The following is a 72,089-nucleotide window of genomic DNA, read 5'->3' as shown; positions in this document are numbered from 1 at the left end:
CAGATTCATTGAAGTATTAGGAAATCCTAGGAGAAAACGTCATGCCATCTGTGAGGAAGCTGAAGCTTGGGAGTCATCGGAACTTCCAACAGGACAATGATCCAAGCATACCTCAAATTCCATCAAGGCTTGGTTGCAGAAGAAGTCCTGGAAGATTCTACAGGGTCATCCCAGTCACCTGACTTGAACCCCATTGAAAATCTCTGGTGGGATTTGAAGAAGGCGGTTGCAGCACGCAAACCCAAGAATATTACTGAACTGGAGGCCATTGCTCATGAGGAACGGGATAAGATCCCTCAGACACGCTGTCAGAAGCTGGTCTCTGGCTGTGCATCTCGTTTGCAGCAGGTCATAATAGCAAAAGGGTGCTCTACTAAATACTAAAGATGCTTGCCATGAAAGGGTTGAATAATTATGAAACTGGAGAAATCATTATAACTTGCATTTTCAGTTGAATTTGGGGAAACCACTTGAAGCATTTGTTGTCTTGAATTGTTTAATTCAACTGCTTTTGTTTGATTTGTTCATCGCAAACAGTAAATTTTGACAGTAAACCTGATTTGCAATGGGGATTAAATAATTTTGATTCCAACTGTAGATAACCGTCACTTTGGATGGGTTTTTACTTTTGAACACCTACGCCATTTCTATAATACATCTTCATAGACCAAGGAATTAAAGCTGACCCAAAAATAAATGTGATAATGGGACAAAATGTTGGCAAGATGTAATTCTTTCATAGTATTCTGCCATTATAGTCATTGCATATTGGATTATATCAGCATATCAGCTTTTACAAGAGCAAAATTTCTATAAATTATATTGAGGAAGGCAAATTTGAATGTTTCGATGATTGGGTTGGATTTCGTTAAAAAATGTAGTACGAAAAGGTAGAAATGCTAATGGTTTCCCTATCCCTAACCTTGTAACTTGTCATACAACTCTAATTGTGTGAGCATGAAGGCATTTTGAGCAAAATACTGATTTCAAATGGAGAGTTTGGCTCAACCATTTCAACACGAGCTGATATGATATGTATATACTACAAGTGGACATGCTACTTTAATAGCTAAAATAAGTGTTAGTTCAACTGTATGCAAACAGCGTGGTAGTTATTCAACACCGTAGGTGTCGTTTGACCACCAAAACTTAATTAAACGCAGTAAGTGTTCATTATACGCTTAAATGGAGGCGTTAATTGAACACAATAAGGGTTAATCCAACACTGGTGATTTTGCTGAGGAAGGAACGTAACTGCTTCCATGCTGTGGACACGGTAAGTGCTAATTCAGCACTGTAGGTGTTAAACCAACACTATGAGACTAAATTCAACATTTTAAAAGCTAATGAGTGTTAATTGAACTGTGCGGCGAACAGTGTAGGTGGTGATACGGCAGAGTGTAAACGCTAGTCTTAAACTGTTAATTCAACACTGTAAGAGTTAATCCAACACTGGTGATTTTGCTGAGTAAGGGATGCAACCCTTAGCATGCTGTTTCCAAACTGCCTTGCCTTGCTATTTGTTATTTATTCCAACTCAACATAGCCACGCCCACCGCAGGTCCCCGAACCCGCAGACCAAAGAAGAGCAGCAGCAGCAGCAGCAAGGAGGACAAGCGGCCGCGCACCGCCTTCACGGCCGAGCAGCTGCAGCGCCTGAAGGCGGAGTTCCAGTCGAACCGGTACCTGACGGAGCAGAGGCGGCAGAGCCTGGCCAACGAGCTGGGCCTTAATGAGTCGCAGATCAAAATCTGGTTCCAGAACAAGAGGGCCAAAATCAAGAAGGCTTCGGGAATTAAGAACACGCTGGCACTGCACCTGATGGCCCAGGGCCTGTATAACCACGCTACCACCACCAAGGACGACAAATCAGATAGCGACTGAGGGGTGGGGCGGGGTGGAGGGTGGAGGAGAGGGGTTTGGAGAAGATAGAGAGGAGGTAGATGGAGAAAAAGAGGCAGAGAGAATGAGAGAAGGAGAAGGAAGGGGGGATGAGGACTATACAACCATGCCGACATCATGATGGAGAGAGAAAGAGAGAGAGAGGGGGTAGAAATGGAGAGAGCTACCACCCAGAAATCGGACTGTGACTTGGGTGGGAACGGCAAGCGAGTGAGACAGGTGAGATAGAGAGAGAGAAAGAGAGAGAGAGAATGACAGATGAAAAGAGGTCACAGTTGTATTTCCAATGCAATAACTCTTAAGCATCAAGGGCCAGTGTACAAACATACCAGCATTAACTGAGGTTCAAATCAAAGTGTTATTATTCGTCAGACTTGAACAAGACTTATTATTATCAAAAAACAAAACAAAACAAAAAAACCCAGGAAGAGCATGGCGGCCTCGCTATTGGATTTGTGTTTATGCTGTTTTATAAATAGAGCTTTTCACGGGCTGCATTATCACTAGAGAGAGACAGAGAAAAACATCCTGCTTCAATCCAAAGACTATTTCCTGCAACTGTGAATATTAATAAATGAGGCATTGTTATGATTATTCCACTAAGGCATGTGCCGATATTACCTTTTCATATCGCAGAAAACGATAGTATCCCTTTTGAAAGTAATTACCTGCACGTGTTACGGATCGGAACAAGGATTCACTTCTCACTTCTTGTGTTCGGATCGCTTCTAACGTGTTGTGCTGTCGACGCTTTGTTCACTTGCGATCGCTCGCCGGCTTCGTAGCTTGGATAAAAGCGCGTTCAAGTCATGCTGATACTACGATAATTATGTCGCTCATCTCCTCAGACTCGGAAATCCGGCGAAACCAGCGTCTAGCTAAATATTTTAGCCTTTTTTACGCTTTATTCGTTTTAACTGAGAAAACAAAACTGCACTATAGCATGGACAATGTGGAAATGACTAGAAAATTACAACGTTTACGATATATTTAAATCTCAACACTCCTGGAAACTGAAACCTTTTGTGTATGTGTGTGTGTGTGTGTGTTTTCATAAAATTCTTAGTAATTTGCATAATTAAACTTCGACTTGTCATTGCTGTCATTCAGACGTAAACCAACGACTCGTTTAAAAAATCCAAAAAAAAGAGTTAGCTCTCGTAGCAAAGGTGTTAATTAACACTAGCCGTTCGGATTGTAGCTTGGGAGGATATACAGTGCCTAAATATGCCTAAAAGAACGCAGGGGTAATGACGATCATTCAAAATGGCCACGATAATAATTGTGCACGTTTAATATCGTGATTAAATCACGTAACCGACGATTTATCGGCACATGCCTTTATTCCACTCCATTTTTTTTGGGTCAATGTTTTGATGCACGCATGCAGCGACGATTTTTTAATCCAGTGCAAAATTTCATCGTAAAACTGATGTGAGGAGCAGTATAACTGTGATTGTTTCTTTTTAAAGGAATCATTGAGAGGCGGAGTGGAGATGTAATTAAATTACTATCTGGACTCTGACACACACTCACACACTCACACACACACACACACACACAAACACACACACACACACACACACACACACACACACAGGAGAGATCAAGCCTAAGAAATCTAGGGAAAAAAATAAAAGTGCTTGGACCCCTAATCAACCGAAACGTCTTAAATTGCATAGAGTTTTTATGAAAAGAGCAATATCTTTTTTTATTTTTTGTTTGTATTTCTTTTTTCTTTTTTTTGCAAAATATTGTACTGCTGCCTATAAACGTGTAGCACTCTGACAATGACTTACCATGACATCCTATACAGAATTATTATAAATATACAATATATACACAGGCAAACTCTATGGAAATAAAAAAATAAATAAATAAAAAAAATGAAGCAAACCAGCATTCTAAGAAAAATACCATTTTATTGCTGTTATGTATTTATAGAAATATATTAAGAAAAAAAAACTTTATTCGATGACCGGTCCAGTGTCGCTTTTTCTTTTTCTTTTTTTTTTGAGAGTAGATTTTTTTAAAAGAAAAAAAAAAATCTCTTTAAGAAAAATGGCGTATTTATCATCATGTATGTGAACGAAGCGGTTTTTGAGGCCTTTTGCATGAAAAGCTGATGATTAAAGGCATATTATAAAAGTATGATGGATTTTTTTGGATTGTTTGAGTCTATTATATCTTTGTGTGTGTGTGTGTGTGTGTGTGTGTGTGTGTGTGTGTGTGTGTGTGTGTGTGTGGAATGGTGTAATAAAATCCTGGTATGATAATCGTCCGATCCAACGTTGCAGTTTTTAATACACGACGGTGTTCTAACAAGCGTAAGAAGGATGACTTTTACGGTACATGTCCACTTCTGTAATGTTACTACGAGTTAACGTGACAAGTTCTGTTTTTTTTTGTTTTTGTTTTTTTATGGAAACCCAAAACATCGGAAACCACGGGTTTTGTACATAATGCTCTCGTTGTAATCCGTTATCGTTTCTATAGTAACAGCTCATCGACAGGGACTTGTACGGTAAACGGATTTTTAAAAAAAATCATCTGAGATTTATTGAACGTTTATGGAAGGAGTCTCCGGTGTCAGAGGTGAAGCTGTAACTTTAAGTTTTCCAAGGCCTTTACGCTTTTCTTAAATGTTTCTTAAACCAGTCCGTACAGGATTCCGCAGACTTTTTGTTTTTGTTTTTTGTGATTGTTGTGGCCAAAAATGCACGGCTACTCGAATCGGCAAAATCACACGAAATTGTTCTGCGCGCTCTTTCGCAGCGCTGTTTGTCGGTAAACTAGACCTTTTAGCTGTACGCGTGTTCGACACACGTGAATCTGAGATGGCTTCGGCTGAACGCGCGTTGCGATGACGTCACGACTCGTCTCGGTCCGAATCTGCGTGAACTATGCTGTTGTTTTGAAAAAAAACGCAAGCTCCTCCAAATATTGCGCTGTTACCATGATTTTGCAATTGCAAACTCGCGAAATCCTGGAGGGACTGTTAAACGTGACAAGCTGCGTTTCTTTGATTATTAGCTCGATGAGAAAGAAAACCAAGACGCTGATGCGGGAGCGACTGTTTACTGTATAACTGCTATTAACGTAAGTAAGAGCTTTTTTCACGAACGTTCCATGGCGTTAAATGTAGCTATAAATGGATAAAAAGTACAATGTTTTGTTCTCATTAACAAATCGGAAATTGGCAGCGTTGGCAAATTGTTTTAGTATAAAAGAAACAAAACACGTTGTGCTGGTATTGTAAAACACTCAACTTCGAGGTGCGTAATTATCATCTGGCATCACGCCGCCCAGCCGTTGACTATTTTCCTATAAAATAAAACATCACGTAAATAACCGCACGACTTTTTCAGCTACGTTTAATTCGAGTGGACACGTACCGTTAACCTTCAGTACTTTATTAAAACTGTGACCTATATAAACGTTTGTATCGTAAAAGAATCTTAAAACCACTGTAGCAGATTTTACCCAGAAATAACATCACCATGTGACACCATCATCGATACCGTTAACGATGATATACGCAACTATCTCAGATTTATTTATCACAGTATATAATTACGGTAGCATAGTACCATTCTATCCACACAGCTCTGATTTCAAATATTTATTTATTTTTTATACATGAACAAGACTTATTCCGTTATCACCTGTACCGCTACGATTAACGCCGTTAACTAGATATAGAACTACTCCAGATCGAATCGTACATACGTATATATATATATATATATATATATATATATATATATATATATATATATATATATATATATATATATATATACACACACACCGCTATATCGTGAAGGAAGAATCCACCAAACATAACACACTTTGCCTTAAGCGCGAGTTTAATGTTGACTGCTGTTCCGACCGAATGAATTTCTACTCATCAGCATCAGAGATCTTATCTAGAGGAACTAAAAACAACAACACTGAGACGTGTAATGCAATTTTTTTGTTTGTTTTATTTTGTGTTTACATGTAAATACTTTGTATCCCGTATGCATTAATTGTGTCATTTGAACTGGATAAGAAGTCAATAAACACGAAAGATGAAGATCTTCAATTGCCTTTCTTCAGAGTTATTACAGATTGACGTTTGAATTCATTTCATGTTTAATACCCTTTCATGACACGTACACCAGAAAATAAGGTCTTACTCAACACATTTCTTAACACATATAATATTTATTATGCTTTAATGACAGGTATAACCTCAGTTAACAATTTAATTAACAATTATTAAGGTTTAATGACGTATAGAGAGGAAATGTAAGCTTATTTAACACTTTTATGAACGTTTATTAAGCTTTCGTGTCATATTTCTTACATGTTAATGACAAATAGGACAAATAAAGCCTAAATTAACACTTTTATTGATGGTTACAACCTGTAACACTTTAATTAATGATTATTACATGTTAATGAGCATATAGAGAGCAAGCGCAACTGTATTTAATATTTTTAGTAATGCTTATTATGCTTGAGTGACATATAAAGGACAAATAAAGCCTCAGTTGACACTTTACTGAATGCTTATTACGCTTTCATGACACGCAAAGGACAAGCAAAGCCTAAATGAACATTTTAATTCATGCTTTAATGACACATACAGGAATAAGGTCTTATTTAACCCTTTATTAACATTTATTATGCTTTAGTGACAGACACAACCTCATGTAATTAACATTATAATGAACATTTATGACATATAAAGAACAGATCAGATTGAACATTTAACATTTTTATTGATGTTAATTGCACTTTAATGACATACAGAGGACAAATAAAGCCTCAACGTTATTATTATTAATATTAAGTCATGCTTGTTACACTTTCATGATATATACAGGACAAATAAGGTCTCAGTTAACACATTTCTTAATGTTTATAAAGCTTTAGTGAGCTCATTTGATACTTTTATTAACAAGTATTGCACTTCAGTGACATCTAATGAACAAATACGACCTTAATTGACTCTTTTATTAACATTTATTGTGATTTAATGACATGTAGAGGACAGACGAAGCCTAAATTAACACTTTGATTCATCCTTATTATACCCTTATGACACGCACAGGACAAATAAGGTCTTATTTAACACTTTTATTAATATTTATAATGTTTTAGTGACATATCCGTCCTCATTAACACGTTTCCATTCGTGTTTATTACACTATAAGTATAAGCTTATTTAACACACTTATTAACATTTAATATGCTTTAGAAACACATACAACCTCATTTAACACTATAATTAACATTTATGACACTTTAATGACATATAAAGTACTATTATGACCCTTTTAAACACTTTTATTACTGTTTATTATGATTTAATGACACAGAGTCTCAACAAACACTATTATTATTAAAATTGATTACTTTTTATTGACAAAGAGGCCAAACAAAGCCTACATTAATGTGTCAATGTGTTAATTCCTACAATTATTATAGTTTCATGACATACACAGATCAATTTATTCATTGTTATTTAACTTCAGTGACATATCCAACCTTATTTAACACGGTATTGACATATAGAGAACAAACATGATCTTATATAACACTTTCATTAATGTTTATTATGGTTTAATGACATATAGAGAACAAAGATGACCTTATATACCACTTTCATTAATGTTTCATTTCATTAACTGCTCTTTAATAACATACAGAGGACATAAAAAAGCCTCAACTAACACTATTATTAATATTTATTACCTTTTAAAGACAAAGAGGACAAATAAATTGAGCGAATGTGTTCATTTCTGCTTATTATAATTTCATAACATATATCGGACAAATAAAATCTTATCACACTTATTAATATGAATAATGTTTTAATGATATATCTTCATGAACACATTTTAATTCATATTTATTACACTTTAATGACGAATTGAGATAAAATACATGCTTATTTAACATACATATTAACTTATTACACTTTAATTTACATATAGAAAACAAGTACAACCTTATTTAACTTTTATTAATGTTTATTGCGCTTTAATGAGATACCGAGGACAAATAAAATCTCAACTGTTCAATAAATATTGTTTGTATTTATGATCTTTTAATGACAAATAAAGCCTAAAATCAAGTGTTAAGTCATGCTTATTATACTTTTATGACACATATAGGTCAAATAAAGCCTTATTTATTAACGTTTATCACGTTTTACTGACAAATACAACCTAACTGAACACTTTCATTAATGTTTGTTAGACTTTATTAACAGACAGAGGACAAATATGAGGTCATTTTATACCTTTTATTGTTTTTCTTGGTAACTTCTTGTGCTTAGAATAATATTTATATTCAATCTAATATTCAATTTCTGTAGCATTTTGATGAAAAAAAAAAATCACCAGATTGAGTACAGTTCAGTTTCTTGTTTTGTTTCTTTGTTTTAATTTAAAAGTGGGAAATAAAAAACAACACCACCACGCAGATCCGATTAAAGCGTCAACTTTATTTTCTATTTGCAGGTTTTGATATTAAAGGCAGTGATATACATATTTGTAGCGTATAACAAAAACGGGTGCAAATGTAGGGATGAAAACACAGAGGATTCACACATAACAGTGAATAATGGCGCAAGCATTCTGCGACTTATATAGAAATGAACCATCTGTATGAAAACGCAGCAGATCTAGAAAACATGTTAGAATGCCGTCATTCAAAAATTTGCCTCCAGTACAATAATTCTGTTATGTGTAAATAAATAAATAAATGAAAATACTATTTAGTCGAGTCGTTGAGCAAATCACAGCACTCCGTGTCCACAGCCATGGTTCTGATTCTTCTCTACGAAAGTCCAAACAACAAAATATATTTATATATATAAAAAAAGATTCCTTTCTTTACGCTTTCAAAAATTCAGAAGCCTTAAAGGAAAAAAAAGGGTTTTATATGTAAAAACCTCTACGACTGAGTGCTTGCTTCTCAGAAAGCTCTCAGAAATCACTCCAAGTAGAACCCTTTCAGGAAGCCATTAATTAATTATCCAGCAAAGCCTTAAAGAAGCCTGCAAGTGCTGAGAGGAGCACGGAAACCCCTTGTCTACGTCCACGTCTCCTCTACGGGAAAGCTCTACCGATGAAGTTCACACACGCTTAAAACAACAAAAAAAATAACGTTTATTTCAAAAAAAGAAAAGAAAAAAAAGAAGAAATGGACTGTTAAGGGCAAAAGTCTGCATCTGTATGTGATCTCTATGTGTGATAAACAAAAACAAAACAAAAATAAAAAAATTCATAATAATAATTCCAAGAAGTGTAAAATAAACAGAGACAATATTCCAAAAAAAACAAAAAAAAACAAGGAATTTTGTCAAAATTCGCTTTTGTTTCCAAAAGTAATAGTGTAGATCCTGAAGGCAGGATGTTTCAGTAAGAATGAGATTTATTTATTTATTGTCTATCTATCTATTTATCCATCTATCTATCTATCTAGGTTTGCTTGACTACATTCTCTAATGTTTCTTACTCACTCGTTTCTTTTTATTCATTTACACTGGGTTGGTTAATTACTCTAACATTAGCTAGCTGTTTGTTTGTTTGTTTGTTTGTTTAACAGTCCCTCCAGGATTTAAGGATTTTGCGAACGCAGAAATCGACGGAAAAAACCAAGCGAACGCATCAACATTCGGAGGAGCTTGCGATTTTTCGAAATTACCGCAGCTTTTCCGCAGATTCGGGCAGAGACACGTCATGCGACGTCGTTGCGACGTGTGTTCAGCCGAAGCCCTCTTCGAATCACGTGTGTCGAACGTGAGTACAGCTAAAAGGTCTCCACGCCTTTGAAAGAGCACGCAGAACAATTTCGTGCGATTGCGATTTTGCCGATTCGGGTAGTTTTTACGCAAAAAATTTTTTATCACAAATTTTGAAAAAAGCCGCACCAAAAGCAAGCACTTTTGACTGCAGCAATCACAAAAAAACTGAAATTCTGTACAGACTGCTTTATCTATCTATCTATCTATGGTTGTATTCTTTAACATTACCTAGCTGTTTGTTTGTTTGTTTATCTCTCTCTCTCTCTATCCAGCTAGTTTTGTTTGGTTATGTTCTCTAACATTATCTATCTATCTATCTAGTTTGTGTTGGTTATGTTCTTTCATGAAATGTATTCATTCATTTGAAAAATAAATATTCTATTATATATGGTTATATATTCTCTATAATGAACTGCTCGTTTGTTTGTTTATCTATTTATCTAGCTAGCTTTGGTTGGTCATATTCTATAACATTAGCTAGCTGTTTTTCATTAGTTCTTTCATTCATTCCTTTATTTATTTATTTCTGAGATGTACTTTTGAAACGATGCTATTTTGTTAGTACACCCCCCCCCCCCCCCCCCCCCCCCCCCCCAATCTGTGTATACTACATTTTGTTTCAGGGTGTGCAAACTTTTGGACTTGACTGTACATCCCAGAGCCTAAATTGCTCGAGCGACGATGTAAATCCTGTAAGGTTCTAGCGGCATGTTAATGAATCCTCCTACAAGCTGCTTGGCTGACGAGTCGGTAATAAAAGCGGGATTGAGTGTTTTCAGGACGTGAAAGAAAGAAAGAAAGAAAGAAAGAAAGAGAGAAAGAAAAGGGAAAACCCGTCTCCATCGGTAACAGACGAGTGCGGGATAAAAGTTCAGCAGTCGGGAAACGTGAGCATTGTGTTCGTCCTTATATGTGCGGAGTCAGAAAGCGGCGTGGAGAAAGTCCACCTGTCCTGCGTGTCGTGTTCGGAGGAAATGTGTGAATGCCTCATCTACATTTCCTTTATCCAAGCGGACGTGTTAGGAAACGACGGCCGGTGTGTGAGCGCAGGGCCGCCTCGCTCGCTGACTCCTGTCTACAGACGTGTGTGTGTGTGTGTGTGTGTGTGTGTGAGAGAGAGAGAGAGAGAGAGAGCAAGACTCCAGATGAAGGTCAAAACCTCCTGTCATGGCCGCAGGTGTTTCACTTTTCCAGCAAAGCACACTTGCCAGCTCTGCTTCCATCTCCATCTCTCTCTCTGTCACTCACACACACACACACACACACTCTCACACTCACACACACACTCTCACATGTACTTACACACCGTTTAACACTGTCACATACGTCTGATTTCAAAATCCAACAAATACAAAAGCATCATCACGTTACTATTACAAACGCTACAGAATTGGTTAAAAGGAAATATAATTAACACATGGACATGTGATCAAAATAAAGAAGTAAATAAAGACAAATAAACAACAGGGAGGGGTCGTGTCGTGTCGCGCGCTCTCGGTCTGGTTGACTTTAAACGCTTTCTCGTTTCGTATAACGTTTCGCCGTTTCGAAGTTCGTCGTATCACGCACGTGTCGTGCGAACTAGCAATGATGTTTCGATTTTGCACAAAACAAAACCCAACAAACAAACAAACAAAAATCAATAACGAGGTGGTGTGATGATATTTACACTGTTACCACACTCCAAGTGTGATTATATGATTATTATATGATTAGTGTTTTATTCCTCTTCGTTCCGCTACATCTATCATTTCTTTTTTGTTGTTGGTTTTTTTTTTTTACCAACATTGTAGTTTTTATCTGTTTACAGTTGTGTTTAATGTTGTTCGCTACACGAGTTCTCACTTACAGTACATCACGGCACCTAGAAACAGTCGTCCTCTAACGTAACGGCATCACGTTTTCTCTCGTTTGATGGTAATAAGACCAAAAAACAAACAACGTTACCAAGAAAAGGTAAAAAAGTGTAAACTTACCGTTTTAACTTCTGACGCTTTAATTGACAGTTTTAATCTTTGACGCTGGAGACTCCTACCATAAACGATTACAGAAAATAAACGTCTTCTTACGTATTAACGTTTACACGTTTTTTTAATTTGATTGTTACTATAGAAACAATAGCGTTTCTAATAATAATTTTTTACAAAGCTGTTGTTGTTTTTTTAGCTATATGTTTAGCTAGAAATCTCCTGAACCTTCATGCTAACATCATTTGTTGATTTGCCGATGCTGCGATGCGGTTATAAATAACGCAGTACTCGATCGCTATGGCGATACAGAATGAAATCCCTCGCTTTGCGTCTCTCCGTGCGCTCGTCTTTTGATCGCGCGGAGTCGTCTGAGTGAGGAACGGGAAGGGAATTGGCCAGTAAAAGGCACGTCTTGTCAGACAATGCCATGTTTCACGTGTTTGACGTGCGGTAAACACTGTCAGAGTGAAACCGGTTTAGAATAGACGCTCGAAAAGATGCAGTAAACTGTCCTCGTGGACATGGAGTTCTGTCAGTGTGTGTGTGTGTTTGTTGCGAACGCTGATACATATTCTGTTTACCTGAGTAGACATGTGCCAGAAATGTGTTACACCGTATTCTGTGACAAGAACATGCTTTAGGACAAATGTTCTACATATATATCACCCCAGCGCTGCTGAATTCTGATTGGTCCAATTGTGATTGGTACAGAAGGAGTGCAGGTTTATATTGATGTGTAATCGTTTCTATAATAACAGCTCGTTCACCGGGAGTTGTACATCGGATGTGTCTTTAATGTTCGTGGAAGAAGTCTCCAGTGTCACAGCCATCTGTCCATGCTCTCTGGGTGGGAGGGGTGTACTCTCTCTTGCTCTCCTGTCAATCAGAGCGATGCTAGCCAATCGTGGCCGTCTGTAGGCTTGTGTATACGGAAGAGGGCAGAGTGCGCTTTGCTCAGTATGATAGTTCATCAGGACGGAAGAGTGTCTTGGTAACATGATGAGCTGCGTTTAACATCTTATTAACTTCAAGAGAGACCAAAAAAAAGAGGGAAGGACTGTTTATTACTGCTTTAACATAATTGTAGTGTTCCACACCAATAAATGTTACTAGAAATGGATAAAAAGTACTACATCTTGTCCTTTCATTTCATTCCGTACTTATTTACCGAAGTCGACCTGTTGGCTAAGAACGTCTCGTCGTTTTTTTCTTCTTCTTCGAAACACTGTGATCAAAGCAAACTGAGTGAAAGTGAGCAGAAGAGACTGCCGTGGTGTCTCTGCTTGTCTGACTCCCTTATAAAAGGCCGGCCGAACGGGACAACCCCTCCTCCAACCCTCCCCCCTCCACACACAAAAACCTCCCCGCTGAGCTTTTTCACCGAGCTCCCTAAACGCTTCCTGGAATGTAGGGTCGGAAACGGAGTGAGGGATGCACAGTGGAAGAGAAAAATGAACGACATCAGGCTGATTTCATACCGGCGCTCGGACGGCTGGAGCTCCTCATCACGCACGACAGATCAAAAAAAAAGCGGCGGGAGGAGACGCTCGAGCTGAACACATACGGTCTAATCTCGTTAGGATACAAGTTAACACCAGAGCGAAGGAAAGAGGAAAGGAAGGATGAGTCCACTGACTTTCACCTTTCTGCACCTCACCAACGTTCGTGCATCTCTCTCTCTCTCTCTCTCTCTCTCTCTCTCTCTCACACACACACACACACACACACACACACACACACACACAAAGTGAACAACATCACACGACACCAAGAAACAAAATGGCAGCCACATGTTTTTGACTCAACACCAAACTACTGATCTGGACACCATCCTGATTCTTGCTAAACTAGTGTACTAGACATCTCAATTAGACCGCAAACCTACTAGCACTGCGAAATACACGCCTCTCGTTCCCTAATTTGCACATCTGGTGCGTCTGGAACTCTAGTTCAGGTGCCACGCGTCCTACTTTGCTCACCTAGGCCCCTACTTTAGACCTCTGAACTTCTATTTTGAATTGAAATGTCTAGTTTAAAGATATCACTAGAGTTAAGATGTGTAGAACTCTGGTTTAAATATCTACTCCCTTATTTTGAACACATAGTTTGGACATTGTATCCTTTGTCTTAGACCACTACTTTAATACACTTCTAGCCTGGAAACCTAAACTAAGTTACTAGATGACTAAGTGAGGAGTCCAAACATTTGAACTAGAGGATTATTTTAAAAACTAGCCATCAAAAGCAGGGGTCAAAATATCTAACATCTAAACTACTGGAAGTTTATAGATATAGTTTTACAGATATCTTTGGGAGACTAGATATGAGGACTGTTTCCTGACTTTAAACTAGAATACAATACATGAGCTAGGGAACTAGACATCTTCACTAGGTAACTATCCATCCATCCATTTTCTATACCGCTTACTCCTTCTTCAGGGTCACGGGGAACCTGGAGCCTATCCCAGGGAGCATCGGGCACAAGGCAGGGTACACCCTGGACAGGGTGCCAGTCCATCGCAGGGCACAATCACACACCCACTCACACACCCATTCATACACTATGGACACTTTAGACACGCCAATCAGCCTACCATGCATGTCTTTGGACTGGGGGAGGAAACCGGAGTACCTGGAGGAAACCCCTGCAGTATGAGGAGAACATGCAAACTCCACACACACAGGGCTACAGTGGGAATCGAACCCCCGACCCTGGAGGTGTGAGGCAAACGTGCTCAATTGATAGGACAATTGATAGTTAACACAGTTGATAGTTAACAAACTAACTGATAGTTAACATTAGCTAATGTAAAGTAGATGTAAAACTGGACTAGATGGCTAGACAATTAGATAGCTAAACTAGTGTCCTAACTATCCAAAGTAAGTGAATATACAGGATCTCTCAAAAGTGAGTACACCCCTCACATTTTTGTAAATATTTGACATAAATAAAGAATTATATTAATAAATAAATATTTGACGTAAATAACATCCACCACCTCCGTGATGTTGTCATGGAGGTGTGGAAGAGGACTCCAGTGGCAACCTGTGAAGCTCTGGTGAACTCCATGCCCAAGAGGGTTAAGGCAGTGCTGGAAAATAATGGTGGCCACACAAAATATTGACACTTTGGGCCCAATTTGGACATTTTCACTTAGGGGTGTACTCACTTTTGTTGCCAGCGGTTTAGACATTAATGGCTGTGTGTTGAGTTATTTTGAGGGGACAGCAAATTTACACTGTTACACAAGCTGTACTGTTACTGTAAGCTCACTACTTTACATTGTAGCAAAGTGTCATTTCTTCAGTGTTGTCACATTAAAAGATATCATCAAATATTTACAAAAATGTGAGGGGTGTACTCACTTTTGTGAGATACTGTATGTCTAACCTAAGGGATCACATACCTAAACTAATAAACTAGTTTTCTAAAAACTAAACATCTAGACTAGAGGGCTAGTTATCTAAACTAAGGAACAAGATATCTAAACTAGAGGACTAGATATCTAAATTAAAGGACCAGATATCTAAAATAGAGGACTAGATATCTAAAATAGAGGACTAGATATCTAAACTAAGGAACAAGATATCTAAACTAGAGGACTATTTATCTAAACTAGAGCACCAGATATCTAAACTAGAGGACTAGATATCTAAACTAAGGAACAAGATATCTAAACTAGAGGACTAGATATCTAAACTAGAGCACCAGATATCTAAACTAGAGGACTAGATATCTAAACTAAGGGACCAGATATAAACTAGACGACTACTTATCTAAATTAGAGGACTAGATATCTAAACTAAGGAACAAGATACCTAAACTAGAGGACTGCTTATCTAAACTAGAGGACTAGATATCTAAACTAAGCGGCCATATATCTAAACTAGAGGACTAGATATTTAAACTAGAGGACTATATATCTAAATTAAGGGATTCGATATCTAAACTAAGAGACTAGACATCTAGAGTAGAGGACTAGTAATCTAACCTAGAGGACTAGATATCTAAACTAGAGGACTGGATATCTAAACTAAGGGACTAGATATCTAAACTAAGGAACAAGATATCTAAACTAGAGGACTGCTTATCTAAACTAGAGGACTAGATATCTAAACTAAGCGGCCATATATCTAATCTAGAGGTCTAGATATCTAAACTAGAGGATTATATATCTAAATTAAGGGATTCGATATCTAAATGAAGAGACTAGACATCTAGAGTAGAGGACTAGTTATCTATACTAGAGGACTAGTTATCTAAACTAGAGGATTGGTTATCTAAACTAAGGGACTAGATATTTAAACTAAGGAACTAGATGTCTAGACTAGAGGACTGGCTATCTAAACTAAGGGACTAGTTATCTAAACTAGAGGACTGGTTATGTAAACTAGAGGACTGGTTATCTAAAAAAAGGACTGGATATCTAAATTAGACAACTACATATCTAAATTAAGGGATTAGATATCTAAACTAGAGGACTGGTTATCTAAACTAGAGGACTGGATATCTAAACTAGAGAACAAGATATCTAAACTAGAGGACTAGATATCTAAATTAAGGGACTAGATGTGTAAACTAGAGGACTAGATATCTAAATTAAGGGACTAGATGTGTAAACTAGAGGACTAGTTATATTAACAGTGTGTTGTGTTGCTCTTTCTCTCTCTCACACACACACATTCACACACACTATGGGGAGGGGGCGGGGTCTTTAACGAGTGGGAAAAGGGAAAAGCTCCAGTGGTCGTGTCAGTGACCTCCAGTGGAACCACAGCAGGGCTCTGTCAACCAAAGGAAATGAGACTGTGTGTGTGTGTGTGTGTGTGTGTGTGTGTGTGTCTACTAAGCACCTTGGCAACTCTTGATCTCCCATGTATGAGACTCCTAAGAAGTCAACTCGGTGCAGTGGACAAAAGAAAGCAGATTCATTGTGGAGAAGATCCTCTCTGTCCACGTACACAGGCACGCACACACACACACACACACACACACACACACACACTACATATGGTCTTTAACATTAGTATAGTAGTATAATAGTAGAAAAATATTAGCTTCTTTATGTCATATTTCTCATACTCTGATTTATAAGACTCATTGTCATGCTGTTATAGAAAAATAATCAACGATGAAGTGGCGTCGAATACTTTCCTGTAATATCACGCCCCTCAGTGTTTTATTCCTCTTACATCGCAAAGGACTTCCCTATAACCTCAGATAGCAAGCCATATATGTTTAGCTAACACTCTCGTCACACTGTTATATAACGTTTAATGCTGATCATGTTGTCATTGTATGTCATGCATGAGATTCAGTACTTTTCACCAAATTTGGGTTGTACATGGAAACAGAGAGCGCACATCCTGTTATTACACACAATTCAATGTGCTGTGTGTGTTTCTGGACCTCGGCTGTCAATCAAACGTCAGTTACACACCCAGTGGGGGGACCTGGTGTAGAGAAAACGTCGATCACGTCTCGTAGCTGCAGTGTGCACATATTTACAAGCCTTGTGCACCGTCCCAGACAGAAGAATTGACGGTGTACCACCGACACAGAGGGTGCTCGGTTAATTGGACGTTACTGGGGAAGTGGGTGGAGTTTGCTTTAAAGAGACCCCCCCCAAAAAAAAAAAAAAACAAACAAACAAACAAATGGCTGTCTGAAGAATCTCAAGGTCTGTTCATTCAAATGGAAGAACGAGAGCAGAATGAATTCATTTAAGGGAGCAACGTTCCAACATTGAGCGTTATTTTTAACGTGCGGGAAAAACGGACGTCAAGAACCAAGATAATGTCAAGCCAAGACTGACGGTGGTGTTACAAAGAAGGCGCTCGGCCTTATATAAAGCCACAGTGTATCTGCTGTTATTCACAAGCTAATCACAAATCGCACCTCAAGCGAAATGCGCTGAAAAGCGAAAAACATGTTTGCCACCAACATTTCTGTACACATCGTTTACAGTGTTATCACTACAACACTATTTTACATGCTCTCCTCCATTATTTCCGCTTTTCAGAAATCCAAAAAGCATGTCGGACTGAAAGCCCACCTAGTTTCTCACCTTTACTATGCATTTCATTGGGTTTTTTCTCTGAACTCGCAAAATTTGCTGAAGTTCGACATATTGTGTGTAATTTACACGCGTTCAGTATGAACATTCGATATGTACAAAGGATATGTTAGTAGAAAGTAGAGAGCGTGTGATGCAGTGAAAAAAAAACAACGTTGCATTACGATCCTCAAAGATCATTTCACGACACTGCGTACGATGTTTATGTATTTAACGTACAGGAAAACAGCCGGAGGAGAAATAAATCAGCTGGGGAATGAGTAATGTAATAAACATTAATTAATGAACGATTATGTCAGTCAGTTACGGAAGCAACGACGATACATGGGGAATCTCGGAAAAGCGTATTTGGACGTCACCATTTCAGCACCCAGCCCTATGTATATAATGAACATATTATGTACATTATGAAGGTTTAATATGAATGTATGGTACGCATTATGAACATGAACATACATTCGGCTGATTCGTTTCGCAAACATTTTGGATGATCAATATCTAGGGTCTAGATATCTAAGTGTATATCTACTACAGTTAGTATATTAACTAACTGGGTGGAAGATGGAGAGAAATGGGGAGAAATGGATGAGTGGCTGTCACATATGAATGCAAATCACAAACTGGACCAAAGTGATGCCATAATGAAGTGTTATTATGCATGTAGTGTACACCAATCGAGCATTTCTGTGCACATGTAAATCATAGGTGGCTTCCAGAAAAAAAATTCACAGAGTCACAGATTTAACCAAAATTCAAAGCAGAAGCAGCTCTACAGTGTCTTCTGGGATTGAGGGAATGGAAAACGGAGGAGTGGCACACACTACATATTGATTTAAATTCTACGTTTCAGCGCCATAATCCAGTAAAAAAAAAAAAAAGCCTAAATGAATATTTCATGCAATAACATAGTGTGTTCAAGTGTCCTAATGTGTTATGGATGCGTTTCTAATCTCTGTGACAATCCTGAGGTCACCAGCTAGACAACAAAATTAGATGTGTCTGATGGAAGGAATGGAAATTGGAGTGTGCGTTGATCACATATTATTTCAGATCACATTTATCATCTCGTAATCACAAAGCCAGGCCCGCATACTAGCTGGGCACTTTCTAGCTGATTTAGTTTTTCGTATTATGGCTGCACAGTATACTGCGTTTTAATCATCGTCGTGATATTGGCCTGTACAAGTCAATGTAGAATATGTAAATGAGCTCTCTGGTTTGAAAACCATATTTTTTATTATCATTAATAGATTTCCAGATAATCATTTTTTTAAAAAATTCCACAGATCATGCCATCGGAATGAGACAGAAAAAAAAATCTGCCATTGTTTTATCAGTATACTGTTTTTGTCCATATTGAGCAGCATTATGAGGATGTAAACCAATAAAATATGGGATTATGAATGTTAGCAAGAGAGCCAGATGATGATGATGTTGATGATGAAGAAATTATAAAGGGAAGAGGAAATAAGTGGTATGCTGGCACATTTCTAGACAGATCCCAGATTATATTAGAAACTAGCATTTAAGTCTACAGCAAAATTACACACATGTGGGATTAGTACAGAGAGAGGGGTCAAAAAACATGATGGAGAGATAAAATGGCTGATAATCGATAATATTTTTTTTTTAGATATTTACCTCACACAATCAACATACTAGCAACTAGCAACAGGCTCTACAGCAAAAGGACATCAACATATTTGATTTAGTTTAGTAGTTGCCATAAAAATGTGTGAGGAAAGAAGGAAAAAAAGACAGAGGTATTGGAAATGTGGGTTTAATAATTAGGTGAATGGTAAACCAGACACAATCACATTATCAGAAATAAATGCTAGTAATTAGTAACTGTGCTTTAGTCTAGAAAAAAAGCAACCTGTTTAATCCAAAACGTGAGATTGGTACAGAGACAGACAGAAAAACGATGGAGGGAATGAAAAATGGTGGCTAATCAAAGATATTGGGGGATATTTACCTCACACTATCAAAATACTAGCAACTAGCAACACGATCTACAGCAAAAGGAGATATATTTGAGTTATTTAGGTAGTAAATATGAAAATGTGTGAGGAAGGATGAAAAAAGATCGAGGAATTGGACCAGTGGGTTTCATTAAAAAAAAATACACACAGCATACCAGACAGAATCAATATCAACAATCAAATATCAATCACAGTGTTAGCAGTTAGTAACTAGCGGTTTAGTCTAGAAAAAAAGGTGACCTATTTAATCCATTTAAATACAAATGCGGGATTGTTACAGAGAGAGCGAGAGATGAAAAATGATAGAGGAAAGGGGAAAATGGTTGCCAATCGAGGATATTTTTTGACATTTACCTCACATAATCAAAATATCAACTAAATGCTAGCAACTAGCGAACGCATCTAAAGCTAAAGGCAATATCGTTGATTTATTTAGGCAGCAAATATAAAACTGTGTGAGAAAGATGAAAAAAAGATGGGTTTCATGAAAAATGTTTTTAGACACAGCTTAGAAAGCAAACCAGGCACAAGCACAATATTCACAATATCAATCAAAGCGCTAGCAATTTGGTCTAGAGAAAAAAGATGACCTTTTTAATTCATTTAAATGTAGAGCGAGAGAAAGAGAGAGATGGAGGAAATGAAAAAGGGTTGCTAATCAGTGATATTTTACCTCACACATTCAAAATGCTAGCAACTAGCAAACTGCTGGTCTGGAGCAAAACAAGACATTGAAATTAAATGTAGGTAGTGAATATAAAAACATGTAAGCAAGGAAGAATAATTACGTGAATGGTACCCCAGACACAAATGACGATATCAGTCAAAAATGCTAGCAATTAGTAAGTAGCACTTTGGTCTGGAGCAAAACGTGACATATTTAATCCGTTTAAATGACGGTGTCGGGTTGTTACGGAAACAGGAAGTACAAGAGAATGGAATTTCATCACATACTTCTATATCTATCCAAAATGCTAGTAATTAGTAACTAGCGGTTTACAGTACAGTGCTAAGCACATGTACCTCAGTGTTTGGACCTCAAAGCACGTTGCGTTAAACATTCCAGGGCCCAACCCAAAAAAACTCACATTCCACAGGGTCGGAGGCTTACAGCTAGAGATTCTGTTCGCACCAGGTTTTTAAATACAATGCCGACAGCATGATATCAATCTTGTATCAAGCACTAGCAGTTAGCAGCTACCCCTTCGGTAGAGCACCAACTGCATGTGTCTGATATGTTTAACTGGACAGAAAAGCTTGGTATCAGTTTGGAGGGATGGGAAAATATACGAGTCCATCACAGATGTCTAGTTTTCATATAATCATTTTTAATGGAAAAAAAACCCCGACACGATCATGATGTCAGACAGAATCCTAGCAACGTCTAGCACAGTGGATCTGATTCGTTTGATAAATGTGGTGATTGTAAAAATAAATAAATAAATAAATAAACACAAGAGTAAACGAAAGACGGAGCGGTGGGGATGGGAAATGGTGGAGTGGGTGGAGCGAGGGAGTGTTGCATTGCGGCTGCCATTTTCTCGTTTTTGTCGGACCGATCCGAGATGGGATGGCTGGAAGAACGAGGCGCTCGAACCGATACCAAACCTGAGGAGACGGTTTCTGAAGGCGCACCTCAGAACAGTTCTCACGAAATTCCACAGAAAACATAAAAGTGTTTCGAAGAGCAGCGCTTATATTCACCGCCTATCGACTGATACTGATTTGCTTTTTGCTGCCGTGTGTTTTGGGAAGCTTTAATCCATTTGATCCCTAAAATCCATTGAACTGTTCGAAAGATCATTCGAAAATTTAATTCAAGATATAAATTATAATTAAATGTGTTTATATTATGTGTTTTTTCCCCCCGCTTCTTAATTTAAGATTAAATTAGGGCATGAATTAGAATATTCAAGTAAAACTATAAGAAGTAAAACACTTTATTCAAATTCTACACTCACTACAATACCAGCAAAACATTTTTAAGCACTGAATATTTTATAATTCTTGGTTAAATTTTTTTTTTTTTTCAAAATAAAGAAATTGTATACATTTTCTAGCTATAAATATAGATTAAGAGTAGGTCCGCGGAAATTGAAAAATGTTCATGGCTGATTATCTTTTAAAAACTAAATCTAAATAGAAAATGCTGAAATTGAGCCTGTATAAAAAAAAATAATAAAACAAAATTACCAAAATAAAAAAAACAAACACGAGAACGTGACTATATCGACAAATATTAATTCTCTATCCTCCACGCATCACTCTTATAACGTAATATAAACATAATTGTTTCTGCAATTTCTCCATGTAATGATTAATTACGACTAATAAGCGGTTTTGAAATGTACAGCTTAAACAAGTGTTCTAAATATTTCTCCATTTTAAAAAAGAAATGATATTACATTTGAATGAAGCTGAATCGGCTTTTACAGGAAATGTGCCACTAAAACAGGTTTCAAAAATATATATAGAACTGAACATGATGTAATACACTAAACCAAAGTGGTACTTACAGGAAATGTGGAATTACACAATCTCACCGGGGGAGGGGGAGGAAATAAACCATCCTCGGTATTCCAGTTGCAAAAAAACAAACAAACAAACAAACAAACAAACAAACACACAAAACCCCCAACTTATAAATAAATAAATAAATAAATAAATAGGGGGAAAAATCAAAAAATTGTCTGTAGCTAAATTTTTTTTAAAAAAGTACGATAAAGGTGAGTTTTTAAGTTTAAGTTTTACCTCAAATAACAAAAAAAAGAGAGAAGTTTTAGTCCGCATGTTAAAGGAATTATGTATCTTTAGCTTTAAATGGAGACTAAAAAAATAAAAATGAAGAAAGTAAAAATAATTTTACAAAAAGAATAAAAAAAGAAGTGACATGAAAGAGGTCAGAGTTCACTTGGCCTGCTTGGCAACAAACAGAAATGGATAAAAAAAAGCGTCTAGACGGGTCAAGGTGCACGATGCCGCGTCCCGGACGCCCTCGTGCAACATTTCCACTTTCCCACTGCGGACGTTTCCGGAAGGAGGGGTCACCGGTGGACAAGTGCGCACTCTGGAGGGTGCTGCGGGGGCAAGTGGTGGGGGTGCAGTAGGGGGTTGAGTGGCGGGGAGAGAGGTGGGGGTCAGTGCTCCCTACTCGGCTAATCAAAGGGTATAGAGGGCAACGGGGCCAAAGAGAAAAGGGCAGAGCTGTGTGTCCACTGGGCTTTGTCTCCATTCAGGCCGCTGAGACGAGCTTCCGCTGACATTTCTCACACACACACACACACCACCTGGGGCCTTCCTGAGCCAAAAGCCAAAAGCTCTGTCCTTGATTATGGAACGTGTGTTTAAACAGACACGCAGGATAGACACGACAAACACACCGAAATGTCCCTCACGATCCTCATGAAAACCTCATGAGAGAGAGAGAGCGAGAGAGAGAGAGATGGAAAATAATGAACGTCTTCAGTTCTCTTCCTTTTTGCTCAGAACAACAGAAACAGTGATTAAACACATCTATGCATCAATCATAATCTCAGCTCCTACTAGCTAGATATTTCACGTACGATGAAAATAACATTTAAATTGATCACTAGTGGAACTATGTTCAGCGTGAGCTATAAAGTTGCTGCGTCGACATAACGTCACCGACAGTCCGAATCGGGATATGAATACAAAACACGTGTGTGATCTGACGAAGAATCCCAGACCCATGATGGTACCTTCCGATGTCTTCCATCAACACGCGCTTCCTTACACGTGCGGCTGGGTAGAGGGTGTCGACCCGCTGAACGAACGCAGTACCCTTTACAAAAGTCCTAAAATCTCAAACGTGTCGCACTGTAATAGTAAAACAATCGAAACAAGAAGTGGCGTCAACTCTCACCAACACGAAACCAGTTAGCTCCGGTTCTCTAAATGCATGTTGAGGACATTTTTATTAGGGATGCACCAATACCACTTTTTTTCAGACCAAGTACAAGTACAAGTACTTACATTTGGGTACTTGCCGATACCAAGTACTGATATGAGTACTTCACACTTTTCCGAATGCCCCACGTCATCAAACGCACATGCTACAGCTTGACCAGTGAGAAACCCCCTAAACTGCGTTGCTTGTAAAACGACTCTCTGGGGAGTAAAATCCTCATCAAATCAGTGTGTTGTTAAACTTATAAGAGACATTGGGCTGACACTGCTAGTCCAAATATCGGTGGTGAAGCTGAAGGCCGAAATGTCCTGCAACAGGTTCCTGATGTGCTTTTTCACCAAGTCATGCAGCTTTAGTAATGTGGTATCTGTAATGTGGTGATGGCTGGGAATCTCATACTTTGGCTCAAGTACACCAAGAAGACGACGAAATCCTGTATTATTTACAACTGACAACTGATCAAGAGCAATGAACTGGGTAAGAGCTTCTGTTATTTTTACTGCCCGTCGGTTGTCTCTGGACATTTTCTCTCGCTTCTCCAGCGTTTGCTGCAAAGTTGGTTGTTGCTGTTTCCCTCTGCTAGCATTAGAAAACTCTTTGCACTCGGCGTTATGTTTGTTCTTTAGATGTTTAATCAAATTGCTTGTGTTAAATGAGCTATTTTTTACCCCTCCTCTTGACAGTTTAGCAGAGCATAGTTTGCAGTCTGCTCTACTTTTATCATCATCACTTATCTTAATATATCTCCAAATTGCTGACATTGCTCCTCTTCTGACTACCCGCTCAACTGACGAGAGGTTAGGCTATGTCACGTTGTCATAAAGTGGTATTGGTGCGGTTGTATCGGGGTAGTTTTACAAGTACAAGTACGAGTACATGAGCACAGTATCGGGCCAACACCCGAGTACTGGTATCGGTATCAGTGCATCCCTAGTTTTTATTTTATGTGCTGAGGTGACATCTGCACCCTGACATCAACCGCAGAAAGAAGATTACAGAATGGCCGCTTCCTGTTTTCAACAACAACAAAAAAAAAGAGTCTAAAATGGCGGCTTCTCCTCTAAACGTCTGGGAATTTTTACGTCTTCGTAACGATCGCGCTCGTCTGGTAGGAGCGGTAACCTGTAGTGCTAAAACAGTCTTAAGAGTCTAAATCTGTCAGGTAATCCACACGACAAAAAAAGGTCAATATTTCCGACTTTCTTCTACATTCATGGAAGGAGTCTCCAGTGTCAGCGTTTGTAACCGTCAGTAGGTTTTCCGACACAAAAAATCAGAAGTTCAGCCCTTTTGGCGGTCTCTCAGTAACATGGATATTCCACGACGTGTAACTAGAAATGGATAAAAAATATGATGTGTTGTTCTTTAATGAATAATGAATGGAAATTGCTGTGGTGTGAGAGGAATAAAACAGTTCAGGGTGGAAACAGTCACTCCGCTTCAACGCAAACACACACACACACACACACACAGACCTGATGCTGTTAGCTGTGTTTTGATCAGCGATCATGCTGAAGTTGTTGTGATGCAACATGAAAGTGCGGCAGGTGAGATTTCACACCGGAGCGACACGTGCACGTTCACAACCGTTCACACCGTCAGATCAATCTGCAGATGAAAGTGAACGTACGTTACCAAGAGCTTTACACTTTCTGGCAAATCATTTATTATTAATAGTTTATTATTTACTATTTAAAAAAGTAACTTGTAGTATTTTTTTTCCTGTTGATTTAAAAGTTCTTTTTTTGTGATGCGGTGGTTTTGTGGTGATTGATAAAGCTGCGCGTTTGCCTGGAGCAGCTGCTTAATGAAAGTGTGAGAGTGTGAAAGTCTGCACCGTGGTTTATTAAACACACACACACACACAGAGGACAGGGAGAATGTGAACACCCCCCCCCCCCCCCCCCCCCCACTGAGTGTGCACAGGGATGTGTTACACGCTCACACAATTAAACCCAGAGTGGGATTTCCCAGGACGAGTGAGGTGAACGCTGCGAGAGGAAGAGTGGGATAAAGTCCGGATCAGTTTTTTTGCCCTGCTGTCAGAGGATAACGCAGAAGAAGATGGGATCAGGGTTTAGTTTAGAATTGTCACAAAGGTTTCATTTAATCTGGTTGGGAGAAATAATAAGAACAAACAAAAATAGCAGTAAGCATTCATAAAAAAATCTCACATGACTGGAAGGAAAGAAAGAATGGCAGTGAAGAAACACTGAGAGAAATACAAGTAAAAAAAAGGAGAGAGAGACATAGAGAGAAAGAGAGAGAGAGAGAAGCAAGCAAACAAACAATAAAAGAAAGAAAGAAAGAAAGTCCAATTTACACTGCAAGCAGCATTTCCCGGGGCCAAGCACCCAGACTCAGTGAGATGCACATTCGCAGACGTGCTACAATTGTTCCCCAAACGACCACAAGAAAACAGAGTCATAACTACAGGCAAAGGGATTCAAGAGTGATTTGTAGTTTCACTCATGATGTGTATGTTTTGAGAACGGACACGGACAGGGAAGGAGGAAAGGGCTAGATGGGCAGCAAGGTGGCATTGCTGCTGCAGCTGCCGCTACTGCTCTGACCTGTGCTGTTGTCTGTTGCTACTTTGACCTGTGGTCGTGATTGCTACTGATCTGACCTGAAATTTTTCTTTTGCTTGCTAAATCTAAAGCATTTATGCTTTTTTCTCATCAGATGGCCTTTTCTCAGTATGATGTGAGTCAAATTCGGTGAACATTTGGAGAAGTACTAGCAAAAATGACAGTTAGATGGAAACATTTTGGCATGTTATTGTAACTTTTGACCAGTAAGTGGCGCCAGCATGAAATTTGTTACATAGCCTCGGGGCATGGTCCTGAACACGCCTACCAAGATTTGTGTCAGTGTGCAAGGTGGTTGCTGAGATACAGCCTCACTCCCTGTTTGGCATCTTCGCCTTCAGATTTGTGGTACAATACAGGCAAACCTTTTGAATGTCAACATTTGTTTCCATTTGTCTCCAACTTTCATCCAGGTTGGTTTGAAGATGTTTTATGCCAAATTTGGTGTTGACATAATTTGTAGGAGTAGCAAAAAACTGTTTTTGACAAAATCCAAGGAAGTACACTTGAATTTCAGATGTTGATGTGCATTCAATTCGGCATACTCCAGAGAATCATAGGAAAAAAGAACTGTACATTTAGCACAACTTGTCAAATGACATAAGGGGAATACATTTAAGTTGTTACAGTTCTTGACCACAAGGTGGCGCAGTCCTAGAGATACTTATCAAGTTTTGTGATGACGCGTAGATCCATTGTAGAGATACTGCCTCACATCCTGTTTTTTGCATTTGTCAGTGCTTTACAGGAGAACAGTTTCGAATATCACAATTCCTTTGATAATGTTTGTTCGGACGGGTCTCAAGATGATGGGAGCTAAAATGGTGAAGATTGGACAAAATCTGGAGGAGGAGTAGCACAAATGGCAGTAAGCATTTCTGTCACGAAATTTGTTGCTTAGCCTCAGGTCATGGTCCTGAAGCTACCCACCAAATTTTCTACCAGTGCACAAAGCTGTTGCTGAGATACAGCCTCACTTCCTATTTGGTGGCTTCGCTGTCATATTCATTGGCCCATTACGGGCAAGTCGTTTGGAGGATTTAAAATTCTTTTCAGAACTTTTGTGATGCTTACTCTGAAGATGGCGTGTGGCAAAGTTTGTAATGATTGCACAAAATTTGTAGGAGCAGTACCAAAAAAAATATTTTGACAAAATCCAAGATGGTGGAAATCTAATGAGGGAATCCAGGGATGCTTGGCTTTGAAGATGTTTTGAAGAAAACTCCGCAACACCTTCTGACCAATCAGAATACGGAATCCAGCAGGTGTAAATGAGATGATTTGCTATTCGGATAGTTTGATACACAATGAAATCCAGGATATTGTCTGCGGTTAGTCTCTTCGGCTTCGTGTCAGTTATCTGCTGGTCTGTTGTTCTTACGTTCCTCCAGATAATGTTACAAAGTCAGAGGTTAACATTAGCTGATGTTCTGTGTTAAACGAGTGAAGGTAAAAGAGAGGTGGTGAGTGATGAAGCGGTGAGGTGACCTCTGCTATCTGCCCGCTCTCGGTGCTCGAGGTTAATCCTCTTCGGGCTCTAATTGATAGGAGATAACTCTGACACCGCCGTCGAGGCCGTGTTTACTCGGAACCTGAAGCTGTGTGTGTGTGCTGAAACGTGAAATTAATATTGTGTGTGTGTGGGCTCTGGCTTATCGATGGGCCGCAGCTCTAACGTGGCGTTTGTGAGGGTGCGGTCGGAGCAGGACTTTAATCACTCGTTCACGTCTCGCACCTGTTCACACACCAGGATTGAAAAGAGTCTGCTGCTCGTTAACGACATCCACAATGAACAGTGTGTTAATGCTTTAAAGAGCTGAGTGTTAAGTCGCTGGAATGCCTCGAAGATCTCACAGGACTCTCGGGGGACGAGTGGAGAGTCGGAGAGACGACAGAATGGTGATGTTAAACTACACCTGCATGTGAGCAACGACATCCGGCGCTTTTAAACAACGATGAAGGGGGGATAAAAGAATGGGGAAAAAATGCTTTTCAGAAATGTCCAAAACTTCAACAAACAGATGAAAAAAAGGAAGAAAGAAAGAAGGCATGATAAAAACAATCAAAGATATAGAAGAGAAAAAGTAACAACGAGGAAGAAAAAACAGTATGTAAGGCAGAAATAAATAGGCAAACAAGAAAGAAATACAAAGATTAAAAAAATAAAAAGATAAACAACCTAACAAAGAAAGAAAAGTGCTCAAAAGAAAGAAAGAATATAAAGGATAGAAGAAAAAGAAATGAGACATAGTGAAAAAACATTGTGTGTGTGTGTAAATATTTCCAGGAGCAGGAAGATTTATTACATATTTATTACATGCTTATGCTCTACACTTATTGCCATGCTGATAATATATGCAGCTTCAAGTTTGAAAAGAAAGAAAGATAGAGAGAGAGAGAGAGAGAGAGAGAGAGAGAGAGAGATGACAATGAAAGGAAGCATGAATAAAATGTCTCCAGTGACTCAGACTTCCGGCTTTCTAAATTAATCTTATTTACAAGCATGTCAGTAATATCCAGTTATTAAAAGCGTATAATTAATAATAAAACAGGATGATGATTATTGTGTAGAACCACAAATAGGACGATGATTAGCATGTAGAACCACAAACAGGACGATGATTAGCATGTAGAACCACAAACAGGACGATGATTAGCATCTAGAACCACAAACAGGACGATGATTAGCATATAGAACCACAAACAGGACGATGATTAGCGTGTAGAACCACAAACAGGACGATGATTAGCATATAGAACCACAAACAGGACGATGATTAGCGTGTAGAACCACAAACAGGACGATGATTAGCATATAGAACCACAAAGAGGACGATGATTAGCGTGTAGAACCACAAACAGGACAATGATTAGCGTATAGAACCACAAACAGGATGATGATTAGCGTGTAGAACCACAAACAGGACGATGGATAGCATGTAGAACTACAAACAGGATGATGATTAGCGTGTAGAACCACAAACAGGACGATGATTAGCGTATAGAACCACAAACAGGACGATGATTAGCGTATAGAACCACAAAGAGGACGATGATTAGCGTGTAGAACCACAAACAGGACAATGATTAGCGTATAGAACCACAAACAGGATGATGATTAGCGTGTAGAACCACAAACAGGACGATGGATAGCATGTAGAACTACAAACAGGATGATGATTAGCATGTAGAACCACAAACAGGACGATGATTAGCGTATAGAACCACAAACAGGACGATGATTAGCGTATAGAACCACAAACAGGACGATGATTAGCGTATAGAACCACAAACAGGACGATGATTAGCGTATAGAACCACAAACAGGACAATGATTAGCGTATAGAACCACAAACAGGATGATGATTAGCGTGTAGAACCATAAACAGGACGATGGATAGCATGTAGAACCACAAACAGGACGATGATTAGCGTGTAGAACCACAAACAGGACGATGATTAGCGTGTAGAACCACAAACAGGACATTGATTAGCGTGTAGAACCACAAACAGGATGATGATTAGCGTGTAGAACCACAAACAGGATGATGATTAGCGTGTAGAACCACAAACAGAACGATGGATAGAGTGTAGAACCACAAACAGGATGATGATTAGCGTGTAGAACCACAAACAGGATGAATATTAGCGTGTAGAACCACAAACAGGATGAATATTAGCGTGTAGAACCACAAACAGGACGATGATTAGCGTGTAGAACCACAAACAGGACGATGGCTAGTGTGTGGAACCACAAACAGGACAATGATTAGCATGTAGAACCAGATACAGGACAGGCAGAGGAACAGGAAGCAGCAGAGAAACAAACAGATGATGAGGAGAAGGTAAAATAAAGCTCTAGAATGGACAAATTGGAGCGCTGTGTCATGTTCGGCTCTAATTTGCGCGACATGGTGACCAGAGGAAGGTGCTGAAGGTCTGAAGTGAAATCTCTCAGCTGAATGTAGCTGCCAGTGCGTACAGGTGTTCAGCTGTGTCACGCGCTTCTGCAAACAAACTCCTCCACATTTCCTAGCCGCATTTATAGCTGCTCTTACATAAGTCAGAACAGGAACTGACTCGTTTCTCAGACAACACTGAATACTGAGAAAGAAGGAATAAAACAAAAGCATATAAAAGAGAAAGAAAGAAAGAAAGAAGGTGCACAAACTAGAAAGAAAGGAAAAAAGAAAGAAGAGCGCAAAAAGATGTGGAGAGATATTTTTTCAAAATGAGAAAGAAGATAAAAATTGAAATAACATTCTTCCCCAATAACGGAATGTTACAGATTGTTTTATCTCGACCGGTCTATTTGTGGAAATAAATAAATAAATAAATCAGGCAGGCGTATGAGAATTAGAAATCTGTCCACCTTAAATGCGTACGTACGTCTCATCTGAAAACTAGAATGGTGTCTGTAATGTAATGAACCAAAACACTGCAGGCACGAGAGCACCTTGTTATATTAGCGAAGCTAGTTTAATCGCGGTTTTGCGTGTTAGCATACCGCATGCATTCGCAGATTCACGAGTTCTGTAGATCACGATCGATTCATGTGAGCCTCCTGGGGCAGGGCTAAAAGGTACGACTCACCCCCACAGCGATATCTGTATCCCGGGGTGTTTTCCCTCGACACCACTGTGTTGTGGTGAAGTGTACTGTACGTGTTTCAAGGAAAAGCGGCTACGCTTGCCAAAACACACCCTGAGACGTGCGTGCGTCCTCAGTGGGAAGACTGAACGGTAGAGAGAGAGAGAGAGAGAGACCTGAAGAGTTGACTTCAAGCCATCATGCGAGGCAAGCAGCAAGGAAGAAAGGAGTCCCTGGGGCATGTAAGCACTTCCATCCTCTAAAGACTTCTTCGGAGAAATGTCAGAATAAAGACAAGACTGCGAGAGATAACTAATATATCCAGCGGGACAGAACGATGGAACACAGTAGGACTTGCGCAAATGATGGTACCTTTGCATTTTGGTCAATGGTGCAACCAAAATATAGTATGATCAGCAGGGGCAAGTTTTAAAATACACTCCTAAATATATTTTTGTTGGTTTGGTGTGTGTTTATCTGCAATTAACTGGTCAGGATTTCAGTGAAACTGAAGGCAATCCCAATCAGGACTGTTGGGTGCAAGGCAGTGATACACCCTGGATGGCATACCAGTCCCTTGCACAGCCTCACACCCTTTTGAAAACTCATCTACAGTTAACAGCGATTAAGAAAAGCAACAGAAATGCGAGGTATCATCGAAAGATCATGAATTCGAATCCAACGCGCCACGAAGGAACAGCCATTCATGTCCAGGAGCCCAAGTGAGTAAAATTGGCTGCGTTCGCTGGGTGGGAGGGATGGCGTTACTCTCTCCCTTGTCAATTAGAGCACACGCTGAACAATTGTGACATCACGTGTGCAGAAGAGTGCAGATAGCGTTTTCCAACGAGTGTATTATGTGTGACCTTGTGATGCAGCAGGAGCAACTGCGAGGTGAGAGGAAACCGGAGAATCCAGAGGGAACGCAGATATGGCGGGACGTTCAGGATCGAACCCTGGATTTGTGAGGTGGTAATGGTACCTGCTGGAACACCATGCCCTCGTTTCCTGAATTCATCCATCTATCCATTTTCCATACCACTTTTCCTACACAGGGGCTTGGGGGAGCCTGGAGCCTATCCCAGGGAAATCTGGGCACAAGGCAGAGGACACGCTGGACATGGTGCCAAATCATCACAAGGCACAATCACACACACATTTACACAGTACAGACAACTTGAAAATGCCAATCAGCCTACAACGCATGTTGTGGACTGGGGAAGGAAATTGGAGAACGTGGAGAACGTGCAAACTCCGCACACACAGGGAGAAGATGAGAGTCAAACCCCCAAACCTTGGAGGTGTGAGGCAAACGTGCTAACCACCGTGACCCACTTACTGGATTCATGTATTACTAAATATGAAGTATGGGATCTGCAGAACAACCCGAAAGAGACACCCTTGTAGCTTTGAGAATTGAGCAAGACCTTTCAAAAATTCAAAGTGAACCTTACCATTGTGTGGCCGTGTCTTCCGAGACACCCTAGCACTCCAACTCAGTCAGCAAAGACCAAATGTGCTCCCTTGGACCCCAGGCCATGGTAACCGTGGCATCATTGCGATCTCATGACGATAGTGTGAAGGCTTTTCTGTTGTGCCACTCGAAAGCTTTGTAGACAATTTCACTCCATCTTTGAACATCCCAGAGCTGGTGGAGTTCTGAGGATCACTGCTTTTCCAAGGTTCACTTATAGTTTAGGAAAGTTCCAGAAACTATCAGAGTCACAAAAGAGATTCCCAACCATTCTAACTTGAGATGTACTCAAGTGCCCAAGAACACAGTCTGAAGGCAGTCCTTGAGTTTTATTCAAAACTCTACACACAGATGATGTGAGGAACAAAACAAAATTGAAAAAAAAAAAAAACAGAAAAAAACAAAAATGTAATTATTTCTTCATGGTCCAGTTATTCTTTTCTAAACATTTACACACCAGTGTTGTTGAATTCTAGATTCTGATTGGTCAGGAGGTGTTGATCAATTTTCCATAATTTCTACAGGATTGTTTCTACAGTAACAAGTTAGACTTGTGTCCAATTGTTAATGTGGTGAAGGTTTTTTTCTCTTTTAAGGAAATGTTTCTTTACCATTTATTGAAGGAGTCTCCAGTGTCAGAGGTCAGAGGTAAAGCTGTAAGTTTTCATCAGGACATCTTCAGGACAGAGGAGTTTACGCTTTTGTGTGGTTTCTCAGTATTTGTTTTTTGTTTTTGTCTTATTAACTCTATGAAAGAAGAAAAAAAGAGTGGCTGGTGAGGAACTGGATGTTTATTACTGCTAGAATGTAAGTGAGAACAGGAACTAACTTGTTTCACGGATGTTCCACAACATCAAACGCAACCATACACAGATAAAAAGTAACCGTAGACTTTTTTATAACCGCTTGCCTTGTTGTCCTTTTTTTTATCACTTATCATAGTTATGATATAATGTGATGGATTCCCAAAATGTATAAACGAATTCTGTATGAATTTATGGTGTGTGGTTAAATGTTGGACATTGTGTAGCTATAAATACTGAAGATATCTTCACAGCAGTTGTAAAGCAGAAAAGCAAGGAAGGAGCGCAGGACTGATTTAGATTTCATGGCTAATGGAAAACTCGAGAGCGCAAAGAATCTTCTGGAACACTGTGTACCTGAGTCAGTGAAGCAGCGAAGTACTGGACAATAAGCCACAAAATCCCCCCTCTCTCTCTCACACACACACAATTATTGGCAACCCTTTTTTCATGTGAGGTTTAATATCACACACCAGCTTCTCGCATCGCAAAATCACAAAAAGCCAAAATAGTGGGTATTCAAAAACTATGGAGAAATGAACTATGTTTAGAAATCTAACATAGAATAATAATAGGGAAGAAAGTTTTGAACAAATAATTATTTTTTAAAGAATTCATTTAATATGGGATAAATAAATTCAACTGTCTGAGACGTAAAAAGGAAAAAGAATGAATATGATAACTACTAACTCATCGGTGAAAAAAACAACGCTTTTTCAATAGGAACATACGTACACGCTTGTAAAAAAGACATTGTTTTTCAAATGCGTATACAATCCATTAACTCCAAAATCCGAAAGCTGATTTAACAGATTAACAGATTAAAGTATTTTTAGCTTAAATGAAACAGTATGGCCATGCTGGGGGGAAAAAATAGCTGTAAGATTTTTTTTTTTTTTTTTAAATATCTGACTAATTAAAGTAATGTCCATACAGACTTAACTAATGCTATACAGATTTAAAGTGTTTTACCTATAGCTGCTATTAATTATTATTATTAAGTTCTGCAGAGTAAACTCGAATCATAAACATAACTGGAAGAAACTTGTCACTAAAAAAATGAAAAAGAAATAAATGAGAAGACAAACATTTTGAGTATTCGCTAAGATGAGGAAAGTAATTTTGAAATGTGATGTAAATTAAACAAATCATTTGGAATTTGAAACTGCTTTTCTTTCTTTTTTATTTGAAATTGATTATAACATTTTCTTTCTTTTCCTTTTAATTCCCTGATTCCTTTTTTTCATTTCTCTTTCTTCCGAGTGAGAGAGAAGTCATAGCAAAAAGATTTAATGATAGTGAAATTATAAGCACGTGTGAGGAAAGTCAATGGACCCAATCTCATTCACACGTGATTATCCTCATACAATTACAAGACTAATCAGACTGTTAATCAGACAATCTGCACATTAGGATTATTCACTCCAAATAATCTGATGAAACACATTTCTAGTGAATTGTAGGTATTTATATTTTAATGAACGCCATCAAATAGCTAACATTTTCCACCTGATATTAAAAAGTCATTAAAATATACGTTTTAAAAATAATTAAATGGCTCACAAAAGTTTTAAAATTTATTTAGAAAATAGAGATGTATCAAAAATAAATAAATAAATAAATATTTATTCTGCTTTCACAGAATTCAGATTGTTGAACTGTAGAGAATTTTATTTTATTTATTTATTTATTTGTTTATTTTTTACAAAATTTCACTTCAACATGAAATGACACAAAAATACATGAAAATACGACTCCGACTCCATTTCATTATGTTTAAGACATGACACAACATGTAGAAACAACTATTTTGATCAGACATTTATATTGGATTTTTGGATAACATTTCTTCTCTTAAACTGTAGTAATAAAAATGTCAGAACCTAGGAGAAACTTAGCAAATTTGATGAAGGCTTTAAGCTCCGTCCACTTCGCAAGCACATCACGTCATAAGTCTATATCAGTGCAAAAAAGTTGTTTCCTGTTATTATGATATACATATTTCTTTTATAAACCTTATAAGACAAACTAAGTAGGTTGGGAGCAAATTAAAACACACTGTATTTTTGAATATGCTTTCCTTAAAATCTTTTGTTTCTAAATTCAGCACTAAAAACCTACATAAAATTTTGCATGTTAACTCCTGTCCCTATTCTGAAGCTTAGTACAGAGGTACATTTCCAAAAGGTTGATTATTTTTGGATTCATGTTAGATTTTATACTGAAAAATTGCACTGTTTAATAACAGTACATCATATTTTCTTGATTTAGAAATAAACAAATGATTTTTCCAACCAAATTTAAAAACTTTTTTTTTTTTTTTTTTTTTACAAAGGTCTCTCTCTTTAATGTCTTTACGGTAAAATAAATATTTTAATTTTAACATCAACCAGAGAAGGTATTTTTCTGGTTTTATTACTAAGTATGCAAATGTATGCATGTTTACTTCAAAAAAACTTCCAATACAACAAATAGTTATAAGAAAATCAACTGATGATTATCAATTGTGATATCATATTATGGAATATCTATTGGTTTTTGTTAATTACCATGTATACCTGTATACTGCAAAAAATGGCATCTCAGCAAGTAAATATCTTAAATATAATCAAATGTATCTAGTATTTTCAATTATAGGATTCTAAGAAAACGAAATGATGATTATTAAACCTATTTTTGTACATTTTGTTACTAGTTTCTAGCTTGATATAATCTTGTTCTATTGGAAGATCATTGTGCTAAAAAAAAGTTCAAGCTTGAAACTACTAGAAATGTACAGAAATAGGTTTAATAATCTTATATTTTGTTGGTTGTAATAAAACAAAAACAGAAAAAGTGTTATATTTTATACAGGCAGTTTCATTTTGGTTAATTGACAGGTGAGTTTGTGTCACAAATCCCTATGTTATTCATTTTATTGTAATTTTCATTATCAGCTTGGTCAGATCTTTAGTATTTATGCTTGGTTAAAAAATTGATTAAAGATATTAAAGATGGGCTGACATTAGCCTGAAATTTCGTATCAGATTTTCCATATTTTCCATCATTTTAGGAAATAGACGCTTGTAGAACATCACCCATTAGGAAGATTTGGCCAAAAATAAAACATATGAACACAATGAACCTCTAGCTCAAACTGAATCAATCAGGCATGTCTGGTATCGGACAATTACTGCTTTAGCTTTAAAACTTCAAAGCTGCAGTTGAAAAAAAATTATTTTCATAAATACATACATACCCAAATTTTCATACACGTCTTTAAAATAACATGGTTAAGCTAACTTTATCATCAGACGCATCACTTTCCACTAAAATTTCACCTTTAAACTTAAAAGGGAGATTAAATTATATCAAAATTGAACTAAAGGAAAAAGTTATTCTTACATGACAGACTGAAAATTTGAGGCTAAATTTATGTGAAAACTTCTAAATTTACTTTAGTTTTTCCACTAGAGCTATGAAGCTATGAAGTTTTTATTTTAAGAAGATAATCTTTTCTCTGCAAAAGTTCTTTAAAACTTGCTGATGTGATTCAGGACTAAGCGGAGTTACTGTTACCATCCTGAAGTCAATTATTTGCCTATAGCAGCGCATCCTGTAGTGTTTTACTCCTCTTACACAACAGCAATTTCATAAAATTACAATTTTCTAATTATTAAAGAATGTCACCTCATACTTTTTGACCTATTTATAGGTACATTTAATGTTGTGGAACATCCGTGAAACAAGACAGGTTCTGTTCTTACATCAGCTGGAAAAGAAACCGAGAAACTGCTCACTATTCTCTTCTGTTATATCGGAAAACTTCAAGTTACAGCTTAACCTCTGACTGTTACAAAGCGCTGACACTGGAGACTCCTTCCATAAATGTTTCATAAACATTGCAAGACAAAAAATTCACCTTCACATGTAAAAAATTACGCATGTTTAAAAAGAATCTGTTTATGTGAAGTCCCTGTGAGTTAATCAACACCTTCTGACCAATCAGAATCCAGAATTCAGCTGCGTTGTCGTACAGTATAAATGACATATGAAGTTAAAATTTGTAGATACAGACAATAAATCGAGCTCCACCTCTGGCATTCAGGTGTGTGCATGTTTTGGTGGGCGTGGCTTTGAAGGGCAGTCAAGGAGATTTAGCTAACTTCAGCTAAGCACCTATGACATAGTGCAAATGTGAGGAAGCAGTTCATTTAAGATAGGGGTACAATTGTGTCTGTAATAATACAACCAAACCTATTCATTTAAAGCTGATGGTATAAAATGTTATATTTTTTTATTTCTTAAGTTTTAATTTGTGTTTACATGATCAAAACGTCCGCTTAGCTGACTCTTGCTTTGTTGGTAAAGTCATGTGGGACTGCTCAGTTCTGAATAACCAGTTAGAATGCTAATTTAGCTCGGAATAACTTTGTTCTACTTACTGTCAGTGTGCCACAGCACCAGGGGAAAATTTCCAGGATGACCTCCATCAGCCTGCAAATATTACAAATACAAAGAAATATTAATTGCAATATTAAAAGCTCTAGTTAAATAATAAAAGTATGAACAGTTACGCAATATACGGCAAATTTAATATCACTGGGGCTTCAAAATATCATCAGTAGAGTTTATGTTACTTTAAAACTTCCAGTAAGAAAAATTATAGCTTGAATTTTAAATAATTTTACTGAAGTTGGCAAATTATGCATTATCTAACCAAGCTTTTTACTTTTATCACTTTTTTTCTTTCTTTTTAAGTTAAAAAAAATCCATTTTAGCAAAAACTCTCTCAACAATGAAATAACTAATATAAATATATATATAAATAAATATCATGTAAGTCAAAATATTTAATTATGTAAGTATTTCACTGATGTTTCAGTTATATTGTGATATAGAATTTATGCATTGTTTTATGCAATGTTTTCAATTATATGAAAAAGCTCAGTATATTGTCAGTGTTTGCATATATATATATATATATATATATATATATATATATATATATATATATTTATATATATATATATATATATATATATATATATATACATATATATACACTCTACTATTCTAATTTTGTGATGATAAATTCTATGAATGCCGAAATGTATAAATGTCTCTCTCTCTCTCTCTCTCTCTCTCTCTCTCTCTCTCACACACACACACACACACACACACACAGAGTTAAGATTTCAGTGGTTGCTGAGGCTTGTCAGACGAGCAAAAAATACAATCACACACGATGTCAGATGTGGCATAAAAAGTCAAATAAATACACCCCAAACCCCAATACCACCCCCCCCCCCACACACACACACACACACACACATACAGAGCACACATTTCACACAGTTTGACAGAATTGTAGCTGAAACTTTGTGTAAAAAATGTGTGCACAACTTCTTCGGATTTCATTGCAAACAACCAAACAAACGGACAGAAAAAATAACGTGTAATAAAGTGACACTGGTCATTTCTCAATTCTCAGTAAAGTGTATGATCGGAGTATGGGGGGCGGGGGGGCACGAGTAAAAGATTTCATTGTAAGAAAATACCTTTTAAAAAATATGAATCAATTCAAAATTCTGTCAGGATTCATGTTTTAGTTTTAAATCAAAGTAACACAAAGCAATGGAGGAATATAAACTACTAATTCACCTGTTTAGCGAAAATGACAACTTAACATACTGTTATTTATCTAACGCGAAATGTGCTCAAAGAGATTTTTCACTTTGTGTACACGGCCTGCTTTTTATTTGTGCAAGAATATATAAAGGTATTTTTATTTAAATATTATAAATCTCGTAGAGGTCCGGATTCAAAATGCTGATCGGGTGTAAAGTGACGCATTTGTGTAAGTGTGTGAGTGTGTGTGAGTGTGTGTGTGTGTGTGTGTGTGTGTGTCTGAATGTGTGCGTGTTTACATATTTGCATATTTTTCTGTTTTGTTTTTTTTACACATTTTACTTTTCTGTCCATTTACCGTGACACTTGAACATCACTCCTTAAAACGTTGACACATCAAATTCATGAAAATGAACGTAATTCAATAATAAAAAGAAAACGCTCAACAAATGGCTGATGTTTATATCGCAAAACAGCGAAAAACACTTTCCGGACAAAAGCTTTGTGAATTGAAACAGACTGGGTACTGAACGCCATCTGAGAACATTCATAAAGAAAAAAAAAGGCATAAATATCAGCAGCATATAAAAATGTTTTTAAATTGTTTTTCTATATATTATAATTACACGACATTAAATTGCAAAAATAATAATGCTTGTAATTAGAGACATCTTGTTTTATTTTAATGCTTAAAACCTACAAGGAGAAAATCAAACAGAATGAAAAATGACCTCAATGCTGCATTTTATTTCTCTCCGTTATCGCCATTTCTTGCTGTCTGAAATTTGTACAAATTCAAACAGGAAGTCGTTTACGGAAAAAAAAACGCATGTCCTTGTGTGACCAACTCGCTATGATATAAATTGTAGGAGATGTGTACTGTATATAAAGGGCATCTGAGGACAGCGAGGTCTCACGAGGGGATATAAGAACACGTCCACTTGGCTTGATCCGCACACACACACACACACACACACACACAGAGTTCACACACACTCGAGGTACCACCGGAGAGCTTTTTCAGTGAACGGAGCGACACTTTAACACTTAAATACTCAATAATAAACATCGCAATGTGCCGAATATCTCGTTTCTGCTCTTGTTAAATAAATCGAATGGATGAACATAGCGTGAAGAAACCCTGACATATTAAACACGTAGCCGTAGAATTTAAATATCCTTAAAGCGTTCATCTTCAGTCATTACATGTACATTTGCGGATGTAATAAAGCTTTTGACAAGCCGTTCCTAAACAAATCTGTATGAATACGTGTTTTTGCATTGGTGGTTCATAAGCATAATTGATCTGAAACATAAATAGGTATTAGTCTGACACATGTTACGTATCACGTGTTTAGATACGTGTTTACACGACTAACTTGCTAATAAATGGCTAGGTTCATATTTAAAAGATTAACGTTAAATTCACGTTTGTGTTTGAAGCAATGCGGGACCACAGTGTCATTTAATAACGATAAAGAACCTCAGCGTAATTATTTGTTCCCTCAATTCACCGAATCATTGCGATCTCAAATATTCTAAGGAAATAACGATTACCGCTGTCATTTACACCGTTGTGTATCCTAATGGAAAATCCCCATATATTTCCACGTTTCTGATAAATATAAATTCTAACAAGCCTTTTGGTTGCTTTCGATTCTGCTTATATATTCGGATATTCAATTAGCAACAACTACAGTATGACTGTATGTAATAAAAAGTAGCACTAATAAATAGTACAATTACATGTTGTAAAGTATATTTATATAAAAGTCACATTCTGAAACCTGTAATGTTCTGCAGGAAAAGAAAAAACACACACAGTGCCTCCTCGTGCACCAAAAGCGCCAACTTCTTTATATTTCAGGAAGTGAACGTTTAAAGAAGGATGTAAAAAGGAAGTTAATGTAAACAAAGATGTCCACCTCAATATGGACCCTCTGAATATACACACACACACCCACACCCACACCCACACACACTCTCTAACATGAAGCAGCAAATTTCAGACACACTCACAGCGCCTCCTCACACACCGAATGACCAGTGTTGCCAGATTGGCCCGAATTCATTTGAAATGACTTACTTAAATAACTATATTTTTATTCCTCGTATACCACAGCAGTTCACCATTTTCACATTATACTTTTTTAATTTATCCGTTTATAGCTACATTTAATGTTGTGGAATGACCTTGAAACAAGGTCATTCCTGTTCTCGCTTATGTTATGGCAGCTATAAACACTCGCTATAAAAACTTGTCTTGTTACTGAGAAAACGCTGAAAATCTACAGACTGTTACAAAGTGCTGACACTGGAGACTCCTTCCATAAATCTTAAATAAAGCTGTTACTATAGAAATGATAACGTGTTCGAATTCAGAAGGAGCGTGCTCATTAATATAAACTGATGGTGTAGAAAATGAACCGACACCTCCTGACCAATCAGAATCCAGAATTCAACAATTAATAGACATCCACACTGGTGTTTTGATTATTATTATGATTATAATTATTATTATTACAAAATATTTAACACTGTGAAAATAATAACGAGAAACAGAAAGGGTGTGTGGCGAGATTTTAAACACTGCCAATCAAGCCAAGTTTGGACCAGTGGGAATCCTCTCTGCAGAGTCTGTATCAGAACTTCGAAAGATGACGGTTTGAATTAAGACCTAGTGTGAATAAACAAAATGAAAGTGTGTGTGTGTGTGTGTGTGCGTGCACTGCGCCTGTTTTTTATTTAGATTCGATTTTTTTTTTTTAAAGCTTAACTTCCAAACACGTAGCTCCATATAGTTGTTGGTCTTTGTTTCTTTGTTTGACGAGAAGAATGTGTACACGTGCTCGGTGTAAGCGACCGCTCTCCTTCACGCCCTCGCTCGTGCCCTATCTAGTGCCCTAAACCGCAGTACAAACACAATCTTCGACAGATAACAAGACTTCTCAGTTAGAAAGCACGATTCAATATGACAGTATAACAAATAATAACAGAAAGTCGTGATTGATTTGTCCAATTAAATATATAAAAACACAGTGGGACACTCCTAATTGTGCGCGCCCTTGAAAAGAAGAACGAGGCGATCTTACATGCCACTTACATAACGTGTGTTTCGTTGTTATAGGAAAATAGTCGACGTTAGGGTCAATTCTTTTAAATAACAGGATGTCCTGAAGTGTTTTATTCCTCTTACACCACAGAGATGTGCCAACTAATCGTACATTTTATCCATTTATAGTTACGTTTAATATTGCCGAACATCAATTTCCTTCACCAGACTCTCGTTTTTCTTTCTCATTAAGTTAATAAGACAAAAAAAAATGAAATAAACGCAGCTTGTCGTGTTACCGACGAACGCCAAACTCTGAGCGCTGACGCCGGAGACTCCTTCAATAAACATTAAATACACACGTCTCCTTATAGAAAACTTCACCGAATCGACAATAACATAGGCTACAATAATTAATTCCATTCATCATTAGCCGTAGATTGAATATGAACAATAGCTATAGCTAGCTATAGGCCTATAATAGCCATTAAAACTGGCACATTAATATAAAGTGCTAGTATCAGAACTACTGACTATAGAAAATGGATCAACAGCTTCTGACCAATCAGAATACAGAATTATGGTGCGATCAATAGTAATGTTGAGGTGATAGCAGGCAAAAAGGGTGTTAAATAGGTCTCTTTAAAAAAAAAGTATTTAGTCTGTAATGTTGGCAAACACGTTAAACAGACGTTCTGTTCCTTTTATTAGACTTTAAAACCCTCAATTTAAAAGCTTAAATACTTTAAAAAGGGGCTAGAGTGGGCGTGACTTACTGTCACATGGCAACCAATCAGGAGCAGCCATATTTAATTCCACAATAAGCGAGCGTGTTGCGTTTTTTAAAATAAACGTGTGATATCTAGAGAGAAAGAGAGAGAAAGAGAGAGAGAGAGACGCCATCATTTTGTGCTGATAAATGAACGTAGAACTGCGGTCACGTGACTGCAGGTGCGTCATCACCTGTGCCGCATCAGGGAGGACAAAAGGTGGTCGCGCGCTTCAAAGAGGGCGGGCTCGAGCGTTTGTCCGTTGAAGTTTAAAAGTGCTCCGTGACTACGTTACTAAGCAACGGCAAAACCGCAAAGCATCCATACATTAAAGACGGAGAAATGTAACGAATAAGTCGCGCGTGCTAGCCACAACAGCCTGCAACAATAACACTGTTATAACAGACACAGTGTGTATTTGTTGTGTTATTATTGTTGTTTATCCTAAATACCACTCCCAGCTTCGTTTTACCGTTAAACACGGCCACGCGCCATATCCGTGCTCTTACCTGTGCTTTAAAATGAACTGTCTGATGAAAGAAACGTCACGGAATTAAAAGAGATTTTAAAAAGTTTTCAATGCGCTACAGTTAAAATTGGATTCAGAGACTTCAGAAGTCTGCGCGTGCTGTCGGGTCCTGCGTATTTATAAAGTTCCGCCGAGTCTCCCGAAAGTCCCATCAGCGACATTTGTGCTCAGTTTGTTTCAGACAGACTCCAGACAGACTCCGGTCGGGCACGCTGTCTGCGCGTGCACGCGGCCGATGCGCGTTCACAGGGCACAGCGAGTGCGCGCAGGAGACTGACGTGATGCGAAACCAATGGCGTCCAGGAGTTAGATTCAACGGGATTGAAACTACCAATAATAATTTTTTGGAAGGCGGAAGGAAACCTAAGTTCCAAGAGGAAACTCAGACGGATGTAAAGCTCCACACAGGCTCTAGTCTGAGCATCAAGATCTAACTGTGGAAAGTGGTACCACTACCCTCGGCGCCACCATGTCATCCATAATGGCATATAAAGCTTTGTAATTAATCTATGCCATCTAAGATCGAGTTTTTCATTCATTTTTAACAATCGACATATTGCTCTATTTTCATACAAATCAAAGGAATATTCCTTGCACTGACATATCAGTTTTTAATGGGACGGGTGAAATTTCTTGACACAAATTCTCACAATGCAAAATTCAAAAGGAATCAAATTCTTTGGAAATTTTGTGCTTTTTTTTTTTTTCATTTTAAGCAACATGTACAGATCAGAGTGATTCATTCCATTAATAAAAGTATCAATAAACACACAATGAGTCAAATATATTAATAAAAATAAGAAAGGACATAAATGTAAACAGTTTAAACAAAAAATGCTGTGCTCTGAGGAGGCTGGTAACGTTTTAATGGCTTCTTTGTTTGTATCAATGCCAAACTCCATTTCTTTCATAAAAGCTTTAAAATTGGGTTTGTTTGTGAATTTGCATGTATGGATATAAAAGCTACAAGTTTTATTTTTGAAAATTTATGAATAAGTTAAACTGCCCATAGATGTAAATCAGTGTGCTGCCCTACAATCCCTGCTGAAGAAAAAAAAAAACCGCAATAGAAACCACTACAGAAATTCTATTGGTTTCCACTACAAATACCATTAAAACAATTAACAAATGTATTTTGGGCCATATTTTATTAAGATTTAATGGTTTGTATTGGTTTCCACAAGACAAACATGCCGCCAATAGAACCCAACATATTACCAGTGGAGACCCATGAGGACCATTATAGTTTCCATTAAAACCAATAAATTCCTAGTATAACCATTAAAACCATTAGAATTTCTGTAATGGTTTCTATTGTTTTTCTTTCTTTTTTCCTCTCTCTCTTTTTTTTTAGTAGGGATGGACTGGAGTATTCCTGCCTCACACCCAGAGTTCACCGGGATATAGACTCTTAGATATATTAGATATTATAGATGTTTTATTACTCTTCCTAACGTTTGCTTCAGTGGAAAAGAAGGCTAAAATGGAAGAAAAATAGTAGTAAAAATAAGTATTTCCTTTGGACCTTAGCCAACCCGACTTTACACAAACTCCCCAAATTTCACACACACTCACACAAATATTGTTGACTATGAAAGTTAATGTCTTCCCATACTTTTATGAGTTTACCTACAAGTCCAGAATAAATAAGTAATGGGGTGAAATCACAGAAAGAAAACTTTATTTCAGTGCCATTACTGTATTTTTGAAGAAATTGGTTAACTCTGTAAAAGCTATGAATTAATTTGAAAACGCTTTTTTGTTGTTGTAAGTACCATACTCTTATATATATATATATATATATATATTTAAAGACTTCTCTGACATTGCAGGTGGGAACTGAAATTATATGACAACATATAAAGCTCTTATTGTAGGGGCTTTTTGTTGTTGTTTTTTTGTTGTTGTTTTTTTAACTTCTAGGTGCGATTTCAGAAACGGACAAATAAATCAGAGGACATTTTGAATTCAGCATTTCCGCCTTTCGAGGCACCCATAATGCAACGCGCTACTCGGACCGGTCCGCCATGTTTGTGTATGACTTCAGCCTCGTCTTTGCATAAATACACTCACCTCCCCTTCGAGTCCCCCAAAAAACACCCCGCTAGCACCTGTTCCAATGCACTTATCCACCTTTTAAAGGAAATAAACACCCTGAAGACATCTGCCGTCCTTTGTGATGGCGGCCAGTGCCCGAGGTATGAGATATTAAAGCGGTAAAATGTATTAACCTGTAATGAGACGGAGTATGTTAGCAATTTTTGCTAGCTGGTTAGCATGACGGGGTTTCTAACGCTTTATACAAACGGAGATAATCAGGTTAGAGTCCAAAAAGCTAAGCATGCGTTTTATTATGGGGTTAAACCCAAATTAGCGTATGCCTGGGTTAGCTAATGGTAAATCTATTGTACATGTCGTATCTGGGTGACTCATGTCGTTTCGTATAACTTCGTACATTTCCGGCCTCAGTCCATATTTATGCAGTTTATAATCCATAAAACTATCAATTTAAACCAGTTCACTCGCTGAAGAAGGCATTTTAGATAGCAGAGTTGACTGTTCTTGTTATGTAGGGTCTATCCAGTAAAGTAAAGGCTCTGTAGTGGCTAAATAATGCATTAAAGTGTGTGTGTGTGTGTGTGTGTGTATATATATATATATATATATATAATGTGTTATTTTCATGCCCTATGTAGTGAGCGTACATATGGACTAAGGAAGAGAATGAACCAGTTCCTTATTTTCAGATGTGATTAATTCGGCGATACAGGATTCATTATTTCTGTTGAGGAAACTGTGTAATCACTAATGTAGTGAAGTTTTACAATAAAGAAATGTGTATGTAACGTTAATGGAAGGAGTCTCCAGTGTCAGCGCTCCGCAACAGTCAGTGGTAAAGGCGTAACTTTAAGCTTTCTGAAGTGTTCCGGCTGATTCAGTGTCTACCGATTCAGGAGTTCATACCGTTGCGTCTGATTATTCCAGATGAGGAGTTTCATGAGTATGATAAACCGGGAGCTGAGAGGTCGAGGAGGAGGAGAGGAGGAGATGATGATGATGATCTGGACAGGTGAGCAAATGCCTGTTTATGAATCATTAGTAATGTGTTAAAGGTATTTTGAAGTTTCACTGCGCGAGTTATGCGTGTTATGACTGTTTCAGTTAACTGAAAGTAAGGTACTGTTACTACTACTAATAACAATAATGCTTTTTATATAGCACATTTCAATTTAAAATGGAGCTCCAGGTGCTTCACAGCGTTAAGTTAAAATAAAATAAAATAAAAGTAGTCAAATATAATATTAAAATAGGAAAATATATATTTTTTAAATAGCACTGACAAAAAAGTAACAAACGATACAAATATAAAGATGTAATAAAATATAAATGTATTGAAAAATAATAATAATAGTGACCAGAATGAACACCACAGTATAAAATATACTAAACATGCTTATTAAAAGTAGAATTAATGTTTTGCCGCACATCACAGCTACATTCCTTGGTCTTACCCGTTGCTATGAATGACTAAGGGAATTTGACTTGTGTGTTACCTCATATTTATACCCCTGTGAAAGGAAGTTGTGGTTGAGCAATTTCCTGTTCCTAGTCACCCAGGTGTACACACAATTTAAAATATCAATGGGAAAACACTTCAAATATATTATTCTCATATGAATTCATAGGGGTGCCGCCAATAATTGTTGCACACCTATATTTAACATATACATATATAATATGTATGTGTGTGTGTGTGTGTGTGTGTATGTATATATATATATATATATATATATATATATATATATATATATATATATATGTATATGTAATTTTTGGATAAACCTGTGTTGTGTTTGTAATTGTTTGATATCCATGAAAGCAAAGTATTTTTGTGAAAAAATTTTTTATCACAAGATTAAACAATAAAGACAATTTTTCAGCACACTTCTTTACTCATATTTACCAAGGGTGTCAATATTAGTGGAGGGCACTGAACAATTTTGATATATATACTTTTTCCATGCGAAAAAAACATTGTGATGATAAAATGCCTTTAGTGCTCTTTATGATGACAGTTTCCTCCTTCGGTGACTTTTCAGGAATTGATTTAGCATTTGCGAAACATTTAGAAGCCCCGCGTTTGATTATGTCTTTACCTGTCGCGCACCGTCTTTCATCCTCTGGTTTCCGTCGTAGACCGAGAACGATTCGGAGATTTGCGTGTTCGGTTAAAATGGAAATCATTTCTAACCTGATTTCTCACTCGACAGTGATTTGGAAGGCGACCTGCTTGAGGAGGACTGGCTTTCATCCAAGAAGGTAAACGGCTGTTATTGTAACTGTAACGACACCTGCGTTAAATACAGAACAGGCGCAGCGACCAACGGTAATGGTTTCTGATCCTCCCGCAGAATCCATCAGAGCTGTCGGACGAGGAGCTGAACGACGACCTGCTGCAAAGTGACGAGGAAGAGCAGAACACCAGGTTTGATACGAATCTGCTATTAAACAGTGAAGTGCTCAGTGCTCGCTGAAGGGAACTGCTTGCACAGCAGCAGGTTCTCAGCAACACCCAAAAAACCAAAACTCTAATCATTGTTGGAGGTTTTATTGAATTTTTTTGGTAAACATTGTGTGTGGGTTAGTGCGCAGGGTGCAGTGGTGAGCCTGAACGCGACGTTGGGTCTCAGCGAATCGTACGAGCTCCAGGAAGGAGATGAATATGCGGCAGAGGAGTACGGTGCGCCTGAGGGAGAGCAGGAGGAGGGGTACAGGGCAGACGAGTATGGGGATGCAGAGGGAATGGAGTACAACACGGGAGGAAATGAAGACGAAGTGCTGGACCTGCAGATCAACGAGCCGCTGGACGATGAATTTCAAGTGAGTACTTCCTGTTTGCCTTTTCATTGCGGAAAAGGGGAAAGGGCTGTTAGGTTTGGTAAGGAATCTGAACTCCTCATTGGATTATAGTGTGAAGGTCATCAAATTCAACAGAGAAAGTTAACTTTTCCGATTTTGCGGCATGTGATTTTAACGGTGCATTAGGCAAAAAAAAATATTTTATTAAAAATTTGGCAAGATTTTGGTCAATGACGGTTAAGTAGGTAGAGTTGAATACGATTTTAAAGGATTTTTTAAAAATTGCTTTTTAACTCCACCCCTGTTTTCAACTGTCGTACATGCAGCTGAATCCCCAGAGTAGCAGATTTACCAGGGAAAAAAAAAAAAAAAATATTAGTAAGCACTGTTATCTCTAATTCCGGCACGTTTCCTTCTTGACAGGAAGCCACATCTACACAGAACACCGTATCCCCCCCCCCCCCCCCCCCCCCCCCGTGACGTTTCATTCCAAACCTCTTTTGTCCTGCCATGTCAAAAAAAAGACATGTCCTCAGACTAGATCAGATAAGAAGCTGAAAAATCGTTAACCCCAGCCTTTTAAACTCCGACACGGGCCAGATGATTGATGAGTTTGTTCCCTTCTCTTCTCCCGTCACGTTATTTATTTATTTATTTGTGTATGTATCGAATGCAGGCAGGACGGGTGAAAGGGTTTCTGGGATGTGTAGGGTGTTGAAAGACGTTTTCGTCTCCCATACAAAGGATTTTAGATGCATATAAACACACACCGTGTGTGTGTGTGTTGGTCTGATATATTGTTGTTTACAAGGTCGCCTAACTGATGGTTTTTGTGTCGGAACATCTACACATATTAGTTCAACACATATATGGGAAAGATATTTTGTAAATGAACATACAGTATATAATTAAATATAAATATATACTTTTTTTGTGTACGTGTAAACATTTAAATGAGACCTGCGTGGTGATGTGCCTGTCACTGAGACGCTTGTACATGTAAAGACAACTTGGTCAGCGATACTGTAGCCGTGTGTGTGTTTATTCAGTGTTTCAGTGCATCGTCTCGAATATTTACATCTCATTGACTTTCAAATGAAGGCAGGAATACTAATGGGGCATAGAAATGTGACCAAGATCCCCACTGTTATGCTAATTCAACACCCCTCTTCCATCTCCCGTCGCCGCACACCCGCACGCGCGGTTCCTTTTTCCACGCATGACGTTAACATGTTCATTCCGATCCTCGTCTGCACCCGTGCAGGCTTTCTTCGTCATCATCATCAAACGTAGATTCGTCCTGTTTCACGGACATTCCCCAGCATTAAATATAGCTATAAATGGATAAAAAGTATGACACGTATCATCACTAATGATTAAAAATGAGCACGGTGAATTTGAACTTTTTTGCTTGAAGTTGGCGCTGCCTTCCGGTCTTTTCCTGCAGGTGGAGGAGCCGCAAGAAGTGCAGACTGACCAACAGGAAATGACCGAGGCGGAGGGGGGGGAGCCTGAGGAGGAAGTCGAAGATGTCTCGCAGGTTACAGAAGCAGAAGAGGTGAGAGATGACTGTGCGATAATGTACATACTATAACGCATGCTATTTCTAGTGAGTAATTTCTTCACTCGCGCGTTAAGATGGAGGCCGAGGCCGACGCGAAGGAAGAATCTGACGAGGACGAAGAGGACGATGAAGAATCCGAGCGTCTGCGCTTCAAAACCGAGCGCAAAGACCGCACTGTGGTCCGTCTCTCAGATACCACCAGCAAACGGCGGAACATTCCGGAAACGCTGGGTACGTCCAATAATGAAACTATCCGACAGACGTTTTATTATTGACCATTTGAGTTACTCATATATATTTATATATATTTATATATATTTATATATATATATTTATTTATTTATTTTTTCTTTTAGAACTGACCGAAGAGGCTAAAGCGGACCTGATGGAGTTTGAGGAGAAGGAATGGCTGAGGAAACAAGGTCGCTTTGGTGGACGAGGGAGAGGAGGAGGAGTAGGGGGAGGAAGAGGAGGACCTCCCGCATTCATTATGGGGGGTTTCCGTAAAGACGGAGGTGCAGGACGAGGGAGGATGAACGAACCCAGACCTCCGCTGATGCCGGTGAACTTAATGCAGGTTAACACTTATTGTTCAACTTAAACTCTGGATTCTGATTGGTCATGGAACTCTTGCATAAAATACTCTCTCAGAGGAAACACTCCGGTCTCCAGGTGTCAGAACTCTTGTTTTTAAGGCATTTGAAACATTCGCGACGTGTTAACCCTCTACTCGTACACGTCCGTCCTTTCAGGTTCACTTGCTTCAGCGGAACGGGGCGGGTTTGCTTTAGAAAAGTCAATTAGCTCTTAACTCTCGCTCTTATCCATGTTGATACACGGATTACCCCAAAACGACTCGGCAGGAGTCCATCAAAAAGCATTACGCCAAATTAAATCTGCACTTTGTCTAAGGATTTAGCTCTCTTTGCTTATTTTATTATTAAATATCCATCGAGGAGTGTAATCCCCACGTGTTTTTTTTATTTATTTATTTAATTTTTTTATAAAAAGTCCCCCCATGCTTTTTAATTCCTCTTACGGACGAGGAAAGCCGTGTCATGTCTGCTCCTGGGAGCGTGTTGCTTTTATTTATTAAAAAAACGCACACACAACACAGACTTCAGAGATGCGTAACGGTTTAATTGAATTTTTCTCCCCTTCGCAAAAAATCTTTCAGAAGGATTAGCTCAAAGCTACAACTTCATAAAGAAATGTTTCCAGCTGAATATTTAGCAAGAAAATTGTCTGCGTGTAGCTATAATACTAGACATTATAATATACATGCTATATACTATTTTAATACATATTATCTTGTTCTCTCTTTCTCTCTCAGCCCAGAATGATTCATCCTCAGTCCCATCGTCCTCAGCCCCGCCCTTCCATCCCACGTGGTGGTCCCGGTCTTTTCCCCACGCCACTCATCCCGATCCCCCAGCAGCCCCTGCAGTCCCTGATGCCTCCGCGGTCGCCGGCGCAGCACCAGAGGCCCCAGCAGGAACTGCACCCACCACGCCCACACGGACACGCACTTCCACATGCACACGCCAACCAGCAGCAGCAGCCCAAGAACATTCACATCAACCCGCATTTCAGAGGCCCGTCGTCTTCCTCACCTGTCCAGGGTACAGAAATTCCCAGTTCTTTCATTCACCCGGTTCATTTCATTCACAGAGCAGCTCTGAGTGAGCGTGGCAGTGGGTGTAAAACTACACAATGTGTGGGTAACATTCATATATATATATATATATATATATATATATATATATATATATATATATATATAAAATGGGTGTGGCTTTACTACTACACTGTGTACGGGGACTATATAAGTATATTTGAGACAATATATGCAAATGAGAGCAGCTCTGAGTGGGCGGGGCTCTACTACTACACCATATTTAGAAATCGATTGATTTTTTTAAGACCATATGCAAATGAGGGCAACTAAGTAGGCGTGGCATTACAACTAAAATGTGTATGGGAGTATTTAGGTATCTGTGAGACCATATATGGAAATGAGAGCAGCTCTGAGTGGGTGTGGCTTTATTACTACACTGTGTAAGAGGAATATTTAGGTATGGTTGACTGTATATCAGTTGTTTGTCTCTCACAGTTCCGTTGATGTCGCCCGCTCCAAATCAGCCCAGACCCAGCCTCGGCCCTCAGAGATTCCCGGTAAGCGAGCACGCTTCACCTCACAATAACGCAACACACAAGCGCTGTGTCTCAAACGGAGTACTGTGTGCGCACTTGAGTATGAGAGTACCTGAGTATTTGCATACGGCGTCCCCTGGTGGTGTCTGTGCTGTGACCTTTTCACTACAGACGGTGGTATCGGGGTCTATGTCTGATATCCGATATCGTGCACTCTTTTACTTGTAATAAATACTCTCATGCCAGGCAATAGATAACAGGTGGCGTAACCCTGGTTTACGCGGTCACGCAAATGCGCAAGCGAAATGTTAATCGGAACTACGGCATCTTGAAACCTGATAACTGTGTTTGCGAGTTATCTCGCACTTACTGACAAAGCATTCAGGGCGTAGAAAAAATTATGGGGTTTCCCCAGGAAATGTAAACAAAACGGCTTAAACAAATGGACGGATGAATGTGTGCCTCAGAGATATGCTGTGGATTGAAACATCGGTTAAAATGAATTAGTTGAGAAATGACTAATTAAGCTGCGCGCACACGCTTGGATAGGTGTAATAACTTTTGTATTTTATATTCCTGCAGTGTTTTTTTTTTTTTTTCCCTCCCTCCATATTTGGACATTATTTAAAATGCTAATGCAGAGCAGCAGCAGCTACTGTCGGCCCTCTGGGTGCCTGATTACCATCGATTATCATATCGGGATGTCTCAGCTCAATATCAGCTCTCTGATGAATATTAACACTGACTTTGTGAATATTAATAACAGCCATATATTTACTTGATTTTTATCCTGTGTGAATTTTATTTGCCGTATATTCAAAACTGTATATTCAGAAGATTCCAGATTTTTCTATAAAATAGTCAGGTATTTATATAATGTTATTAGCGTAGTTGCATTTAACTTGCTTTACTAGATTTGATTACATAATGCAAATCGCTGTTAGAAACATCAGGTACCTCGGCACCTGAGCTAACCCACCTCTTCCTCAAAATGGCCGCCATTTGTCTTTCTGTATTTGTTTTATCTCTCAGTCAGATCATATCAGGGCACATATTGACCATCTGAGTGTGTATTTGCTGAGGATTAGCGTGTTTTTAAATTTTTTTTTCTTAAATCATGCAGCGAGGCATTGTGGCCGTCTTTAAGCTCCCATTGTGTTTGAGCCGCTGACCTTTTTTTGAATCCCCAAGTCCACCATTCTTCCTTGCTCTGCGTAGCTAATCCGGCTGATTGACTTTCCCTTAAGTAACTTTTTCTCCAAGCGCACCTTTGCCTGGATTAAAAGCTTGATCGCATCTTAAGTTATTGGTAACGAGCTGAGAGGAGGTGTGGCGTGGTGCGGCTCTTCATGAGCAAAGAGTAATTTATTTAAGAGAATAAAAGAGTCGGTGATGAAGGGATTGGTATTCGGCAGAGAGATTAGAGGATCGTTATCTCAGGACGGGTTTTATTAGCTAACTTTTTTTATTTTTAGCCGTTCTGAAAACTTCAGCGGTCGTTCCGTAGCGATGAGGTGATGTCACCATTTTCCTGACTCTCTCAACTGCTGTCACGACAGTATATTCTTACAATATAGACTCGATTTGAATCATGCCGGGGTTCTCGAATGCCTCTTTCATGTGTCGTTGCCGTTCGGCTTGTGTTTCCTCTCAGGGCCCTGTGGATTTCCAGCAGCACCTCCAGGGTAATTTCCTCCAGCCTCAGAGGCCCCCGCCTCAGGAGCAGTGGAGAGGACCACCACCACCTCCACACCAGGAGAGGGAGCCGTTCTACAGCAACGGTAAACCCAAGGACGTGGCTGCGTCCCAAACAGTGTCACGTCTCTTCACTGGCTTGTTGACACGGACGTTAATCACACGAGACATTTTAGTTCATAATCTTTAAGCCGACTGGCAATTTCTCAACCTGCAGGGGATTATGGGTAATGTACAAGAATAACGCTATACACTCTATTCCACAGAGCCACGGTTTCCAGCGCAACCCCTGTTCGATCTCCCAGGCTCCGCCCCCCTGATGAACAACATGCTCCCTCTGTCCTTCCCTCAGCCGGGGCCAGGGTTCTGCCCCCCAGGCGGTGGAATGTTCCAGAGAGACCTTCCTCCTCCTCGCCCCAATTTGCCCCCTCCTCAACAGTCTCCTGCCCCGCCTGCGCCCCGCGGCTTCATGGGACACAGGCAGCCGTTTCCTCCACAGCAGCACAACGCCCCCTTCAGTCCTCAGCACACGCCATTCGGCATGCAGGTAACACACACGCGCGTATACACACACACACACACACACACACAATTAGGGAGGAAACAGTTTTTTTCAAACTGAAAATTCTCTCTGTTACAGACACTGTTTAAATTGTAACTTATATATTCAGTTCTAATCCTTTCTTTATTCGTGTGTGTGTGTGTGTGTGTGTGTTTGTTTGTTTACAGGGCCTAATGCAGTCACACCCTCAGCAGCAGCACCACGACCCTCCCCCACCTCTGCATCATCACCCGATGCACCACCACCAGCAGCAGCACAGACAGGAAGTTCCTCCTCTTCCTCATAATCAGCACCACCAGCATCAACACCAGGGCCAGCCTGGGGAGCAGCATCCCATCATGCACCTCTCTCACCCGCCCTTCCGTCAGCCCATTCTGGGTGGACCTCGACAGATGAAGCCCCGCCCACAAAACAACATGGGTCGCTTGAGAATGGTACGAAAAGATATTTAAAAAAAAAAAGTAGAAATAAGACGCCAGATTGGGGATTTGTAGTCTTAAGATTTACGCGTGTGTATGTGTGTGTGTGTGTGTGTGTGTAGGGGTCTCCTTCATCCATGCAGCAGCTCCAGAGCCACCCTCAGCGCAACAGTAACCTGCGCGAGCTCCCCATCGCCCCCAGCAACAACTCCCCTGTCCGCCCCCCTCAGCCGAGGCCCATGATCAAGGTCACTCAGAATGCCAGGCCTGGGCAGGGGGTTGGGGGAGGAGCCATTGGACGAGGGCGTGGTTCTGCTAAAACCTCCCCGCCTCCAGGCAATTCAGAGATGAAGAATGAAATGCCAGCCACACAGACAAGCACACCTGTACAAAAAACACCAAACACGCCTGTGCAGGTAAACACAGCCGAACACGCCTGCGCAGGGAAACACAGCCAAACACGCCTGCGCAGGTACATGGTGCCAAATGAACCTAGGTAGGTAAACACAGCCTTGAAATGATGTAAATCTTTTTAATCATCTCTGTTAGGATGAGGAAGAGGATGAGGAGACCCGTCAGTACCGGCTGAAGATCGAGGAACAGAAGCGATTGCGTGAGGAAATCCTTAAACGTAAGGAAATGCGCAGGCAGATGCAGGCCGGCGCGCGTAAAAAGGAGCTCCTGGAGCGCCTTGGGGGCCAAGCAACACCCCAAACACCCCCCATGCAACCCCAAACCACCCCGACTCAACCCCAGACCACCCCATCGCCCCCGTCAGCCACCCCCAACGGCGTTAAATCCCGCCTACAGAACCCCAGCATAGAGCAAAAGCAGAGCGTGCAGAACCCACAGAGACTCGTCCCACCGCTCCAGAGTCCCAACATCGGCGCACCATCGCCTCCAGAGGAGAAGATCCCACCGATCCAGATGCAAGCTAACACCGTAAGGAAGAGGACCGTCATGCAGCGCGTTAACTCCGGTGGCCTCGGCTCGCCTCAGATCCCACAAAAAGTGCGAGTTGTTAAACGACTAACGGGCGTGAGTACACATTCATCATCAGGTTGCAGTGCATAAGTATTCACCCCCCACCCCCACTAAAAACACTAGTCACTCTGAGAGCACTGTCTTTACTGTGAAGCATGGTGGTGGTAGCATCAGTCCCTTTTAGTTCCAGAATATAACAATACTAAATGTGTGGAGTGGTTATGCAGGGCACTGTGGTGTAGTATAATGGCTACCAGGAAAAAATACACGCCGTAATATGAATGAATGAATATGAAGTCAAGTGTCAAACTTCACCCGTGAGACACGGAGGCCTGATGTAAAGTTCACATCCCGCTGTGTCCTTTTAATTTTCTCTTCCTTCCTGTCCGGACTCTTTCTTTGTGTCTGAACAAAGCGAACGAGTGTCAGAGTTTAGTCGTTCTGACTGAGTTAAATCCATAAAGCCTCTGCGATGGCACTCGACTCTAATTGAGCACGCTCTTTACCTTTTTAAACGCCGAAATGGCACTCGTCAGAGTGAGCCGTTTGCCATTTAGATTTCGACAGCACCTTGAAGGCCTGCAAGTCTTCAAGTCATTTTGCCGTAAATTCGGGACCATAAAAATGTGTCGTTTGTGAAATTTTGTCATGGTCTCTGTTTCGTAAATATAAACGTCTTAACCGCGAAAGAGGAGAATTCTCGTCTCGTCCTCGAAAATGGATTGACGACGTTATCTTCTCCGTCCGCAGCCGTGTGACGTTGATCCGTGTTAAAATAGGTGTCAATCCCATGACGAGCACAATTAATCTTCTTCCTCGTCGCAGGTATCTCTGTTATAATACCTGCAAGAGGAAGGGGGGAAGAGACGGATATTCTTTTGAGCTTATGGCTGGCGATAAGAGTGAATGAAATGTTCACAAAAGCAGCGAGGAGGAGGAAGAGGGTGAGGCACGGCTGAGGGAATAATACTGCTTAGCATCCGACAAGCAGCTCTGGATTTTCTATTCAGCTGCATTAATCTGTCAGCGCATCAGGCGGGAGAGTGATAGCGCGATAGCGTCTCATTCAGCGAGAGCGACGGATGGATAGATTCACTCCTCTTCAGGGCAGGGTCAGAATTGTTAGTCTTTTGTCATAGTTTTCCTTCTTGAACGCTCACCTACAGCAAGAAACTGAGACAAAGAAGTAAGAAAATTAGATTTGGTGATTAAAGATCACACAGTTAATAAATAAAAGGAGGAACTCGATGTAAAAAAAAAAAATACAGCAAAAAAAATTGAAGTAAATGCTGCAAGAAACACGTTAAGAAAGGTTATGCCTCAGACGTTGTGTACAAGCAGAATAAGCAGACGTATCGTTATTCCACAGGGAGAGGAAGCTCCGCCCCTCCAGAATCAGCCACAGCAGGTGATTGGTCGAGCCGCTCCTCAGCAGAGACTGGGTGCCGTCAGGAAGGTCACGGTGGCAGCAGCTGGACCACAACAACAATCACCACAGCAGCAGCCTGACGTGAACCAGAGTAACCGGGTACGTCCCAAAAAATCCTGCATTTGACTAGCCTCAGAAGAACTTGGAAGAGCCTCGGGGACACATCGACACCGTTTACAATTAACAAGCAGTTTACAGTTCGTTTACAATTAACAAGCAATACAAGCTGATTCATGGGTGTACAGTAGAACTCATATTAAAGGTGAAGAAGTTTGAGAAAGAAAGGGAGAGCGTGAGGAGGAAAAAAAAAAGAACCACACACACAACTCGTACAGATTTTGTGTCTAGTTTCTTGTGTTTATTTTAATTTATTCAGTTATAGTCCATAATGGGTGTAGGGAAGGGGGGTTAACTAATAATTAAATAATTTCATAATCAAACAAATAAGTAAACAGATAGTCAAGCAGTTTTCATGTCATGTGATTGCCACAAGATGGCGGAACATATCACAGTATTGTTTTCTGTATTAGGAAATGTAATTGGTTGGTATATAAGCCGCATTGGAGAGTGTAGGAAAGTGTGTTTTTGTGCAAACTGATGGTGAAAATGACTTAAAGGTCATAGGTCAGACAGGAATCTGAAAGATGACACGTTAGTGTGGGCTAGGCCTCAGTTGCGTGTCTTGTCACTGGGCAGGTGGTGGTCTCGGGCCGAGGACGCGGTCGTGGTGCTCGTGGCGGTCGGGTAGCGCCACAGAACAGGCCGAGTACCCGAGTCGCTGAGTCTCAGCCCATCACGGTGTCTATAGACGGCCTGTCGTCCTCCACCACAGAGAAACAGATCAAAAACCTGCTCAACTCCATTGGCCCTGTCCAGGTACAACACGCATCATTCTGGATTCTGATTGGTCAGAAGGTGTTGATTTATTTTCTGTAACAGGACCATATGAATGCACTCATTCTAACGTTATTGTTTCTATAGTAACAGCTCCTTCACAGTGACATAAAGAAAATCACAATCTCTGATACTGTAAGGAAATGTTTATTTGACATTTATGTAAGGAGTCTCCAGGTGTGCCAATGGTTTAGATGATCGAATAAGCCCATCTTAAACATTTTAAACGTTTACATGATGCAGTAACACTTCAGAACACTGGGTGGCGCTAGTCGCTCACTTTTCTGTGTGTGTGTGTCCAGACTCGAGAGTGTCTGCTATGTGGTAATGCAATGGCGCCATCTTGTGGCCAAATACCCTTTTATTAAATCACTGTGGAGAGTAAATCAGACGTTTCTCTTCCTGTATCAGTGAATATTCCAGTTCAAAAGTGTTTTGTGCTCCGTAGACGTTTAAGATGATGCCGCAGCAGCGGAAAGCCATCGCCACGTTTGCGAATCCTCAGCACGCGCTGAGTTTCCAGCACAGCTTCCACAGGTGAGTGCGGTTGAACCGGAGTTTCCTCCGGTTTACTGTTTTTGTTTGCCGTGTTTTTTTTTGTTTGTTTGTTTGTTTTTGTGAACCGGCAGTCTCATTTGTACTGGCCACTCACCTGTAAGCTTTCTGTAAAAGCTGTAACGAACGAGAGCTCGTTAATGCAACATAAGATCTATCAACGTGCGTTCAACGTTAAATAAACTTATAGTTGACGCCTGCTAAATACAACAATCAGGAAGGCAGTACTAAAAATGGCACTACGCGTGTTTCGAAATCGTTTTTAACGGTACTTTAATGAGCTTTGCTGCTACATTATCGTTTCGATAGCAACAGCATGCACGCGGACTTGTATTTCAGATGCTTCGCCGAATCTACGATTTAATAATAAACGTACTAACAAGGTCCTAAGCGTATAAACGTCGATTGTTCTGAAAGGGGACGTTTATTTAACGTTTAGCTGAAGGAGTCTCCAGCGTCAGAGGTAAAGCCGTACATTAACCAGAACTTATTCAGGATGCTCACTCTTTCGGAAACACGGCAAGATGCGCTTTTTTTAATAAAAAACTTTGAGAGAAAACAAAAAAGAGCGGGAACAATGGTTTGCAGCTGCTTTTCGTGAGTAAGAAATTGTTCCATGACGTTAAAGTAACTATAAAACGCTTTTTAAAAAAAAGCATGACGATGAAAGCATCGTTCGTTAATGATGAAAAAAATCATAATTGTTGGGAGTTTAATTAGAAAGTGATTAAACTACTTTGTACGCTTTCTACAAGAACAGCTAGTCAAGCAGTTTTTTCTCGCCTCACAAATTACGATTTTTCGACTGTTGCGTTGAGACTGGAAATAAAACGGCGTTATTAATGGAGTGCGACTCGTCGGGTTCGTTTTTGTTTGCTGCAGGTCGCTTAAGTGAACGGCTTAGCGGCTAAGTTTTTTTTTTTTTTTTTGTGTGTGTGTGTGTTATGATCACGTAGGCACATGATCGATCTGTCCCACATCGACGTGACCATCATCGACGGCTGAGCATCGGGAACAAGAGAACGACCAGCGTAAACGCCGAGAGATCGGAGCGAGCTCCCGGAATCGAGGGCGCGTTTTACTCTAAAGCTCTCAAAACACTAAAGCAAGTTTTGGAGGAACTGATGGTGGGGAAAAACAAACAAACAAAAATGACAAACGACTCGGATTTATTCATCCATCCCTGGTTTCACTGAGAGCAGCTGTCCCTACGTTGTGTTATCCACTCAAGTGATAATTCCCTAAACTGATTCAAAAGTGGGGAAGCAGCTCTGACTGAAGAGACACCGTTTATTATTATTATAATTATTATTATTATTATTATTATTATTATTTTGACTGATTGATTGATCAGTAAGTGAAACGAGAGGAAGGCTGTTTTTATGCGAACCCGCATAGTCGATAACGATGACGCTCGATAACGGTCGCTCCCGTCCTCGTTTACACTTTTTTTAAATACACACTCCTGGACAAGATTTTTCTTTCTCTCTTTCCTTCTTTCTTTCTTTCTTTCTTTCTTTCTTTCATTCTTTGAGATGGAAAAGCAGGTTGGAGTTGGAGTTTTTTTTGCCGCCACTAGAGGGCAGTGTGCGAGTCGAATTGTTTGTAAGCCATTCGTTCACAGCGTAGTTATGTTTATTTGAGGTGGTATGGAAGTACATGTGGTTCGTATTTCAGAATGGTTCATCCCAGTACAATCACATTTTCTCACAATTATGCAATACGGGATCAGAGTTTTATTTGGAGGTCCGATTTGCAGGTTTAAATATATATTTTTATTATCAACGTAATCTCTTGAATGGCTAGTTTTCCACAACAGCTAAAATAAACAAAGAAAGAATAAAATTAATTTGTCTCGATTTCCTTCAGTGGAATGTTAGCAGTAAGGTGGGGTTTTTTTGTTGTTGGGGTTTTTTTTTTTTTTTTTTTTTTTTTTTTTTTTTTGTTTTTTAAGGTTTATACATTTAAATGAAATAGTGAAAACACAACAGTGGTTCTGTGTCCTGCCCGTGTTCCATAAAACGCCTATGGTCGTATATGTGAGAAATTCGTCGCCTCGTCTTTTTCAGTCAGACTGCAGCATTTCCAGACTGGTCAAACATGCTTGCTAGCGTATTAGCATTTGATAATTTTCGATACGTTAACGGCAACAAAGCGGCAAACGGAAATTTTTGCTAACCGGTGCGTGATTTAGCCGTGGTTTTTTTTCTGTTTGTTAGATTTTGAGACCTCAGTGTGTTTTCTCTTAGGTTTTTATTTTTTAAATACTAGCACTGCTTGCGGTGTCGCTATTGTTACGTCCCAAATGTTCAGTATGTTTCCTCAATTTGAAGGAATTTTCCACTAACACTCTGCTAATTTCACCCCAGCGCTTTGATTTTTTCCCCCCTTCTTCAGCTTATGTTAAGTGTATAATATTTACAACTCCCTCGTTTCATTTGCAACCGGAGCGTTAGATTTTAATAAGATTGAGTTCTAAAGTGCACTTAGCCTCATTTCCATTCAGTTTGTAGCTCTTGTTACATCCAAGCATTGCGTTTTGTGTCTCAGTCTGAAGGATTGTTATGCTAGCTCTGTTCTAATTAGCCTGTTTAGATCAATTTGTGGTGATTTTAAGAGGTTAGGGGTTTGTTTTTGTGTTTTTTCCTGAGGTAAAAATGTCCCCATTTTTATCAATTTGTCCACTTTGTTACTTCAGCGCACTCTTCCATTTCCCAAATGTGAAGGATTGTTATGCTAGCCTTGCTAACTAGTGTTCTAGCAGCATACAGATCAGGCTTTCTTTCTCTAATCTGTTCTGTCTCTTTCTATTTTATATCCTACATTAAATGGTCGCTGTTTTTTTTCTTCTTCTTCTTTTTTAGTTTTATATAAATGACCTGCTTCTTGTGCTACTTCTCAGTTTCGCTCAGCTTCTCTGTTCGAGTCTGACGGATTAGCTTGCTAGCATTGCGAACTACTTTGAGGTAATTATAGATCAGTCGTTTTTTTTTTTTCCACCGGGCCACAACGAGATTTTGTTTTGAATCGCATTTTCATTCGTTTTCCGTTCAAGTCCGGACATTTAGTGCTCCAGAGTCGTGAGGATCGAAAGATCGTTTCGCTAGCCTTGCTGACCATCCTTGTGAGTGATCGTCGTCAGTATTTTCTTCTTCGTATCCTGAGTTATGATGTTTTCCTCGGCCTTAGATGGATGTTTCATTACGTCCCCGTCCCCTGACTTTCACAGTTTACTCGGTGCATGTTAGCTAGTGTTTATTGCTATCTAGCGTTGTGGGCGATTGCAGCTCAGTGTCTTTTCTCCTCAGGCTGTGGTTTTTAACAGGATGGATGTGTTTTGCACTACATCACAGCGCCATTTCCATCGATTTAATCCGAATGAATGCCTCTTTTTATGTTTCGATCTTTTCGATCCCCATAGAAGCCGCCCTTGCCTTGTTCCTCTAGCATCAATTATTCATTAATTGTCTATTCTATGCTTGTCCAGGAGTCACTGCGTGTCGGGAGCAGCCGCTATCAGCGCTCACACTCATGTACATAAGATGTGGCTAAATTAGACGTTTGAGGAATACCAACTGTAACAGCAAGTGATTATTTTTTTTCTTTTCTTTTTTTTTTCCCCCCCGCATTATAACTCTGGTTTAGTTGTTTTTTGTTTGTTTTTTTTGTACTAAAATCATTGCATCGTTGTTGGATCGTTTTACACGTTCTGTTTAAAGAAGCACGCTTAAGCCAAAGGTTTATCTTTGGCAGGCTTATTATTTGAAGACGTTTTAAAGATTAAAAAAAGGAAAAGATCAAAAGAATAAACCATGGTCATGTGTATGCAATGTAACGATACGTATGTGCAGGCGGTTCACTTTAAAGGTTTTGTGTATGCGTGACGGTGGAAAAAAGTCTCTCTTCCTCATTTCACCATCTTAACGACTCCATCCATGTGTTTTGGGTTTAAGTGTGTGTGTGGGAGGGGGAATACTTTTTTCAATACTTTTTTCTTAGGCACTTTTTTGAGTTACTTCTTAAATTCTTTAAAAATTTTTTTTTTTTTTTTTTTTTTAAGCTTAGACTAATATAAAGAAATATATTTTTCTCTCATGAAAAAATTTAAACCCAACAAGCTATAGGTGAATGCTGCTTTCACGTTTGGCGTATTATTATTATTATTATTATTAGCAGTATTATTCATTTATTTAATACATTTTTTGGGGTGTGTTTTTGTTCCCATTATACATAGTGATAGTTAGTTAGCCAACACTAGCTTGGACTGGTAAGAGTGTTGCTATGGTTGTAGTGTGGTTATGTCACTTGTATTTGGGGGGGGGGGGGGGGGGGGGTAATTCAAACGTCCTGATTTGCTCTATATAAAATATATATATATATATATATATAAGTTAATTTCAAGTTTTTAGTTAGAAGTGATTTTAGATATATTAAGTAGCTTAAGTGAATGTCGGTCATTTATTATTGTCTTGTCCACAGGTATTCTCATAAACATTGGTAAGATTATACATGGATATCATTCTGTACGTGCATGCTGATTTTGTGCGCATTTTTATTTCATGTCACATTTATTTATTTATTCCTTTATTTATTTATTTGTTTGTTTATTTATTTTTATACATTTTGATCTGCAGATTTAAAGTGCACTTTAAGTCTTCATGTATATGGATTTAAAAAAATTTTTTTTAAATCCTCACGCGTTCAAAGCGTATCGGCCGTGCCGACCCGTGTCACGTGACACATTTCTAAAACGTGTATAAGATTTTAAAAACAAAACAGAAAAATCTTATAAGAAAGAAACCAGGGTTCATATTGAACCTTAAAGTAACTTCATTAGAAGTTTGTTAGACGTTTATTTATTTATTTATTTATTGATTGTATTTGTCGTACTGTGATGTGATTCAATTATTTATTTGAACGTTCTGTAGGATCTGCTCGTCATTTAGGAGACTTTGTTATATTTTACTAATTTCAGCCTCTGTTGTGTTTTTTCGCAGGTTAGATGTTCCAGAGACTGCCAAATGAGTGTCCCCCCCAACCCCCCCCCCCCCCCCCCCCCCCCCCCCCCCCTATTTGTTTTAAAGGAACGGTTCAGCGACAATTCCCCAGATGTAGTCGATCAGCTAAAGACATGTTTGGTGTCCAGTGTTAGCTTCTTCGCTTTCCAGCAACAAGGCTAATGATGATTGGGTGGGGGGAGGGGGGGGGATTTAGGCCTGTGTTCAGCTAAAAATATTAGCCTCATTGCTCCAGTGCAAAAGCTTCCATCAGCCACCAAGAGTTTCAGCTGATCGACTTTAAAGCGTTTTATTTATGTCTGACATTTCATCATGGCTAATTCATTTGGCTAAATTGGGCTAATAAGGTGTTTTTAATATCTCTTAAATGCTGACTTAGAAGCCAGTCTAAACACAGAGCCATTCAGTGGATTTGAGCTCAGAACCGTAAAGGAGCAGTGTGTAAGTTTTACAGCCCTCTGCTGCCTATGAGACACCCGAATCTAAAACATCTCCTTCCGCAAACCTTAGACTTCCCACAACCATTACAATTATCTTCGAGCTGCCTTTTAAATAATAAATAAGAAATGTAAACACAAAATCAGCCATTGTTTGTTTTTAAACTTGTCAAGTCACCTTAATGTTTTATTTTATCTGTTTTATCAGTCATAAAGCAGATATTCTTTCTAAATTTGGTTTGGGTTATATAGTGGATTTGATCTCAGAACCTTCTGGAAGGTTAAAGTAGCAGCGTGTCATTTTTAAAGCCATCCACGTGTTTGCGAGACTAGAACTGAAAGAAAAACCTTAATCCTCACACCGTTGTTAAAATTATGCTCAAGTTTCCTTTAAGCATTAGGGATTAGAACTCAGAAACTTCTGGAACCTTTTAATATTTTTTAAAGCCTTCGGCTACCTTTGTGACAACTGAAACAAAAAAACAATCGCCAAGCTTTCCTACGACTAAAAAAAAAAAAATCATAGTTAATGAGGTGAATCAGGCTTAATGAGAAATATAATAGGGAACCTGATATGAAGAGCCAGTAAGACCCATTAGAGTTTTGAAATTTTGTGAATTACAGGTTGTTTTTTTTTACGGGGTCTTGGAAATAATCTGATTATTAAAGAATTAGAAATGGTTGTAAACTTTACATACTGCACCTTTAACCGCTGAACCGGCACCTTTAATAGAGATTTCTGTCCAACTAATGATGGGTTTGTCCACAGCATGTGATTCCGGCGATCAAGTTTAACTTCTAATGCGATTACATTTCCCACAGGTCCAGGGTGGATGAACAGAATCACCATCCTTCTATCTCTGTCTTTTCTTTCTTTGCAGTATTGCTAAACCCTAGATAGAGAAATCTATGCATCCTTTCATCTCTGTATCGGCATATCGGCTCGGCTTCTCCACACTGACTGCAGCATTAATGTTCACATGACCTGCTTTTTAAAAAATTTTTATATTAAAGCAGGGAGGAGGTGACGTGTGGATTTCCTTAGTTTGTTTACCATGGATCAGTGACGCTGCACCCAAGCGAACATTCACACACTCGCTCAGAGCTCCAAGCGATTTGTCTGTCTGTTAAACACACACACACACACACACACACACACACACACACGTCTGCATTGTTGTTGTGGAAATGCTGCGTATAAGAGACAATGTACTGTACACACCAAAAGTCATGTGATCACTCGTTACTGTGTGGAGTAAACTGTGTGTTCCTAAACCGCTGTCATTGACGTGTCAGTGTGTACACATCCTTTTTCTGTCATCATGTAAATGTCAAACTAAATGTAAATACAAATCCAAAAGCAATAAAACTACCTTATACAAGTGTGTGTATTTGTGTCTGTTTTCTCATCTAGACAACAGCAGGGGCAACTTGGAGTGTTCAGTTTTCCAGATACAAAAGTGAATCTTACAGACAAAAACACAAAACTGACCCGTGACAGTAGTGTTGGAATTAGGAGAATAACCTTGGAATTATGTATGACAATTGTCTTGGAATTATGAGAATAGTGTTGGGATTAAAGGGATTGTGTTGGAGTTATGGGAATTGTGCTGGAATTGTGTTGCTTCCCCGACTCCTCATATTGTACAATTCGGTGGACATCAGACGTGTTTAAAATTCCTTCTTTTTACTACGTCTTTCTTCTCTTTCTCTTCATGAGCGTCATTCTTTTTTTTCTTTCTCGCTTTTTGTTGCATTCATTCTCTCATATTTTCCCATCCATTTCTTTTTGTCTGCTTTCTTTTTCTCACGTTTTCTCCCTTTTTGTTCTTTTTTTCTCTTCTTTTCTCTCTTTATCCTATTTCTAGTTTCATTTCTTTCTCCGTTTTTTTTTTTTTTTTTTTCGCTCTTGGTTTTTCCATCTTTTTTATTAACTTCTTGTTTTCTGGTTTTACTGATTGATTTAATTCTTTGGTTCTTTCATTCTCCTTTTTTATTTCTTTTCTTCTTTTGGTTGTATATTATTATTTTTGTTTTCTCCCTCTCCCCCTTCGTCTTTCTTTCTTATTAGATACATCAGATTGTGAAGCTCTTTATATGACTCATTACTCCAGACTTGTGGTCAATCAGCCAGGTTAGTTTAAAATTTAGTTTTAGGAAAAATAAAAATCAAATTGTCTCGTTTCGGTAAAACTTTACTTGCATTAGCAGAGGGTTTACAGTAACGGAATAAAAACTTAGGTTTAGGGTTTTATTGTTGCCTCAGAGCATTTTCCCTCTCTCGTTTATTTATTTATTTTTGTACAATCTCTCTCTCTCTCTCTCTCTCTCTCTCTCTCTCTCTCTCTCTCTCTCTCTCTCTCTCTCTCTCTCTCTCTCTGTCTGTTCCTCAGGCACAACGCCGCTTGCAGGATTTTGCCGCTTTTATTTACCTGTGTGGCGAGGAATGCTCATGCTTTTATGCTTTTTGCATGCTTTTGTGTGTATTGGCATAAAGCGTGCAAGGTCAAAAAAAAACCCCACGCACACAATGAAGAGCTGCTGGAGAGAAGTGGCCGTGGAATTTCTGTTCATGTTGCAACACAGTTCAAAAGCTTTCAAACCTCTTTTCTAAACACACACACACACACACACGAACTAAGCAGCTAACGAGTTTGCATATCAGCATTTAAAACACACGCTATAAAAAAAAAAAGATTTTGTCTCAAAACGATGCTTTGAATTTACTTTGATTTAGATTTGAACCATGTTTTCCTTTAGTATCAAAACCCACCACACTGACAGCATGCGTTTTTTAATATATTTTTTTACTTAGGTTATTTAAATTTTAGTTCTCTCTCTCTCCTTTTTCTAATTTTTCACTTTTTCCTCTGTTATTAATATACAGTATTTCTATTATTTTACTCTTTATTCCATCCCTATTTTTTGGATTTGTTTTTCTTCCATCGTTTGCCCTGAGAGTTGTTTACACTTTATTAATTGTTTTTTTATTTTTATTTTGAAAAACTATGTGTGTAGTGTGTGTTCAATATACACAGTCCGAATCCTCTTCTTCTGTTCAAATGTAACACAGGACACACACTTTTCACACTCACGCACCACAAGAGAGAGAGAGAGAGAGAGGTGTAAGTAGGCTGGTATGTGAGCAAACATACACCGATCAGCCATAAAACCACCTGCCTAATATCGTGTAGGTTATCCTCTCCTTGTGCCACTGAAACAGCTCTGACCCTTCAACGCTTGGACTCCACAAGACCTCTGAAGGTGTGCTGTGGTATCTGGCACCAAGACGTTAGCAGCAGATCTTTTAAATCACCTTGAACTCTTTGTCATGTTCATCAAACTGTTCCTAAACAATTTTCTCATTGTGTGAGGGTGCGTTATCCTTTTGTACGCCCCTTCAACAATGTTTAGGTAGGCGGTACTTGTCAAAGTAACATCCACGTGAATGCCAGGATCCATGCTTTCCCAGCAGAACACTTCCACACTGATTCATCAGACCAGGCCGCCTTCATCCATTGCTCCATGGTCCAGTTCTGATGCTCACATGCCCATTGTAGGAGCTTTCTGTGGTGGACAGGGGTCGGCTTGGGTGCTCTGCCCGGGCTGCAGCTACACTGTTCCGTACGCAGCAAGCTTCTCGCACCTTTCTATCAGAGCCAGCATTAACTTTTTTAGCAGTTTGTGCTACAGTAGCTCTTCTGTTAGATCGGACCAGATGGGCTAGACTTCGCTCCAAACGACCCTGTCGCTGGTTCACTTTTGGTAGCTACTAACCCCTGGGTACCGGGAACACCCCACAACACCTTCCGTTCTGGAGACGCTCTGACCCAGTCGTCTCGCCATCACAATTTGGCCCTCGTCAAAGTCGCTCAGATTCTTAGGCTTGAGCATTTTTCCTTCTTACAACACGTTAACTTCGAGAACTGACTGTTCACCTGCTGCCTAGTAAATACCCCCCCCTTCGATAATCAATATTATTCACTTCACCTCTCAGTGGTTTTACTGTTATGGCTAATCGTTGTATATATACAAGTAGACAACATGTTTGCATCAGGTAGCAGCTGATTTGTCTCTCTATCCATCTATCTCTAATCCATAAAGCTACTCCTCCATCCATCCATCCATCCATCCCTCTATCCAGTGGGCTATCCATGATCCATCCAGCAGTCTATCCATGATCTACCCATCCATTCATCCATTAATCACTCTATCCATAATCCATTCACCACTATATTTATCCAGCTCTTTATTTATCCCTCTAAACAGACTATTCATAATCCAGTCATTTATCCACCCATCCATCCCTCGTTTCATCCAATGGGCTATAAAACAGTCTATCCATAGTCTACCCATCCATTCATCCAGCACTCTCTAATATGCCTATCCTTCTATCTATACATCCAACGCACTATCCCTACTCTATACATTCATCCATATCCATAATCGTCCCATCCTTCCATCCATCTATCCACTCAACAGTCTACTCATCCATCAAAATGGATTTAACTTATCTGTGATCATTGGAATGTGTCTGTCCATCCATCACTGTGTACAGGAAGCACGAGCTGTATCAGTATTGCATCTTAACTCATTCAGTAATATTGTTGTGGGTTTTTTTTGTTTTATAGTTTGGCAATAGAAAACCCTTATAACAAAAAAAACAACAACAAAATAATTCCAGAAACACACAATTTCTTTCTCACATTTTTTTTTTTATAATATAAACATATAAATAATCATCTCTATACATTTCCTGACACATTGAGCCTGTGCATATCTGCTACATTTTATTCCTATAAAACTATTCACCTATTACAAAAAAAAAAAATGAAGGCAAAAAATACATTTTAGTAAATTTACATGAGTTACGTATTAATTCAGTCTGTAACTCTGCGGTTAGGAGAGTGAAATGTCCAAAATGTGCAGTTCTGTTTTCCAAAAATGAGCAACGACAAGAGAAACACTGAAAAATAATGATGATAATAGTAAAATAATAATAATAATAATAATAATAATAATAATAAAAATAAGAAGGATAATATCATGAAGAAACTCTTTGTGACTATTTAAATTAAAATATATTCTCATAATTTACACTATTTCAAGTGATTCGGCAACGATCGAACAGTCAAAATCTAATTTACAATTCTGTGTATAAAAATATAATTTATGGACCCCCAACCCCCCCTCCCCTCCCAAATCCCAGAAAAAATATATAACAGTCAGTCAGTCAGTCAGACGCACGTAGGCATGTGCCGATAAAATATTGTGTGAAAAATAACGCCGCTGTTTGGGACGAGGCCATTTTTTTGACCATTTAATGAGGCAGCATTTTAAAGTCTTTTCTTTTCTAGAAATTTAAATGAGAGCATCTGTTTTGACTGAAGTAGCTTGTCCAAAAAGGGCAGGGCTTAAGTTAAATTTGAGATGTCATGTGACGTTACTAGTTTTTCTTTTCGCTTTTTCAGCTCGTCGTACTGCTTAGCACAAAATACTGGCTTTAATAGAAACAATTAGAGTTAGCCTAATCATCGGCTAACATGGCTGCTAGCTTCAATTACACAATGGTTAAGTTAAGCCCCCCCCCCCCCCCCCCCCCCCCTCCCCCATGCCTTTAAGAAGAAATGTTCTGCACATGCCCTAGTCGCACAGAACATTTTTCATTCATTTTTCTTTCTTTCTTGAAGTATATAAAAATAGATTCTGCACGTCCGGATGGTACACACATGCTGAAACACAATCCTGTATATATGTGTGTGTGTGTGTGTGTGTGTGTGAGAGAGAGAGAGAGAGAGAGAGAGAGAGAGAGATCAGCAGCCGGAGTTCACGTGTGAATAAATTATTCAGGACACATTTAAGGCTCCATTTCTTTCTTTTTTCCATTTTTTTGAGATGGTGTCTGTAAAATAATAAATATCCCTCCTATTTTTCCTCTTCCAGGAAAGGGGGCCCGTTTGTCTCTCTTTATTCATATTCTAATATTGTCTTGTGTCCTACATTAGTCTTTGATATACATATATATAGACATTTTGTCTTTCAGCTCTTGTCCTCCATGCTGATTGGATGAAAAGCAGCTTCACCTAAAATCCGTGTCCCGATTCGGTACAGAAAGTCAGAGTACCAGTGCACACCATCATTCTGGACTGATCTGTTGAACAAAAATGGTGCCACCTTGTGGACAAGGCGGACGGGCGCGAACGATAAGTGTGCCAGCTTCTGGTTCTGTACAGCAGCGTAACATGAAGCGAGGATGTCGTCCACCACGATGGTGCCATGACCTGTGAGCGGCGCGAAGGATCCCTCATGTTCTTCTTCGTAAATCCGATCCACCATGACTGCACGAAGACTGTGTCCTCCCTCATCCAGTATCATCACTTCCTGTCCCGGTGTGATGTCGCTGGCGAACGTCTCAGTCAGCGTAGAGTTCTGGACGATGAACAGCAGGTGCGCGGCGGTGAGCGCGATCCTTGTCGGCGGGTTCCTGGTCTCGATGACGTGGAACACTCGTCTCCTGACGTCATCACGGTCCACAAACATGATAAACTCACTGTAGACGAGGTTCCCAGACTCATCTGCTGCCAAGACCATGTCTCCCACTTTCAGGTCCTTCACTTTCTTCATCGCTCCATCCTTCAGGCGGACGTGAGCCGAGCCGGGAAAACAGCCACCCGACTTTGCTGCCACAGAGTTCTCTGTAGAGGGATAAATAAAAACATATTTACTCAAACGTTACTACATATTACGAACAACATTTATTTATGTGCTGGAGATGCTTATTACATCTTTAATGGAGTTGTTGGATCAACAAAAATAAGGTAGTAAAGATCACTTCTTTATGTGTTACATACTTCTAAAATTAATTAAATGAAACAGATAGAAAGCAGATCAAATGAAATAACTTGAATACTAATAATTCAGCAAGTTTTAATTAATATTGATCGTTCAACATGTTTTAATTAGTGATCATTCAACATGTTTTAAGTTAAATATTGACAATTCAATTCAGCACGTTTTAAGGTAGGTAGTGATAATTCAGCATATTATAAGTTAAAATATGTTTTAAGTAGTGATAATTGCACATGTTTAAAGTTAAATGGTATTAATTCAGCATGTTTAAGTTCTGATAATTCATGTTTAAAGTTAAATATTTATAATTCAGTGTTTTAAATTAAATATTGCTCAGTCAACATGTTTTAAGTTACATATTGATATTTCAACATATTTTAAGCTAAGTAGTGATAATTGAGTTAAGGAAGGATAATTCAACATGTTTTGTTAAATATTGATAATTCAATGTGTTTAAAATATTAAATATTGATAATTCAATGTATTTAAAGTTAAATATTAATAATTCAACATGTTTTAATTTAAGTAGTGATAATTCAACATGTTTTAAGTTAAATATTGACAATTCAATATTTTAAGTTAAATATTAATAATTCAACATGTTTTAATTTAAGTAGTGATAATTCAACATGTTTTAAGTTAAATATAGACAATTCAATATTTTAAGTTAAATATTAATAATTCAACATGTTTTAATAGAGATAATTGAACATATGTTAAATATTTCAACATGTTTTAAATAAAATATTAATCATTGAACATGTTTAAGTACTCGTAATTGAACATATGTTAAGTTAAATATTTATATTTCAACATGTTTTAAGTTAAATGTTAAACATTCAACATGTTTTAAGTTAAATATTAGTAATTCAAAATGTTTTAAATTAGGCAGTGATAATTGAACATGTTTGAAGTTAAATGTTAATAATTGAACATGTCTTAAGGTAGGTAGTGATCATTCGAAATGTTTTAAGTTATATATTGATAATTCAGCATGTTTAAAGTTAAATATTGATAATTCAACATATTTAAAGTAGATTTTTTTTAAAAATCTGAATAATTCAGCATGTTTTAAGTGAAGTAGAGATAATTCAGCATGTTTTAATTCATGAGTTCTATAGTTCTATATGTTTATGAATCAGTTTTGAATTTGAAGTCTCAATTTAACAAAGCTTTCATTCATGTTTTATGCTAGTGTTAATTCAACAAGATTGAAGATAAACTGCAGTAATTCGGTGGCTTTAATTCAACATTTTCAACATGTTAAATATGCTTAATTAGACACTTTTCAAATTAAACTTTGATTTAAAATGTGTTGCAGTTTTTGGTAATTCCAGAGTCTAAGTTAAAAACAAGATTTAGATTGACGGGTCCCCCCGATGTTAAGTATATGCTGTCAATTCATCAATGTTAATTGCTCTAAATCAGAATTCAGAAATGGAGTTATTTAGTGACTGGAGAAACAGATGAAAGTATTTTTGTGTTTAGTAACGTCTTGTGTAGTGTGTAGTCAATGAGACAAAGGGAATACAGCGTATATTGGAACACAGCCTTTCAGCAAACAAGATCAATCACAGCAGCTTGTGT

The 72,089-nt window shown here is 38.7% G+C and overlaps 3 protein-coding genes and 1 long non-coding RNA gene across 5 annotated transcripts in view; 2 read left to right on the top strand and 2 right to left on the bottom strand.

Annotated features, from left to right (window-relative positions):
* en2a (engrailed homeobox 2a) overlaps positions 1-1,884 on the top strand; it is a 7,073-nt gene extending 5,189 nt beyond the window's left edge. The window contains exon 2 of the mRNA XM_017471227.3: positions 1,562-1,884. Coding sequence (XP_017326716.1) covers positions 1,562-1,884 — 323 coding nt within the window. The remainder of the gene's footprint in view (positions 1-1,561) is intronic.
* Positions 1,885-22,640: 20,756 nt separating this feature from the next.
* LOC108267172 (uncharacterized) lies at positions 22,641-43,431 on the bottom strand. The gene is made up of 3 exons (XR_001813035.3): positions 43,063-43,431; positions 37,546-37,597; positions 22,641-25,271 (listed from the first exon to the last, which is right to left on the bottom strand). It is a non-coding gene; the product is annotated as an uncharacterized LOC108267172 (long non-coding RNA).
* Positions 43,432-45,102: 1,671 nt separating this feature from the next.
* On the top strand, positions 45,103-65,035 carry rbm33a (RNA binding motif protein 33a). 2 transcript variants are annotated; one of them, XM_053681401.1, is made up of 19 exons: positions 45,103-45,280; positions 46,068-46,152; positions 47,354-47,402; positions 47,495-47,568; positions 47,729-47,963; positions 49,390-49,500; positions 49,581-49,737; positions 49,863-50,068; positions 50,840-51,128; positions 51,620-51,681; positions 53,315-53,441; positions 53,622-53,902; positions 54,085-54,351; positions 54,459-54,752; positions 54,886-55,374; positions 56,690-56,848; positions 57,446-57,625; positions 58,092-58,180; positions 59,155-65,035. In XM_053681401.1, the coding sequence occupies exons 1-19, from the start codon at positions 45,262-45,264 to the stop codon at positions 59,201-59,203; spliced, it is 3,222 nt and encodes a 1,073-aa protein (XP_053537376.1). In that variant the 5' UTR covers positions 45,103-45,261; the 3' UTR covers positions 59,204-65,035. The 2 variants fall into 2 exon arrangements, with proteins under 2 accessions (XP_053537376.1, XP_017328213.3); XM_017472724.3 differs by having other exon boundaries at positions 49,863-50,083.
* A 4,216-nt stretch (positions 65,036-69,251) lies between these two features.
* The window catches only part of shha (sonic hedgehog signaling molecule a), a 13,610-nt gene continuing 10,772 nt past the window's right edge, over positions 69,252-72,089 (bottom strand). Inside the window, exon 3 of the mRNA XM_017470997.3 lies at positions 69,252-70,348. Within this exon, the coding sequence (XP_017326486.1) occupies positions 69,693-70,348 (656 nt within the window). The 3' untranslated portion in view covers positions 69,252-69,692. The remainder of the gene's footprint in view (positions 70,349-72,089) is intronic.

This window comes from Ictalurus punctatus, chromosome 7 (assembly GCF_001660625.3).
Source record: "Ictalurus punctatus breed USDA103 chromosome 7, Coco_2.0, whole genome shotgun sequence".
NCBI lineage: Eukaryota > Metazoa > Chordata > Actinopteri > Siluriformes > Ictaluridae > Ictalurus > Ictalurus punctatus.
The sequence above is the reverse complement of the archived record's forward strand: the minus strand, read 5'-3'. Positions and strand labels throughout refer to the sequence as shown.

Excerpts from the sequence above, each read along its gene's own strand:
- rbm33a (XM_017472724.3), top strand. Across the intron at positions 46,153-47,353 it reads GATGATGATGATCTGGACAG|TGATTTGGAAGGCGACCTGC; the intron begins GTGAGCAAATGC and ends CTCACTCGACAG. Across the intron at positions 55,375-56,689 it reads TTGTTAAACGACTAACGGGC|GGAGAGGAAGCTCCGCCCCT; the intron begins GTGAGTACACAT and ends GTTATTCCACAG.